The sequence below is a fragment of the Pinus tabuliformis genome, chromosome 1_2, assembly GCF_031772625.1.
Source record: "Pinus tabuliformis cultivar Carrire ecotype Pingquan chromosome 1_2, CPIR1, whole genome shotgun sequence".
Lineage (NCBI taxonomy): Eukaryota > Viridiplantae > Streptophyta > Pinopsida > Pinales > Pinaceae > Pinus > Pinus tabuliformis.
Window position 1 is genome coordinate 991,039,653 of NC_142298.1, and position 72,089 is coordinate 991,111,741.

The window sequence follows — 72,089 nt, forward strand, 5'->3', positions numbered from 1 at the left end:
TTTAAATTGACGGAAACAAAAATGACTCAAGACTGACTTAACTGAAACAAGTACTTACAAATATTTTAAATGGTAGCAGACCATCAAGATTTGAGAACTTCAAATCCTAATGACAACCACCTGCCTACTGATGAAATATGTACAATCATGTGTAGTGAGCCTTCCAATGTAACCAATCCAATAAATGGCTACTCAATGAAATTATGTTCTCACTTTCCCCAAGTAGGCAAAATTATGTACAAGTAGGCAACTCACAATAACCATTGAAACTAAGGTTTATGACAATGAACCAGGAAACATTTATCTTTTCTAATGCTTGCAAAAGGATGCCGAAGGGATCTTGATAATCCTAAAGCGCTATTTTGTCTTGAGATCCAGCAACAAAAATAAAATTACTCTCTTTATTCTGATCTGAAAGAACAGTGGGTTGTTGATTGATAGTAACTGACTTGAATTCTAGCTTACTATGTCTCTCAGGCTCACATTCCTCAATTTCATGGTCTAGGTCATTTTTAAATAGAAAATAATCTTCAAGATCATCAAACATGACAGCCTTATCATCTTCATGAAAGAAAATATTATCTGTTTACTGATCTATAAAGCTAATTACAAGACTGTCATCATTTTCAAAAGAGGAAGAAGTTCCACCATTACTTTCTTGACCATGTGCACACTGCATATCTGCGTTAACTTGAGCTGTAACATGACCTTTCAAGAGTTGATTTATCTCATCTTCAGATAGAGGAGATAATACTTTTTGTTTTCTTTTGCTCAAACAGTGATTGTCTTAATTAATTTCAAGCAAAGGACTATACAAATTTTCCTCATACTGCTGATTCATTTCATGTGTTTCCTGTTAAGTATCAAGATGCAAAATTCCTTCATATTTAAGCAAAGAAAAACCTACTATATGCTGATTATGATCTTGTGTAACAAAGTGACTGGATTCAATTATTTCCTCATCATCATGACCTGAATCTTCTCATCATCATGATCTGAATCTAAATATGAATTAACTGACTTGACTTTATCACATTCTGAGATTGAAACTTGACTTTCCTGCATGCTGTCTTCTTCTATGGGCAGATCTAAAATAAAACCATCTCTTCCATCATCTTCCACCATATTAAGATCTTGATCCTGCTGCAAATTTTCCTGATCATCTTGATAAGTATCACTCTCTTTATACAGCTGAAATGGATTTTCATACAGGGCTTCCATGACCTCATCATCCATGAAGTCATCATCTTCATAAACTTTCTCAAGATGTTCAATAAAACTATAAACATGTTTGCAACAGTTTTGAACCAAATTTAATGATGGATAAGATTCTGTATACCTTTCAAAGAACATGGTATGAAAATCATTTAAACAGTAAATACAAGTAGGTGGAAATATTTCATATCAAGATCTGGCTTCACCTTCCAGAGTGGCCATGAATATCTTCATCAAGCAATCCTCAGGAAAATCAACCTTCAACTTGCAAATATGTATGTGAAATCTAACCAGATGTAAAGTAGCATCATTCTTATCATCATCTTTAAACATAGGAATATTCCTTTGCCAATTTACCTTTGGAATTTTAGTTGGAAAACCTGGAATGTGATCTCGGTTAATGGGAGCATACCGTCGAGCAAGAAAATCCATTTTGATAACAATGAATTGACAAAGAAATTTTTTAGGCTACTGGTTCTTGAAGGGTAGAGTCGCCATAAAAATTCTGAACCTGGGGATTCTTTGACATTGGAGTCACCTGGTGAATGATTTCAGCCTTCATATTTGTCTGACTATTGTCCACCATCAACAATCAAATCTGAACTTGATACATGTTACTGGGGAAATTTGCAAGTCAGATGTTTAGCATATAAGACTAGACTGGAGATTGACTGAAGCAACTTTTATCTACTTTTGCTAATGCAAAGCAAGAGCGTTTTGAAGGCTACCTGGCTAACTTCAGGATCTGTTTGTAGTTTATAAAGCAAGAACATTAACAAACAAATAATCTTTTCTTCGCCAGTATGGTTGCCACTATGTTAGAGCCTAGATTTACCTCAGGCTGAAAAGGTAGGATCAAGGGCCAACATCAAACCACGCTCAACCTCGTAGCTAGCCCTACGAGGACAGGAGAGGGCTCTCTCCAGGTCAATCTCAGAAAAAGATAATCGATGGGGCTTGAGATGACTAAAATAAAAAATGATTTTATGCTAGGTATGAAGTACAAGGATTTGATGTGATTTTTTGGGGGTTTAGTTGGAATCAAGGGAAAAGCAGATTTTGGGGTGCAGGGATTGAGGCTCAGTTCCACAGAGATCTCGATGGGGCAAGGTAGGCAATCATTTTGGCACTTAAATTTTAGTGAGATGGATGGAAAAGACAGGTGAGGTGTTAAAGAGGATAAGGGAAATCATGAATCCTCCCCAAACAGTTGAAAACATAAAATAACTAAAGCAGAATTCAAGTAGATCATTGCACTTTCAATTAATTCTACTTACACTCTTGTTTGTTTAGTTCAAAAGAAATAAGATAGATGATGGCATATATAAAAAAAATTCAAAATTACAAAGAGAAACACTGTACCAATACAAATTGCCACATGAATCCCGAAGAGTGTTGCAAATCCTGGTCTCAATTCCTTAGCCAAAATACTGAAAGTGAATGTACAATGAAGCTCAAGGCTTTCTCAAAAGTCCAACCACGCTAATGACAGAAAGATAACATAATATAGACAAACATAGCTCAAACTTTCCTCTAGGGGTCGAGCTCATGAGTCTAGGAGCTGATCCAACTGATTCTAAATTGAGAACTAGAAACTAGGCAAAATAACAGCATGCCTCTAAAAACAAGGGAACTGATTCACTCAGTTTCAAACAACCTCTAAACTGATGAATCTACCTCTACAAGTGAAAATCCAACATATTTACATCATAATCCATCAATTTTCATCAAATTACATCATAAATTTTCCATTAGGAAAGTGAAAAAGTCAAACTAAGCGAAGCGGGGTGAAAAACAGAGCAAAACTTGGTCAAACTGGCAATTTTTCCTCTATGCGCATCGCCTGATTCTCTATGCATAGCGCCTATTTGGACCCTCTTTTGGAGACCTTCTTGATGTCCAAATGAGATCCAGGTATCCTTTCTAGAAAGGCCTGCCTGTCTACTTTCCAACCCAAGTGGAATTTTTTAATTTGGCCTGCATTTGCCCCTCCAAAAGTCCATTCTCCCAACACTGCTTCCTGTGTGTCAAAATAGGGGCAGTGAGGTCATTGTTTGAGTGTTTTTTGACCTTTTGAGGGCTCAAAACCTGCCAAAATTTCTTGGCCATAGGTATGCAAGCATAACTTTTCATGAAAAATCCAAAAATACAAAGTTTTTGTGATTTGGAGCCCTCTAGCAAAAGCGAGCGCCACGTGGTGCGACGCATAGGGAGAAAAACTCTATTTTTTGTGCCAAAAATTTACAAAAATGCAAAAATTGCTCCAAATTTCTTGAAATTTGGGCTAGGTCTTCACTATCAAGTGCTGTGATGGGCCAAGGAAGTGTCAGCCAAAATTTGAAGTCCTTCATCCTCTTTTTGCCTCTTTGATGCTCTCTTTAGCTTTGCTTTCAAATTCCTGATTCTTGCTTGGCACACCATGTTTCGGGACAAGTAATGATATGACAAGTTTCTAAGAATATTCCTCTCATTTATTGATTTATCCAACTTCCTCTCCAAGTGGATAATGACTCTTTCAAGCCATGATTCCCTATCGGCATTTATCTCTTGCTCCAAGGAAGTGAACTCCACCCTCCTCCTTCGGGCACTTTGGGGGTTTTGCCGAATGTTCTATAACTCCATTACCACCTGCTGATCCTCAAGCTGCTTGTTCCTCTACTCCAAATGTTGTATAGTCCACTAGGCTCTATCCAAGTTGGTGGACAAGGCATCAATGTCCACCTGCTTCTCCTTGATGATTTGTCTAAAGTTTGCACTTTGTGGGCCCATGTCAGTATCATCACCCTCAATGAGGATGAAATCTGTCTCTTGCTCACCTGATGGTCCATCCTCCTGTAGAGGCCTCTTGGGTGCATGTCCCTTCGTGGGTGAGTCACTTTGGGTCTCTTCTTCATAATCATATGATGGATTAGATTCCATAACTTTTGATAGACAAATAGGCTTGGAGAAATATGTGCCGATGTATCAAACTGTGTTGGGCTACCTTTTGATGATATGCTTGACCTCTGCCACCAAGGGAAAATAGTGAAACAAGGACTGTTAGGAGAGGGGAAAACTAGTGGGAATTTTGGGACTATTGGGATAGACTTAGTTAAGGAAATATGGGATATTATGGCAGTTTTTGTATAGGATTAGGGTTTTGGGTTTACACTTCGAAATTTGGGAAAGGGAATTTGGGATAGGGACTTAATGAAAATAGGGGGGTAGGGGAGCTTAGGGAATGATGAAATAAAAGGACAAATGAGATGAGGGAGTGAACTTGGCTATAGAACAGTGAATTGAAACCCTAGCAGCAAGTTTCTTTGAGGTATTTTAAAAGGTAGGGTTTGATTGTTCTACATAAGCACCATGAAACACACACTATCAACAACCATTAATCTTGGATGAAAAACCATGAATGAAGTTCAACCTACTTGTATCGATGCATTTTGGGAGATTTTGGAGCGAATTTAGTAATTTTTGGGCTTCCTGGCTATATGCGTCGCAACATGCACAATGCACTGTGCCCCACCTATGCGTCGTGGCCTTGTTAAAATGCACTGAGTGCTAAGGCCCAGTGCACCACGCCAGCTGTATGCGCCATGCCTCCTGCCCAGTGCACCGTGCCGGTTGTCTAACAACAGCTTTCGCCCAATTTCTCATTTTTCTCTATCTTGCTTCTCTTTTGCAAATGAGATTATCACATGAAGAAACAGCTTATAAAAAAAGAGCTTTTGAAATTTTGGCTCATGCAACCCACTTTTATAATGTTTTGGATTTGAATTTATCTTTAAACTCTATTTTTAAACTTTTTCATTGCTTTTTTCACTTTGTGATGAATTTAATGACCTGAGCTTTCTTGTTTTTGTAGGTGTTGGAGCTTCTGGGCTAAGGAAAGAAACCAGGATGCAGATGAATGAATTTACAATGAGGATAACAAAATTTTCATGATTCTTTAACAATTTTCGAATGCTTGATGATGCAATTTATTGATATTAAACCCTCCTCATGGCCTGCTGGCAATTATTGGACAATTTAACACGTTTTTTGACGAAACCCTAATGAAACCCTAGACCTAACTGACCATGAAACCCTAAAGACAATCTTTGGAACTTTCAAGATAAAAAGGAGACTATATATGTTTTTCTTAATGAGAAAATATGTGCGAGCAGGTAGATAACATGAGGGAAACTGTAGGAGAATCCACTACCATCAGATGATCCATGCGCCTAATGGAATGCAGCTGACTAGGCAGGACACCTAATATGCAATGCAACAAGAGGATTTGATCTCTGACGGAGGGATGAAGATACCGACACTAACAAAGCATAGTAACCCGTGTAGCGCATTGCAAATGAGGAAGTGCGCAACCATAGAAGGTGGGGATTCTCCAAGAACCGTGATAGAGGACAGGATGGCACTCCACATCTGTGGTGCGACCACTTGACTAGCCAAGGGAAGGATAGTCTTAGTGCTCTAGGTAGTTGGAAGGGAGTGCAGGACTATAAAATATCCTGCCCGAAAGCTTCGTGATGTTGAAGATGCACACAAAAGTAGAGATTCACAAGGTTTGCGACCACGCATAGGGGATTGGGCTGCCGTGTGAATTACCCAGAGGGTGACCATTGAAGTCACTGTTCACAATGGGATGATCAACTTGAGGCCAAATGGAGCAAGCATCAGACATTTAAGACATGATATATGGGCAATATTTGGGAAAATTTTCCATGAAGAAAGCATTAATGATCCAGAATTGGGGGGAACGATCGAATTTGAATCCAGAAGGCACTATAAAATGCAAAGGGCCACCCAGTAAACAACACTTGGTCATTTCAAAATTGAGCGATTAAGCAGAGCATTGAGGATTGTGAGCCGAGCGTTGATTGAGCCCTTGAATTTGCGAGTAACATATTACAGCCTAGATATGATGATAGTAACTAAGGATGTTCTGGGAATAAAAAAGGTAACCACCGATGAGGCTGCAAAGACCCGAATTGTGGAAGATGTTCTCAAAGGTGCCAGGTTGTGGCAAAGATCCCCAAATCATTGCATATGCCAAGACCCAAGAAGGATAAACAAGAAATTGATCCAGTACACGTGTCCCCGAGGAACTTGCCGTGCAGCAAACTATCAATGGAAGAAAAGGGGAAAGTTTTCATGATAGAAACAAATGAGGAGGAAGAATAACTGCAGGCCCTTATCATCAAAGAGGAAGAAGATGAAGGCATGGAGGAGATATTCAACCTACACACTATGTGACAAAACTACCTACATACGTCCCCCTATGAAAAGGGAAGGCCAAAGCTCCTAAGGACCTAGCTGAAACCAAGAGTTCACTCCAGACCCCGCTCCTCCCAGATGACATTTTGTTTGAAGGCATGCACCTGGGCCACATGCCAACCATGAAGTTTGAAGATTAGGGCATCGCTAACTGCAAGAAGTTCCATCATGTGGAGATAGGGAATCTCATGAAGTAGAACAGTGCGGGGATTGTGACAATGTCAGAGTTGGGGAAGTCATTGCGCAGAGTGGAAAAGGTCAGGCTACTGAACTTGTTATTTGTGCCGCATTTCCACCATGCCCCAATAGCCATTTTTGTCATTAGACAACTACTCTTCCTAGTGCATGATGGTTATCTATGGCTACGGGATCCTATCCCCATCATGGTAGACCTAATCCATCATATCTCCCAGACACCATATAAAGGAAAAGAGCTTGCGACCATATCAGAAAGGAAGGGTAGTGCTTTTTCCCTCGCGGAGGCCATGAAGATGAAATAGAAGTTGGAGAAGAAGAAGAGGGGCTACGTCATCTCCAACATCAAGGACAAAGGGGTATGCATAGAAACCCAAATCCTAGCTGGAAAAGTTATGTGAAAGTGTCGCGCCATTGAGGTACCGACATGGATGGTTGCATTGGCTGAGCAGTGTGTGGAGGGGGTCCAGTTTTATTGGTCTGAATTCCTCTGCATAGAATTTTTGAAGGATTTTTGTGAAGCCCATGAGCATGGTAAAACCTTCCACTATGTGTGCTTGTTACTATCCATAATTCTTGTAGCGGGAGAATTGCTAGGGGATAGTCAATTCCCCAGCATTGACAGAGAATTACCGGAGGCTGCAAAGTACGCTTCGCTCTGGGCTACTAAGGATGCAAAAAATATACATGACAATAAGATTTTCTAGGTGCTCATGGAGATGAACATCCAGATGTGGATCAACCGGATGCTGCGCTTGTCACCCATGGTGTATAACAGTCTATAGAGTTTTGCAGACTTTAAGGCTGATATGCATAATATCTTTATCAGGGCATGCAAGGATCTGATGAAGCAGTGGATGAAGCAACCTTTTGTAGCTACTTACGATGCCATTTTCACTGTCTTGGAGGCATGGACCCCAGAATGGTGCACCCCAGATCTTGTAGAACTTGAGAGTGCAGCCACACAGAATAACAAGGATGATGCCAAGCGCCTGTCACACAATTGGCCGAGAAAAGATGGAAGGAAACAACAACAGCTGAAGAATGGGCAGTACAAGAAGTTGCATAGAAAGCCACCAAGCAGAAAAAGGCCACAGAAGTAGTAGCAGTGGCACAAGAAGAAGAGGAAACAACCGAGAAGGTGGACGAGGGCCAAGCAATGCCCTCGCAGGGGCAGGAGGCAGAGGAAGCAGAAAAAATAGAAGGGAGCATGGACCCCGAGACCTCACCCACACGTTGTAGAACCATTAGGGTCAAGGAAGAAGGTCATGGCCTTGAAATTAGCCATTGACTCGATCACCCTAACCGAGGGTGATCTACATGACATCGAAGAAACGATGCATGATGTCACAAATGAGGCCCTTTAGGATTTCATGTAGGAGCACCAAATTGTGTTGGGGGTGCTTAGGGCCCAGTTGCATGAGTTACAGGTGCAAACCCCTCAGAAAGGGACCTTCTCAACCCACCTCACAGTAGGATCCTTGGTAGCAGAGCAGATGCTGTACGCACAGATGACAAAGACAATAGCGTTGCCAGAAGGGGCACTAGTAGTAGCGAATGAGGCTGAGCATGATGAAAGAACTTGGCCTTAGTCTAGTTGCCCTACCATGTGAGACATTGTGTTTCCTACAGGATGGGATAACAGAAGAACTGCACACTAGGGAGAGCCACACGATCCAAGTTCTCAGTGAGTAATAGATAAACATGCAACAACTTAGCTTGCAGCGTGGCGAATTGGTGTCACAAAATAAACAATTGGTGCAGGTGCTAGACCACACTTGCTAATGCATACTGGAGTTGGCCATCCTAGCAAACCTACTAGTAGAGGTGCGGATCCACAAGTTTGCTACAGGAGTCCGTGAGGCTAGGGAAGAAATGACCAAGGTTCAGCTGGAGTTGAATGTTAAAATCATTGAGCTACAGTTGAAGACGCAACCACCCACTCCTCGGGAAGTCAGGGAATAGCATGCTAGCGCTATTACAACAAGATTGGAGGAAATTGGAGGTGTAGTGCAAGACTGCATGAACATGTTGGAGGAAGCACTTGAGGTACTCACGACCCACAGGAGGAGCCCAACATCCAACACTTAGAAATAGAATCGCAAGAGCTCTAGCAGTAATATGATAGTGTCTGAGGAACTACCCAAATGGTAGTCCTCACCCAAATGCTTGCAAGGATGCAACAAGCTAAGGCACTAAAGGAACAGGTAGATGTGGTGTGCCACAAGGAGGCAGTTCTCAAAGAGCATGTCCAGCCGTGGATCGACGTAGCCTTCACTATCACGGTGAACATTGAAGTAAAGCTAGCACACATACAAGTGATGCACACATTAATGCAGAGATGCACCCTAGAATTAGAGGTCTCGAAACAATGAATGTAGTAGATTTAGAAAGCAATAGCTCAGTGCGTTGCTAACCTCAGCACGATTCGAGAACAGTTGGAGGGACTTAGCGCTGAGATCACCACACTGAAAAAGTGACTCAAGGGCAAGTCACGATGTTTGTGTTGGGGGCCTATTGGGCATGGAATCCCCCTAAGGTATATTTTGGGGCTTAGAGCCTAAGTTTTGATCTAATCTTGTTGTAAAGACTCCGCGAATTGTGGGCATGGATCACGAAATGTATGATAGAGTCACAGGGTTGTCTGCCCTAATCTTATAATGTAATGTCGGCCTACCTATGGTTCGTAGACCATGGGATTGTATAAATAAAGCAAGGCTCTAAGTATAAAATATAACTAATTAAGTAATAGATAGTGAAGCAGAGGAAAATAGCAAGAGTCTAAGTGTGTCTTGGGTAGGAGAAGGTTCTGCAGCTGAGTGCGCAAAGGCCTAGTAGTATGGAGCTAAGTGCGCGGACCCCTACAGGTGAGTGTGTAGGGTGGAGTCAAGTCTTTAACCAAGAAAGAAAATAATAAAGAGAAATTTTATCTCAATTCTGTATATCTATTCTTGGGTTATTACATGTTTGATATAAATTGCAAATATATTGTTTGTTTAGTGTGGACACTTGTAAGAATGATTTATATTTCTACATATAACTCAAAACATGCCAGTAAACTAAGTTAATCAACTAACATCAAAATACTAGTAAAAGCATGGGTAATAATAGTGTTTGGCCTGTGAGTAGGGCTGCGAAGGCATCATCTCAGGCTGCAAGGTACGGGTAAGTTTGCTGGCGATGTGTGCATAGGGTCGAACCGTGGACCACTTGAAATCATCAGACATCTCCAGGGTGTGGAAACCTGGTTCTATCACCCTCCCTTACTACTTTGGGTGAGACATCAGTCCACGCTCTACAGACTATTGCTGAAATGGCCAGTAGTACCGAGATTTGTTTGGCTAAATCGCCTTTGAACCTGGGTCAAGCCCCAACAAGGCAACAAAAGCATACTTTACCTTGAAGTATTGAATATGGAGTTCAAAAAGCTCTACCACAAAGTGAAGAAACCTATTGAGTGACTTAAGGCTGAGTCACCATATTTGTGATGGGGGCCTTTGGGGATAGGATCCCTAGGGTAAATTTTTTATAGTTAAGTCAATTTTTGTAATACGTTTTTTAAAGAATGTAAAGACTTTATGAAACATGGAAGCAGAGTGTGAATCTCAGTAAGAGTCAAAGGGGCTTTAGGTACTTGTATTGCTAGGTGATAGGATGGATTTGAGACTCACCCATGGTTTGCAGACCACGGTATTGTAATGAAAAGGCTATATATAATTGTTTCATAGCGAGTCTAAGGAATAAATTTTGGATAAAGAATATTTGAAGAATCATTTTAAGGGAAAGGTCCTAAGATAGGAATGGTTTATTTCCTGTACTTAGGTGAAAGGTGATGGCTCCCGTAGCTAAGTGTGTGGAGACATCGGTAAGTCTAGAGCTAAGTGTGCGGGCCCCTATAGCTAAATGCGTAGGGTGGAAAGATTCTGTAATTGAATTCTAAACCGAATAAATATTATTTTGGATCGAATCTATTGCATATGTGCATTGATCCTTTTTTCTGTTTAAGTTTATGCATCTTCTCTCAATGATATTCTTTCTATGATTTAAAGTTTATTTACCATGCAAAACAAAGGGATCTATAATATTTCTACCTAATAAGTATAACTAACCCTTTTTGTGAAGATGGGGAGGTCATTAGGTAGACCTTTTGTATTTAACTATTTGAAGAAGGTTAGATCTGCGCAAAGGAAAATCTAGGGATACAATTTATTGCAAAGAAGTGGTGAATTTGTTCCTTTTATGCATGTTAAGTATGATCGTGTACCTTTGCCAATTTCTAAAGGTCATTTCAATAGAGTTGCAGTAGTTGAAAATAGAAAAGAATAGATATACGTGAAGGCAGATCTAAGCTATAGATCCTCGGGAAAATCTTCACACAAGCCTCTGGATGCAAAAACCTGGTTCTAGCATCCCCTAACACTTCTTTGGGTGAGACTGTAGCCTGCGCTACGTAGGTTGTTGTTGAAATGGCCAGCAGTTAGGGTTTTGTTTGTTGGTGTGAATAACTCTAAACCTGCATCAGGCCACCTTAAGCCAACACTCCTATGTCAGACTACCTACTTTGCAATGCATTTATAGAAACTTTTCTTTCTCACATTAATTATTGTGTCATGCCATTTTCCCATTTTTTTAGAAATTTGTGAATGACATTTTTAAACATGTATCATTTCCCAACACCATATGCACTTCTTGATTCCCGATGGAAAGAATCACATTAAGTGGCAATGTTTTGTTTTTGAATTATGTTTGTATTTTAAAGCGTGGACCTTAAAATAATATATATGGTAGCTATCCATTCTTCCAAACCCAAAGTGTCCTGCAATGATATTGTACCACCACTTGATTCTATAAAGAAGTTGCAATCAATATAGTACCACAAATATCACACCATATTTCATGGTTTTATGACTCATATTCTAACTAAAATTATATCAAATGACATAACATAGTGATAGGTTGAAGTACTTTGTCCACTTAAAAAGCATTTGATACTAGCCAAGGGGATGGCAATTCACTAGTGAGGTTGATGGAATTATAAGCCACCACCAATGTTCCATTCCTTTAATGTTCTCAATAAATTCCTATCTGATTTTTTTGGATAAGGGCCTTTTGATAGGAAAGGGGCAACCAAACATTAGGAAAGATTAGCACACCATGGAGTACATATCCTGGTCTTCACTCTCAAAAAAGGCTTCCATTTTTATGACTAGAACAACCTCCCATTACCTCAAAGGGCAATACTATAATTACTAAATGGGAGTTATTAAAATACTCAGACACAGTAGAAGAAAAATCATAATAAAAGACATATACCTACAGAAGTTGGTTCTTTAAATAGAGGAAACATTCGTTCCATATTTTCGACAAATAATGTAACTTCCAACTACCTAGAGAGACAGTACTCTAATTACTAAATGGGAGTTACAAAATCGCTAGGACACATTACAGGATAAAACATATTAAAAGACATGTCCCCATGAGAGGAGATAGTAATGCGCCCAACAAATGCTTATAATCTCGATTAAAACACCCATGATCATCTCCCCACTTAGTGAAATTGTCTCAACTTTTCAATAAACAATTTTCACCATATTTACAGACCATAAAAGGTCATAAAACAATATGAATCTCCTTCTAATGTAATTGGATTGATACAAATAGTAGAGATACCATCCTTCCAAATTATGAATTGGCCTTTACTAGTCGTTGAAGGATAAAAACAATATGCTGCCTGTGGTCTCGGGTTGTTCTATTGAAGAGGATATGTCATCCATATAATTTATTGCATTGTTAGTAAAAAAATATAGCTATATTTCATATTTTGGATAGTTGTTCAACACAATTTATAATTGCAATGATTTCAAGATGTACAATTTTGTGAACTATTTCAATTTCCTCTAAAAGGAGGTAACAAAATCAACTAGTTTTTTACTTTATTTTAATTAAGGAGCAAAGTAGAAATTACGAAGGAGGATTTCTAGTCATATAAGTATTGACATAATCATAAGTCCACCCTTTTTATCTCCAATCTCGCTATTCTCTCATGGGTACTCCTATGCTTTAGAAGGAACACGATTTAATTGACCTCAATAATACTTTACTCTTCCAGAAACCATGTACTAAAATTTTTCTTCTTTCATTATGCAGGCTTTTGAACATGTATAATTAAAACTTTCAAGATGGTTTTGTCATCTTTGAGGTAATATGACAAGTTTTTTACACTAGGGACCTGTTGTGATAAAACACAACACCCCCATCTTTTACTTGTTTACTTCAAATAATGGGGACCCTTTTTATAAAAATTTGGGCTAAACGCCTTTTAGGATTTTTATTAAGTTGATTATCCTATGATTTTGTTAATTTTTCATTTTTTTAGACTTTTGTTTTTTATTGTTTTTGGATGCTGAGAGGTGTCTTTTAAAACTCCTAATTGCCTCACATTAATTATCAACCTGGGTAAGTTTTTTTGTTTCAAGAGTGTACACAATATGTGAAAGCTATAAATCCAGAGAGTAATTCTTTTTAAGTTGAACTATAAAACTTGATACAAGAGTAACTTGATGCAATCATAAATCTCAAGCTGTAACTTTTAAAGGAAATAATACATCTAAGCATCACGACTTGATCTCAAGCAGAACCATAATCAAATCTGAAGCAGGTAATTCAATTGAAAATAGCATCAACCGAGAGCATAGTAGCATTAAGCATTCTCTTTCAGCTGATTCTATAATAACCACACTCTCAGGTATGCCCTATTCTGAAATGTTGTAAATGAACGAAAATGAAATCAATGCTCTAATCCATGCCTTATCCATGCCTGCCTGTGTAAAAATAACTCACGCTTATGTTAGAAATTAAACACTCTGTAATGAAATTAACACACGATCTACAATGAAATTAACACTCACAACCTATAGAACTGACAGAATTGAAATGCAACCGGTAATGGAAATCTATAGTGCTAGTGCTAATCTAGCTAGATCTCCCAGTTGTGGTGGGCCCTTGCCAATTTTGGGAGGAAAGAACTTACAGTAACCAGAGAATTAAAAAAACACTCAGGCTTAATCAACACATCTCATTCAATTCGATTTGCACATGTCAACGGAAATCAACAGACTCTTTCATTGAATGAAAATAATATAACATAGGTTGCCTGTAATTCAACAATGATTACATGTATATATCAAAATCTCTCCATTATCCCCTCCCCTCCTATCCTATCTCTAATAATCCATCCTTGATCTTTGTTCTCATTTAAATACATAGAGAGAAAAGAGAAGTTACAACCAAGATGATTACAATATGATTCTCGTTACAAAATTGGATTGTTCACAAGAAATTGATCAACAAGATCATATCTAAAATATCTCTCCATCAACATTCAATACGAACAGGTCGAATTTGGTATTGAAACTGAGATAATTGGGAAAACTGCTCATTAGAAAACTAATTCGGTTCGTTCTGAACAAAACCCATGTTTCGGATTTTGCAGATTCTTCTCCATTTACCTGAAATGTCCAATGCAAAACGGTCACTTCTTATTCCAGCAAATTTCTAAGTTAGTACATTTAATGATGAGCTGGAGATCAAATATGCAATTTGGAAAATATCTTGGAGGCTAAAATGGTGAATGATGTTACAACAAATTTATTAATAAACAATCATTGGTAAAATCATGCATAATAATCATCAATTTATTAAAAATAAAGGAGAAGAAATAATATTTATCCATCAGAGCATAAATAATTATAAAATGGAATTATATGATAAATCATGATAAATGACGTGATAAAGAAGGGTAGAAATGGATGAAACAGGTGTTAAAAAGTGATAATAATATTGACATATTAGTGGCCCAACAAACCCCCAAATTGAATATATTGCATGTCCTCATGCAACCTGAAGCCTCTATATTAACCAAACTATATTAAAAAAATGTTCATCCCAAGTCATGAAATTGACGGAACAAATGACTTCTTCCTCAAATAATGAATATTCAATTTTAGCAATGTTGATGAAGGCGTAACAATTTTCACATTGACGTTCAACTATATGTATATAAAGTTGCAGTAAAATATGATATAAGTGACAAAAAACTTCATTAACCATTTTCTCAAAAAACTACAAACCAGATTTTGCTAAACTTTTGCAAGTAGATTTCTACTATATTAATGCTTCTATGACCAAAAAATCATATCATTTTTATGTATGGATCATGAGATATAAACAAAATGGCAGTAGGTGATAGTTAATGATTTCCGAAATTTTATGAACTAATTTAACTTGAAATTATTTAGGTTTGTGTATTTTAATGATACCTTTTTGTTTTCCTGAAATCACAAGAATTCAGTTCATAGTTTTAAAGATATACATAAATCAATGTCTGCACTATATAAAAATGAAATTGTATGCCTTAAATGAGAAAAAATGTAGAAAACATTCATCATGTGTAGCAATTCCTCCCCCAACCTAGAGATTTAGCTTGCCCTCATGCAATGCTAGAAAACAAATTGAGGTGGTTGCTAGAATCTGTTGAAATCTATGCTTGGTGTAAAACAAAATGGAATAAGTGAGGTGTTGAGAATGAATAAGAATATCAATGGATGAGAAAGAATATTAATGGTATGGTCATAAGAAAGAAATGAATGAAAGTAACACTCCCCCAAATTGAAAGATGATATGTCTCTGAAAAATGGGAAGTGGTAAAGATGTGGAATGAATGATGATAAATAATGCTCAATGGATTTTCATAAGAGTCTCCTAAATTTTCAATAAATCAGAAACTTATGCTATTTTACCTCAAGTTTTACCTCCGAGAAAATCTAGAATGACATGTATGGACTAGCATTTGTTGAAACTGATGTAGGTTGAGTTAACGCTGAAAGTGATGCAAAAGGTAGAATCCAGGCAAGCACATCATTTCTAAAAAATTGTTCGCGTTTATGAGTCTCTCGAGCCTCTTCTGTTAGTTGCAATAGTGTGGCCTTACTGTGAATAGAGTTTCCCCCCATACTTGTTGTTCTATTGTAAACAAATCACTATTTTGCATGTAAATTTTTTGAATCCACAGTTTTAGTTTTGAACAGCAACAAATAAGCTGTATGCAAAAATTTCAGTCAGAAAAAACTTTTGTATAAATGCAATACTAATATTTTGTCAAATCAACAAGTTATGGCAGAGTGAAGTAATTATATCACATGCTATCCCATAATGCATACTTTACCCCTCCAATTGGAGAATGGTGTTCATGACCATAAAGCATAGGAAAAGTGTTGTTCTAATGACAAGGCAAGGGAATGAATAGTACAACAGTAAATGAAGCAGAGTACACATATCAATGATAAGATAGCAAGAGGTATGGTTATAATGAGAGCAGAGCATGTAAACATAGTTATGAATAAGAGACAAGATGCTTTGGATCGATGATAAGTTATGCGAAAAAGAAAAAGGACATCAATATGCCAAAAAGATGCTTTGTTGATGGTATTCTAGCCAAAAATGATGTGGTTGATTGGAAAACAATTTCTCATGCGTAAAGGTTCAAAACAAGGAAAAATTAAGGAAATAACTTCTCCGAAAAAAGAGAGAATAAGAAAAGGGTATCATAGTAATAACTGATGATAAGATATGACTTTAATACTAGAAGTAGAGCCTCTGCTACCAGCAGACGTCCATAGCCTCGGCAGGGTTGATTTTGGACCCATATGAGCTAGGATCGTGAATTTATAAATGGAGAGTTCCAATGTTGTGCTATAGAAGAGATTAGTGCACTGGTGTGGTAACCAAATAATCACACTGCCATTCACTGAGATGTAGCAAAAGTGATCAGGCCAACTCGTGATGAGATCTCCTGTTCTAAGGATATTTTGGCTATCCAATGGATCATAACCCTGGTGTGGGGGCCATAGTGGGAATTCCACTTTGTTACAGCCTTATGAACATGGTAGGCTGGCTCTTAATGAGACCCCTATCCTCCATCTACAAACAAAAAATTGTTGTTATTAGACATTTTTATGATAAATAAAGGGAGGCTCAATATTCCTTAAGAGCATGGATGGTGGAAGAAGTTGAAGATGTCAATAGAAAAAAAATATACCCATAATCTCATTTATTACAGATAGATAAGATTATAACCAGGAAGCTGGAACCAACATGGTATTAAGATGATCAATCGGTATCATGTACAAATGCTGCAATAAAGTAGTATATAAATAATTGTCCCTTTTCTTAAAAAGAATCTCTCATCTAGAAGCTGTCCTATTAAAGATCATAACATGAATGATATTAACTCACTTAAATAGAATCCATAATTCTTGTCCTCATAAAAGTAATGTACTTCATGCCATGAAAGGGAATCAATAAAATGTGGTTGAGATGAACTAGGAATAATCCCACAAGAGGAAGGAGGTGCTATTCACAACACACAAAACTTCACAAGAAGCAAAAACATTGTTCCAAAAAGGGAACAACAAAATCATTCTAAAAGTGTTTTTCCGTAGAGGGAACAACAAAAACTCAAAAAACACTCAAAAAAAGAGTTGCTCTATAGAGGGAAGAACAAAAACTCTAAAAATGATGTTTCTTGGAGGGAACAACAAAACTTTAAAAAGTGTTGTCCCCTTGAGGGAACAACAAAACTTGAAAAGTGTTGTTCCCTAGAGGGAACGACAACTGTTCCCTGTAGGGAACAATATAGAAAAATGCACACGAAAATTGTTGTTCCCTATAGAGAATAGCAAAGAAAAACATGTGCGAAAAGTGTTGTTCCCTATAGTGAACAATGGCTATTCCCTATAGGAAAAACAATTGTTCCCTGTAGAGAACAACAAAGAAAAACACACATGAAAAGTGTTTTTCCCTGTAGGGAAAAAAATGAGAAAAACACATCCAAAAAGTGATGTCCCTATATGGAACAATAGTTGCTCCCTGTAGGGAACAGTATAGAAAAACACACCTGAAAAGTGTTGTTCCCTATAGGGAACAACAAAGAAAAACACACACGAAAAAATGTTGTTCCATATAGGGAACAATGACTGTTCCCTGTAGGGAATAACAAAGGAAAACACATGCGAAAAGTGTTGTTCCCTTTACGGAATAGCAAAAAAAAAAAATTACTCGCAGAAAGTGTTGTTCCCTTTACGGAACAACAAAAACACAAGGAAAAGTGTTGTTCCTTGTAGGGAACAACAAATCAACACACACCAAAAAGTGTTGTTCCCTTTAGGGAATAGTCACTATTCCCTGTAGGGAACAATAAATCTACACACACGAAAAAGTGATGCTCCCTTTAGGGAACAATAGCTGTTCCCTGTAGGGAATAGCAAATCAACACACAAGAAATTTTTTTGTTCCCTTTAGGGAACAACAAAAGAAAATAGGGAGAGAAAAAAACATAGACAAGAAATCATCCCTACTACTCTGAACAGCAGAAGGGCAATCATAAAAAGAAAGAAAAGCAATAGAGAAAGGTAGGAAAAAAAATTTGTATTTATAGAAAAAATAAAGAAAAGAAATCATATTTACGGCTACAAACAAACAGAAAAATAGAGAAAAACAATCATATTTGCAGCAATAAACAAACAAAGAAAAACGCGTAAAACAATCATATTTACAGTTTAAAAATAAATAACTTTTTACAGAAATGAAGTTGTCGAAGGATTGCCTTCTGCAACTGAAACTTGCATGGTGGGGTCCTCATTGTTCAATCACCAATGGAGTGGAAACTACAATTTGAAGGAAGCAACACCTAAAACACAAAAGCATAAGGGAAATCGAAAAAAGAAATAACACTTTATCTAAAAAAAATAGTATATAAATAAATAAATGAAGTTACAACAACTATGATATTATTTCCTAAGGGAATATCAATCTCTCAATGAGAAAATGATCTTTTGGAAAAATGTTTTGGCAGCAGTGACATGAATCTTCAAATGGAAATCAATTCTTCATTTCTTCTATTATGAATCCGTTAGGTAATGAGTTGAATGAAATTCCCTTGTTTCATTAAAATTTATTTCAAGAATCACTCATCCATAAAGTGACCTTCTTTATTCTCCTAAGACCTGCAAAAACCGAGTGTCTACTTGTAATAAAACATTAAATCAAAAAACTAATAATTAGTTACTCTGTAAAACAAATCCACAGAAAAAAAAAATAAGAAAGTAAAATTTATTTGTCACCTGCAGGAGAGCAGTGGTCGACCATACTAACCAGCATTGTTTTAATCACAACTTATTTTTTTTTTGTTTGATTCGAGTGATTCAAAAGCCAAATGAGAGCTAATTCAAAGATATATCACCAATATATATATATATATATATATATATATATATATATATATATATATATATATATATATATATATATATATATATATATATTAAATTCAATGATATGATATGTCAATTTTACTTGGAACAACCTGCATAACAGAGTCATTTTCGATTTCCCCACTTAGACTACCGTGGATATTTTAAGCATAGATTTTTCGTTTGATGATGAATTTGAATGATTCAAACTAAAATGCAAGTAGATTCACCTATCTCCAATATAAACAGGTTTTGAGAACAAAAAGAATTGATGGATCAAATACTCTAGTGAATAGCCTGAAAAGCAAAGTTTTAAGAGTGTCGATTTACGATAGACAGTCAGTATTTTGGTCATAACTTTCTCATACGATATCAAAAATGAGTAATTAAAATTTCCTTGTAAACTAGATTCATAGAATAATATACCATATAAACATGTTTTCAAAATATAGTCATTTGGGCCTCCAAAAACTGACTGTCCCAACTCTATTCTTGAGCTACCTACTAGACACTCAGTCAACGTTTTGGGTATAACGTTTTCCTTTCAAATCAAAATTGAGTGATTCAAATTGGATTGTAAATTAGACATCAAGGGCTACTTAGAATAGAAACAAATTTTAAAAATGCTCCCTTTTGGTCCCTTAAAACATGATTGTCCCGGCTGTGTTTTTAGAAATTTCATCAAGCCCACAAGCCAAAAATATGATATTCATTCTTTTTTTCAAATTGGTGATAAAAATGAATATGAGTGTTTGTAGAACTAATATTTCCATTATAATTCATCTACATACACAAATTAATTAAAACATTTATCACCGATGTTGATTTCCACAGCGTATTGCAACAAAAACAATTATTTTTACAAAAAAAAATGTGTTTATTTTGTTTTCTTATTTATTTTATTTTCTACACTAACCTATTCTGATTTAGAAAATGAATATGATTACATATAAGAGTACTTCCAGTGGAACCATTTTCAAAATAAGGTTTTAATTATGTACATACCCAAATCTGAAAAATGCATGTTAATGAATATTAGGGTATGAGAAGCCAACTTCCGTTGAAAAGATGGTGTCAAAAATTGTTGAAGTATGGAGTGATGCTGCAAGAAAATGATGGAGTGAAACCAATCTTCAATATATTTTTCACTTTCCTAATTTCTCGTAGCCATCATATCATGAAGTTCTTGATCTTTTAAAATGACTTGTTGATGCAGACTAGAAGAAACCTTATTTTCTTCCATAACTTCTACAATTTTTGGATTTGAAACATTCTAAATCTCAATATAAGTTTTCTCCAATGGTGCATGTGAGATAGAATGGGTGGGAAGGGTGGCTAAATTTTTCAGTTCAACACTGTAAGCATGTTGTACTAGTTTATTGTGGTGAGGGTGTGGAATGAGTTGAGTAGGAAATTGTGTACAGAATGGAGCATTTTGATGATGTAGTTGATTGGGTTGACTCGATGATTTTGATAGGCAAGCAAGATGTTCTGGAAGAGCTGGTGAAGAATATGGAGGATGTGTTTGTGCTACAAGATGAGGTAAAGTATAATACAATCATAAGATGAAGCATGACAAACTTGTAGACAAGATTGGTGGTGGTTATATCGAGATTGACATGGCTGCCTTAACACATGAGTAGTCCATAATGGATTATGCAAGTAAGAGAGTGCAGATGAAGTGATTTGAACCATACTTATAGGCCATGATTTCCATGGTTTTGACCTTGCTGCATCTTCCTCATCTCTTTGATATGCTACTTCGATCATAGATAAGGAAGAAAAACTATCTATGGGATAATCCTTTCGGTAATGAGGGAAAAACACTTCTTCATGTTTTCTTGATTTTTCTGAACCTGCAAAACATCCAATTTTGAATTTAGAGAGCTAATAAAATAAAATTTAAAATGTTCAAATAAAACATTGATTTCAGCTCTTATATCTCCCGTTCTTGTAGCAGATTTGGAAAAGAAAGAACAAACATCTCTAGAATTCTTACCAGCCTTGGAGATTCCTCTTGAATACCTTACGCACAATTGACAAACATCATCATATGATAGCTAAAAAAAATTACCTTTTCCTATCAGATTTAGGAGTTTTAAAAATTCATCTTTGATTCCTTTGAGTAGGAGTGTTTTTAATATCTCTTTTTCAAAATACTTATGCCTTGATTTTTGAAGGTTGTATCAAAATCACTCCACATAGTCCTCCAAGCATTCATCTTCCCCTTGTATCATATCGAAAATATCTTCATTGTCCTTGCAATAGTCTTGGTATTTCTTCAAGAATATGTTCTTCATGTCCTCCCATGTTCGGATGCAGTTCCAACATGGGCTCATGAACCATCGGAGAGCTGCTCCTTTTAGAGTAAGAGGAAACACTTTCAGCCTTTGATCATTAGCACAATAATCATATCCTCTTCAAAGTATTTCAAACTGAAATAAGAATGTATCTAGATATTCATTTGTCAAACCATGAAAATTTGGTAGAGAAGATGGGGGAATTATGTGCATTTGTGTCACTCCTCCTACATATTTTATAGGGAATTCGAAAATAGAAATGTGAGCCATTTCTTAGCATAATAAAAGATGCTTTTCATGTGTTTCTTTGAGGCTCCTCCTTCAAGTGTTCCTGTCAATTGGTTAGTGAAATGGGTGGTGCTTGCATCACCACTTGAGTGGAATTATGAGATTTTTTCAAAAATACCACCTCTAAATTTCCTACTTCAATTCCTACGAAATTCTGATGAAAAGAAAGCAGAGGAGAAAACACTTTAATTGCTCATTACATAGGTCCTTACCTCCCATTCTTAATACCCAATTCTTTCACAACAGATAAATATCAAAGACCTACTTCAACTTCTATGAAATTCTGCTAAAACGCGGGTGGAGGAGCAAGTACTTTACTTGCCCGTTACATAGGTTCTTACCTTCCATTTTTAATAACCAATTCCTTCCCAATAGCAAATATCAAACATACATCACACTCTATGAAATGGAAACACTCTCCCTGACATCGGCGCCAAAATGTTGGGTGCTAAAAGGTGTCTTTTAAAACTCCTAATTGCCTCATTTCAATTACCATCCTGGGTAAGTCCTTTTGTTTCAAGAGTGTACACAATATATGTAAGCTATAAATCAAGAGAGTAACGCTTTTTAAGTTGAACTATGAAACTTGATACAAGAGTAACTGGATGTGATCATAAATCTCAAGCTATAACTTTTAAAGGAAATAATACATCTAAGCATTAGGACTTAATCTCAAGCAAAACCATAATCAAATATGAAGTAAGCAATTCAATTGAAAATAGCATCAACTGAGAGCATAGTAGCATTAACCAATCTCTTCTAGCTGATTCTATATAAATCACACTCAATATCAATTAAGCAATTCCAATGGAAATGATGTCAACCGAGAGTTCAGTAGCATTAACCAATCCCTTTCAATTGATTCTATAATAACCACACTCTCATGTATGCCCTATTTTGCAATGTTGTAAATGAAAGAAAATGAAATCAATGCTCTAATCCATGCCTGCCTATGTAAAAATAGCTCACACTTATGCTAGAAATTAAAGACTATGTAATGAAATTAACACATGCTTTGCAATGAAATTAACACTCACAACCTACAGAATTGACAGAATTGAAATGCAACTGGTAATGAAAATCTATAGCGATGGAGCTAATCTATCTAGATCTCCTAGTTTTGGCAGGCCCTTGCCACTTCTGGGAGGAAAGAACTTACAGTAACTGAAGAATTAAAAGAACACTCAAGCTTAATCAACACATATCATTCGATTTGATCTACATGTGTCAAGGGAAATCAACAAACTCTTTTATTGAATTGAAATAATATAAAATAGTCTACCTATAATTCAACAATGATTACATGTATATATCAAAATCTCTCCATTATCCCCTCTCCTCCTATCCTATCGTATTCTATCTCTACTAATCCATCCTTCATCTCTATTCTCATTTAAATACACAGAGAGAAAAGAGAAGTTACAACCAATATGATTAAAATATGATTCTCATTACAAAATTGGATTGTTCACAACAAATTGATCAGCAATATCATATCAGAAATATCTCTCTATCAACATTCTACCGGAACAGGGTGAATTTGGTATTGCAACTGAGATAATTTGGAAAACAGCCACAACAGTGAATCTGAGAAAATTGTCTTTAGAGAATCTTCTGTTTCTCTTAATACGAACTGAATTTGGGAAACTTCCCATCATAACACTAACTTGGTTTGTTTTGAACAAAACCCATGTTTCGGATTTTCTAGATTCTTCTCCATTTACCTTAAACGTCCAATGCAAAATTGTCACTTCTTGTTCCAATGAATTTCTGAGTTGGCATATTTAATGATGAGCTGGAGATCAAATCTGCAATCTAGAAAATATCTTTCGGGCTAAACTGGTGAGTGATATTACAACAAATTTATTAATAAACAGTCATTGGTAAAATCATGCATAATAATCATCAATTTATTAAAATTAAAGGAGAATAAATAATATTTATCCATAAGAGCATAGATAATTATAAAATGGAATTATATGATAAATCATGATAGATGACGTGATGAAGAATGGTAGAAATGGATGAAATAGGTGTTAAAAAGTGATAATAATAATGTCATATTAGCGGCCCAACACATATTGGGTGCTAATATGTGTCTTCTAAAACTCCTAATTGCCTCACATTAATTATCAACCTGGGTAAGTCTTTTTGCTTCAAGAGTGTACACTATATGTGCAAGCTATAAATCCAGTGAGTAATGCTTTTTAAGTTGAACTATAAAACTTGATACAAGAGTAAGTGGATGCATTTATAAAACTCAAGCTGCATCTGTTAATGAAAATATTACATCCAAGCATCAAGACTTAATATTCAATTGAAATAATAATCAAATCTGAAGCAAGAAATTCAATTGAAAATAGCATCAACCGAGAGAATAGTAGCATTAACCAATCTCTTTCAGCTGATTCTATATGAATCATACCTTATCTCAGTAAGAAATTCGAATGGAAATGATGTCAACTGAGAGTTCAGTACCATTAACCAATCTCTTTCAACTGATTCTACAATAACCACACCCTTATCGTAATCAACCAAAAATCAATGTCTTAACTGATAATTAATTCAACCTGTAGTGAGCACAAATGAAATCAAATGGAAAAGTTGCGAAGTACATGAGATCAGAATAAAGGAAGGTAAAACAACGACAATCGAAACTCACAGGAAATCAAAAGATATCAAATAGGGTAAACATAGCAGAAAATTGAAAAACATCAAACCAATTAGACTCGCCTGAATTAGAAAGAAATAACATAGAGGATAACTGTTTGATCCACTGGAGGCCGAGCCCTAGCGACCAGCAAATACTGCTGAGCTACTTCAAAATATCTGAATGAACAACAATGCAAGTTATATATTAATCATCAAATTCACATGTCATTACAATATGATCTTCTTCAGAATCACATTCTGTATATTGAAATTACAATTGAGGTCCCAAGCGAAAAGATAAATCTCTCCATTAGCCCCTCTCCTCCTATCCTATCCTATCCTATCTCTACTAATCCATCCTTGATGTCTGTTCTCATTTAAATACATAGAGAGAAAAGAGAAGTTACAATGAATATTATTACAATATGGTTCTCATTACAAAATTGGATTGTTCACAACAAATTGATCAGCAAGACCATATCTGAAATATCTCTCCATCAACATTCAACAGGAACATGTCGAATTTGGTATGGCAACTGAGATAATTTGGAAATAGTCTTCAGAGAACCTTCCATTTCTCTTAATACAAACTAAATTTTGGAAAATTGATCCTTATAAAACTAACTTGATCTGTTCTAAACAAAACGAATGTTTCAGATTTTACAGATTCTTCTCCATTTGCCCGAAACGTCCAATGCAAAACTGTCGCTTCTTATTCCAGTAGATTTCTGAGTTGGCACATTTAATGATGAGCTGGAGATCAAATTTGTAATTTGGAAAATATCTTGGAGGCTAAAATGGTGAGTGATGTTACAACAAATTTAGTAATAAACCATCATTGGTAAAATCATGCATAATAATCATCAATTTATTAAAAATAAAGGAGAAGAAATAATATTTATCCATAAGAGCATAAATAATTATAAAATGGAATTATGTGATAAATCATGATAAATGACGTGATAAAGAAGTGTATAAATGGATGAAATAGGTGTTAAAAAGTGATAATAATAATGACATATTAGGAGCTCAACAATTGCTTTGTTAAAATTGATTTTTTTTTAAGCTTTCCATTGATACTTGTTTCGCCTCATTTTCTCAACTGGTTTGTAAATGGCACTCCTTTGAAGTCTAATCATTTATGTCGCCTAGGTTTAAAATGCATAAAATGTAAAATATTCCATTTTTGTAATTAAATTAATTTAATAATGCATTTATTTTAAATATTAACCCCTAGTTAGTTATTACTAACATTTTTCTTTTTTTTTTTACTTATACATAACCCAACCAAATCATGAAACATTGGGATTTCAGTAATTTATTCCAATTTTCTATTTTCAAATAAATTACCAATCCCAAAAACTCAAAATGTTAAAATGGTTGTATTTTAGATAGGTAAATTATGCTTTAGATAATTTCATAATTTAACCAAACCTCAATAAAATTAAACCAAAAAATGAAACAATATATAAATATATATATATAAAATAAAAATTATTACGGGATCGGAAGATCGCATCGAAGATTTCAATCACAACATTTTTAAAAAACCTCAACAACTTCAATCCTCTCGATCTCCTGATTCCGATCATAGAAAAGTCAAAGGGGCATTAAAATGAAGTCTTATAACAAACCTTTGTAATTCGATTTTGGTTTTTAATTTTTAAACTATCACTCATGCTATGAGTGAAGTGAAGTGGTAAGTTAATGTAATTTAATATTAGAATAAACATTTAGTGTTTAAAATAATTAATTTTAAATTAATTAAATTAAAATTAATTATTAATTAGATTAATATTAATCAGTTTATAAATAGTTAATTATATATTTTAGTTAGTTAGATTAATATTAATTAATAAATACCTTATTAAATAATTAGTTTAGTTTATGATTAACAATTAAACTAGAATTAATTATTAGATAATTAGAGTCTAATTTAGTATTAATATTTTTTTTTAAATTCTGATTTTTAGCCCAGCAACAAAATTCCCAGAATTATGCCAGATTTGAATCATCAACTTTGGAGGCTCATAGATTGAGTTTTACTTGGCCAAATGAGGCCCAGTATGGCTCATTGGAAATATAAAATTTATGAGAACATTTCTGAGGAGGTTTCACTAGTAGATTTAGTCATTTATTAGGTATAAAATAGGCAGAAGATCAAGCTCCGAATTTTTAAACAAAGTCAATTTTTTGAGTTTTATTTTCTTCATTTTATTTTTTTGGTCATGTAAGAATGGAGCCTTCTATTAACCGATTGAGTACATTACACACATTACACGTCTATGCAAGTGTAGAGACCAAAACTAGAACTAGTCTGTTGTGGGAATGCCAACAACAGGAAACAAACCAAATCTCCCAAACTTTCAAAAATTAATAAACATGAAGGAGGGTTAAACTCCCAAGGGCTCTCTGTCATCCACAGACAACTGAAGGGCATCCACTAAGCTCCATACCATTGCTTCGGACCCGACGGTAATACAAACCTCAATTAAAAAGTTTGAATTTCGCCCCTCTGAAAAAGCATCATCTCATCTACGTTGTTGATCTTTTCAAGATCCAACGGTCCCATCACTTCTCGACTTTGAAACTTGCCCTCGTCTATCAACCGTCAATCTCGGTCCACCAGATCTAACGACTCACCCATTTTTCGCATGGTTAACTTGTGCACCATGTTGTTGGGAAAAATATCCAATAAGGAATGACCCTATCCCACTCTAAGGGTGATAGTACCTCAGCAACAACTGGATGCAAAGCTATTCGAGATTACTTCTTTATGAGATGTAAGAGAGAGGAGAAAGAGATCCACTAACCGTTATCTTCCGCTAATGATTGATCCAATCTTCCCTCTTTGCTGCTTGCTCCCAGCTCCTTGCTTTTTCACTGGCCCAGCTACACAAAGATCCTGCAAAAGCACAAGAAAGGGAAACTACAAGAAGCATACATCCATAATTGATTCAAGGATTAGAATAAATCAAATATACAAGTATCAATACGCCACAGAGACACATGCATATAGAAGAACCTCAAATACTTTATTAATGGAAGAAGTAAAGTTCTGAGAGTGTTACAACCATAATAGGCCCGATCCAGCAACACCTCCCAGCAAAAAGAAATCTCCTCTTCACCTCCTTCAAGCAAATCACCCAATAGTTCTATGCACAAACAAACAACACTTCCTTACATTCACAAGATTCCAACCCCACTAGACCTCATGAGAGAGCTCTATATATAGGAGTTTTGGAGAAAGGATGAGTCAGCTTGAGGCTGGCATGAAGCTGACTAGTGTCCTCTCCCACTTCAGTTATACTTCAGTTCTTGAGTCCACTTGGAGTTTCTTGCTTCCACTTGGAGATCTAGATCCTCTTACTCATCACAAGGCGAATTCCCTGATCCAAGTGTCATTTTGGAAGCTTCCTGGGCATTTGACACCTTGCAGAATGACTGTGCCACTTGGCCAATCTCGCCCAACGCAGGTAGCCTTCATTAGATTTGACATTCAGCGCAGGTACAGAGTGGAGCAGTTGACATTCAGCGAAGATGCTCAGTGGAGCAGCTGACATGATCCAGAATTAGCTTGTTTTTGAGTGTTTTCAGGTGGAGAACTGATTTTCAGTGCTGTGGTTTGCTGACCTTGTTCCTCTAGGGGTAGGAACAACATGTTTAGGGACTTTGGATCCCTTAGATTATCGACATTTCATGCTTCATGCTGTAAGGCACAAAAATGTCTATAACAGTTGCCCCCTAAAGTATGAGGCCGTTTATCGGGTGAAATGCTTTATCAGGAGGATCCGAAGTTCATTCAATCGCTGAGAGGAGCCCTGTAATAAAATACAATACAATACATTATTTTTCATTCTGCTTTCATGATCTATCTGAGGCGGGCATTCCCATGCTCAACTTTATAAATTCATTTTGGTACATAGAACAGACGATCGTCTGATGGTAGACTGATAATTCTCTGCTGAAATTATCATCCTTTGAGTAGGATGATCATCTGTTGCAATGATGTACATATGAAATGTCTTTATATTTCCTGAATATATATCGCAGCCCGGATGGATGAAACTAGATTCGGGGTCTTCAAAAACTCGTTCGATCTTCACTCTAAGTACAAGTCGATCCATGTGAGAATTGCGCTGAAGTCGAACATGGAAAGACATCGCTTGATTACCGGTCAATAATGTAAACCGTTAACAAGCGCGAGAGGAATCACCAATAATGACAATGACCCTCAAGGTACTGCAGTACAATTCACGTGGTGTGAATAAAGGACTTGGCGTCGAACACCATGCAAAATCTTCTGGTCGAAGGTCATTGATGTATACCTGTCGCCGGAAGTGAGAAACTTGCCATTGAGGCATGCAAGCTTCAAAGTACTGGGGGGTTTGTTCCTAGATCAACTTCTTGGATAATGAGCTGAAGTCGACAAGAAGCGATCCGTCAAAGGAGGGCCTTAATGAATCCCACATCAATGACACGGAACGGAGCTAATGATTTTAGTGGAGGTGAAAACAATCTGTGAGATATGATTCAGGGTGGCGATCATGGGTGGATGAAGGATAATGTATGGCAGTGGATGGGACACGGTTGACTCTTTCTGAACACATCTCTTGAACATATAACGACACTGATGTGATGGATCGGTAGCATTACCCCAAATGCGGATGGTTTGGCGAGGACCATGGTGATGAGACCGGTGAATGAAACAACCCAACCCGATGTGATACGGAGGACAAAGTGTCATGTTCAAGAGCGACTTGCTACCATTAAAGCTTTGAGGTTCTCCCAATTTTTCCCCAGTCATTTCTGACCAGTACCTCTTTATTTTTGTCAAGCTTGAGGAGGATAACATATGCTTGTTCTATAACCTGCCCTTCGGGCAAGCCCATCGCTATGTTTTAACGAGCCTAGCGATAGGGAAACTCGTTCTCGTCTAAAGAGAAGTTTGTCGCTATTTAATCATTTTAACGAGTCTAACGACAAGGAAAACTCGGTCCTTTTCATTTTTAGAGAGTCTGAAAAGGTACAGAAAGTTAACTCCAAAATTCCTTTTTCGTCATCCAATCCCTTAAGTCCGAAAAAGTATAAAACAATACAGAAGGGATGAGTTTTCGATAACTTTAACGAGCCGAATAAATCAAGCGCTCGACCTTTTCGTGCAATAATCCCTCAGGTCCAAAAGGATTAAAATCTAGAGGAGGGATAGCTCTTCCGGTCATTTTAACGAGCTGGAAGGCCAAAACTCGGCAAACTTTTCATATTTTACGAGTCAGATGAAAAGAGCTCAAAGAAGACTCATCTTTTGAGGAACGAGTGATAAACAGGGATAGCAGCAGATTCCAGGTACAGGTTGGAATTTTCCAATCACGGCAGTGTCACAAGGATGGCTAGGTGAAATCACTCTTCGCAGCTGTTCCTCAAAATAGGTAAACAATCATATGGAGTTGAACGATTGGCCAAATGGAATGGAGGTGGCGGGTGCAAACACGACCAAGGCTTTTATGGCTAATAAATTTACGATCACGATGGTTATTTACCAGCACTGGGTTCATTTTTTAAACAGCTTGAATGCGCCAAAACACTGCTCAATCTTATGTTTATTTTTTAATGAGCATGAACTATGCACTAAAACTGCTCGGATCTCGCTTTTCTATTTTTTAACGAGCATAAATTCTGCAGTAAAACTGCTCGAACTCTCGCTTTTTCTATTTTTTAACGAGCATAAATTCCGCGGTAAAACTGCTCGATTAAGCATGCATGCCCCCAACATAATAATGCAAATCGAGGTGCACGCAGGTTACTATTTAAGCATAGTAACGCTTGAGGTACAGCCCGTTGCGGGGCTGCGCCAGTGGAATTCCATCGTAATCCATTAACTCGTAGGCTCCTTTTGCTAACACCCTCTTAACAATAAAGGGGCCCATCCATAAGGACTTGAATTTTCCTGCTCCCAATTTATTGGATTCTTGGTCATAAAGCAAGACCAAACCACCTTCTGAGAAGACACGGGGTTTGACATTTTTGTCAAACTGAGCCTTGACTCGTTTCTTATGGGCCTCGTTAGCCAAAGCGGCATCACGATGGGTTTCATCCAACTAGATTAATTCCAAGAAACGAGCCTCTTCTTCTGAAGTTCCGGGGAGAAGATCGATTGCGAGTTTAAGCGATGAAATTTCGCACTGGATTGGTAAGACTGCTTCCAGGCCATACACCAGTTGAAAAGGTGTGAACCCGGCTGCGTTCTTTACCGAGGTTCGGTAAGCCCACAAAGCTGAGTACAGGATTAGGTGCCATCTTCTTTTATGAACCCCGATCATCCTTTGCAACATACGCTTCAGGACTTTGTTGATTGCCTCAACTTGTCCGTTGGCTTGCGGATAATACGGGGTAGAGCTGTCATGAGATAGCCCTAGCTTGGCAGCTAATTCGACCATCATGTGATTGCGAAAATGCGATCCATGATCTGTAACTATAGCCTGTGGTACCCCGAACCTATCGACTACATGATTGAAAAGGAAAAGGGCAGCTGTTTCGCCAGTGTTATCCAATGTAGGCATCGCCTCGGCCCATTTGGTAAAATAGTCAACAGCGACTATAATATACCCATGCCCCCCGGTCGAGGTGGGGTTACATTGCATGAAATCGATGCCCCACTTGGCGAAGGGCCCAACAGCAGCTATCGGCTGTAAAGGTGCGGGTGGTCATCTGGTTTTGCTATCAAAGATTTGACAAGCATGGCAACTTCTGACTGCGGTTATGCAATCTTTGAACATGGTTGGCCAGAAGTATCCTGCTCGTAAGATTCTTTGTACCGTTGCATATCCAGACTGATGCCCCCCACACGCGCCTGAATGACAATCATTCAGGGCTTTTTCGGCCTCCTCATGGGTAAGGCACCTCCTCAGAGCTGTATCGACACCACGACGATAAAGTGTATCGCCGACGATCATGTAGTCTTTTGCTTGGTATCGTATACGTTTTTGTTCGGAGCGAGAGGTGTTAGGCCTGAACTTTTGGGTTTGGAGATAAACTATGATGTCTCCATACCACTCATCGCTTACAGATATCAGAAACAAACTTTCGTCCACGATTGACTCTTCCGATGTTTCATCGTTGGACGATGATGGGAGATCGCACAATAATTCTGCGAAAAGTAGGGCTTTCTTTGATTTGGACTTTACAAATTCCAGATCAATCTCTTGCAGGATCGCTATCCATTTTGAATATTTGCCCCCCAGCAACTGTCGCGACAGTATATAAGTCATGGGGTTGCAATCTGACAAGATGGTAGTTTTCTGAAAGAGGACATAATGTCGAAACCTTTGAATCGCTTGAACAGCTGCAAGCACTAGTTTTTCAACATAAGCATATTTACTTTCTGTATCGTTTAAGTTTTTACTTAAATAATAGATAGGATGTTCTATTCCATCGACTTCTTGAACTAAAACCATCGCAATGGTCGTATCCGCTGCAGCCAGATACAGGTTAAAATCTCTTTGATAGTCTGGGGCGTACATTAATGATGCTTTTACTAGACAATCTTTCAGAGCATCAAAGGAAGCTTGCGCCACCTGGTCCCAGACAAAAGGTACATCCTTTTTCAAAAGACGAGTATAACCCTTAGCAAGTTCTGCGTAATTTGGAATGAACCTCCTCAGAAAGTTTGCTTTCCCTTGGAGTTTCTGGATCTGAAGCAAATTTGAAGGTGGAGGCAAAGTAATGATTGCCTGAACCTTATAGGGGTCGAGACGCATCCCATATTTAGAGACTACAAAGCCAAGTAAACGACCAGAACCGACGCAAAATACACATTTGTGCGGATTGAGTCTTATCTTGTAGTGTCGGCAACGTAGAAATATCGCTCTTAAATGCCGCGGATGATCAGTGCGCTTTCGCGAATGAGCCGGAAGATCGTCGAGATAAGGTTGAACAATGTTCTTGATGTCATGGAAGGCATAATTCATCGCCCTCTGAAATGTTGCCCCTGTGTTCTTTAAACCAAAGGGTAATTTTCGATAAGCGAATGTGCCCCATGGACAAATAAATGCAGTCTTTGACTGGTCCTGTGGGCGGATATTTATTTGATTATACCCGAAAAATCCATCCATAAATGAAAAGATTTCACATCCGGCGCATTCATCAATTATCTGGTCGATGAAGGGTGTAGGGTAGTTTTCCTTCGGACAAGCTTGGTTTACATCCCTATAATCAACACACACTCTAATCGTCCCTTGTTTCTTCATAAAAGGGACAATATTCGATACCCAATCGGTTAGAGGAACCGGGTAGATGAATCCAGCATGGAGAAGTTTTTCAACTTCTGCCTTAATGGCAGCGGCTTTTTTCGGTTGCACTTGCCGAAGCCGTTGTCTTACTGGTTTGACATCAGGATACATTTTAATTTCATGTTCAACGATACTCGAGTCAATGCCTGGCATTTCATCATATGACCAAGCAAAGACATCTCTAAATTCGCGAAAAAGAGCGTTATATATTTCCAGTTCTGAAGGGGAACAACCTTTGCCGACGTGAATATTCTCTACAACATCTATTTTAGTCGAGATATTTATGGCTATAGTCTCTTCAATATTGGATAGGTTTCGCTCGGAATCCACCGTATTTACAGTATTTGTTAGGAATTCAAATACTGAAGAGTGATAAAGGTCACCTTGAGTATCTTCTTCATATTCCGGAAGAAGGGAACGATGGTGGTGATCATTCCATGGTGCCCCCTCAATCATCATTGAATGCAAGATTCCTTCGCCTGTCCCATGTACTTTCGACCAAGGATCTAATGGGGTTCCATATTCTCTAGACCTATCTACCCAAACGCTTGACGAGCGTTGATTTGGGCTCGCCTCCCATGCTTGAAACATTGATTGCTACAATATTTCTAAAGGGCTTGGGGGAAAAACCATTGAATGATCCATGTTGACCTTCGTGGAAGATATCATGTTGCAGGTTGCTACAAACGGTACATTTCCTGTATAAATAGGAGGTGGTAGCGCGAAAGTTCCCATCAATGTGGGGTCTTTCAATAATCCTACTCCGATATCTTGAATTGAATGGTTGCTCTCATGGATCATGGGAATGCTTCCTGTAACTTGTGAACCATTAGGGAGGAAATTCTGTTGGTCGACGATCGTAATCCCTCCTTCAAACGGGAATGCGATCTTCCTAAAATAAGTCGACACGACAGCTGCCATGGCATAAATCCATGGTCTACCCAGTAGGATGTTATAGTCAAGATTTCCATCAATGACTTCTACATCAATTTCTACTGTCTTTCCTCCTAGTTCAACTTTCAAGTCATTAAGGATACCATATGGGGTATAAGTCCTTCCGTCGAAAGCTTTTAATGTCGTCGAAGATCGCGACAAGGTTGGAGATCCTAAAGTTTTCCAGAAACTCATTGACATAATACATGTCGAGGCTCCCTCATCAATTATTGTTCTGTGAACAGTTTTGTTGAGTGCTTTCACTTGAATAAGGAAAGCTAGCTGAGCTGGTCACTGAGGATCATATCCCTTGTGATCAAAGGATACAAGATCGGAATCCTTAGGATCAACCCCACCAATTGCCGATAACAACGCCTGCCTTTGGGTTGGACAATTTTGTAGCACTTCAAGAGTCGACATAGCGGATGGCGATTGAGCCAAATCTTCCACTATGTTATAATGTTGCGCCTCTCTGGCGCGAGGATTAAATGTCGACTTATGTACTACACCCTTTGGCGGTTTTATTGTTAATTCAGGGATGGTGGGCGTTACAACTTCTGTCGAAGTTGTTGTCGAACTACTTGGTTGATCTTTACCTTTTTCGTTTGACAGCTGAGGATTCCCATAATCTTTGTTCCTTGTCGAAATCAAAGCATCATTCTACTGTTTCGAAACCGACAACATAAGGACTTGCGACGGGGAAGCATTTCCACTATCAATCAGATTTTGACCTGGGTTGGGAAATGGATCAGTTAACACAGCTGAGGTTTGGGAACTTTTAAAGAACCTCTTTAACTCAGCTTTGAATGGGCAATTCTTTGTGGTATGATCCTTATCATCACATATTAGACATGGATAATTTTGTTTCCCTTTGCCAGGAGGGTTTGAAGAATTTTTTCCAGGGGATGACTCACCTTGTTTCTTCTTCTTCCCTTTGTTTTGTTTCTTCTTGCTTCCTGGTTGGTTGGTTTCTTTGCCTTTATCTTCTGATACGGCATTTACTTCCGAAGCAAGAATTTCTTCTTTTGCATTTTGATCCGAATTCTTACGGGCTTTCTTTGACGAAGCCTTTATCGATTTCGCGTTTGCTGTGCCAATCACGCCATCACCGGCATGAGAGTCACTATTTGATTTAGGAGGGGGAGGAATTGAAAACTCTGGTCTAGGGGCGTCAGGTATTTTGTCATAGAGTGTGCCGGACTGAGTATAAACTAAGTCCAAATATTGTGCACGAGCAATAACTTGCTCCTCTGTTACGACTCCCCCCTTGGCCACATCTTCCGTAATAGCCAGAAGTAACGACTTTATAAACCATTCAGCTAATAGCTGATCGGGAACATATGTTTTCACCATCCTACGACGACGACGCCACTCATGTATATGATCAGATATATGGGTAGCAGTTGTCTATTTGAAGTTGGTTAATATTTCTGTTCCCGTTTCATACCTTATCGGTAATTGAAAATGGGTTAAGAATGTCGTGGCTAGGGAACTAAAATTGTCGAAAGAGGCTCTTGGCAATTCAATATACCATTTAGCCGCTGGACCAGTCAATGTCCTCTGAAAAAGGCGAAGTCTTATCGAATCGTCGTTAAGGGTGTTCGACGAACACCACAGATGAAAAGTCATCACGTGATTCGAAGGGTCTTCACCTGGATTTCCATTGAATTTAGGAATGTCAGATGGAAGTTTATGAGGAATCACTGGCCACCAAGGGGCATAAGCAACCAGATCGTTGGTTAAACGGTGTAAATCGGGTAACTCTAAAGTTGCCACGAAGGGTAACTGTTGATTCAGGTTAGGCGAAGCGTAACCAGGGTACGATGGAATCGCTTGAGCAGTGGGTCTTTGCATACCAGCATAATGTAATTGATGTTGGTATGACTGATACGGCTGGTGGACTTGACCACTGTAAAGTGGTTGGTTTTGACCGTTTTGGATATACGGTTGCCCATTGTTCGCAAAGATCTGCTGCTCAGAACCTTGGTACACTTGCTGGAATTGCGGTTGTTGGTATTGTACAAGCCATGGTTGTGATGCCATGTTCTGTTGCGCCATGCTAACCATTGGACCAAGGTGTGAGGTAATTGTACCCGTTTGTACTTGTGTCATCCCACCAGTTGGCGATTGTGGTTGTGACCATGGTCAAGCGACTGTTGCATTACAACCTGAGAGATCTGAGGTTGACATGTAACAGGTATCGCTTGAACTTGCGACACGGTTACAATATCCGGTGTGGTTGGGATGTTCGTCACAGGTACACACTGTTGCATAGAATATACAATCCTTGGTTGTCGAGGTAGCATAGGTACCCAACTACTTGATGCAATTCCAGTATAACCTGAATACTGTTGAGAACTGCCATATGGATATCCTCCCGGAGGAGGTAATGAAAGGGCATACTGCCCCCCATATGGTAGCAATCCGGAACTCAGAGGGATTGTTAGTCCTTGAGGACTATATGGCCCAAATTGACCTCCATGAGGATCAATATGTCGAGTTTCAACCTAAGAATTACCGGGTATTACTCCGGATGGGCAAACTGGAACAGACCATACTGTCGAAATAGTCCCTTGGTGGACTGAGCTGTTGTGAGCTAGTTGGGACAGCTGGTATGCCGGCGAACATCGTTGGAGTGAAGGCAGGGGCTTCTGTTGTCGCTGTGTCATTTGACACAGTCCTAGATGATGACGGTTGTTCAGACATTTTAAGTCTATCCAATAGATTGCCTAGCGATTCTACAGGAACTTCCACTTGTGGTGGATTAACCTCTGATGAAGGAAATAGAGTGATCCCTACTCCAAAATGAGTTGGAGTACTTGCTTGCGGATCCTCTGCAATTTCCTCTATCGCAATCAAACCCGGTGGAAGAGGAAGACCGTCAGGTCCGTAAAATATTTCTGGTGCCGAAGAAGTGGTTGTTTCGACAGCGACAGTTGTTTGAGGAACAAAACTCTCTGGATCGGTTATAGATGGAACTGGTTCAGTTATACAAGTATTTGCCCCCAGACTAGGATTAGTATTACTGTCCTTCTGTGGCTGTTGAACTTCTTCTATAGAGGTAGGGTTTCCAGAAATGTTAGGAGTAACCGGAACCTCAGATGCGGTTGGAACACTTGTTCTAACTTTCAAAGGAGATTTTGAACCGGTTAAACGAGTTCGCTTTGCCCGTACTGTTTTCGATTCCGGGGACAAAGACGGTTGACTCGTAAGCCTCCGCGAACGACGGGGTTTCAATTGACTTTCTTCCATGATTGCGGATTACTCGATCAACTAAAATATTAAAAGGGGAAATTTGTGTTTCCGAATTGAATGAATTTTATTAGACGCTTTTAGACACAACTTGCTTTTTCACTTTTTAAGAGTCGAGAAAAAGCTAAAGATGACTCTAGTCTCCTTCGATGTATTAATGAGCCCGAAGTGACAAATTCTCGGTTGGACTTTTTCAGTTATAGAGTTTGAAAAAGGCCAAAAGAAACTGCTCTGGAGATCTAGGCAGAGGGTGTGCCAAACTTTTCGCAAAACCACAGAATACGTTTTACGGTACGGGTGGTCGAACTTCGTGAATGCTGTGTTCACTACATTGCGATCAGTAGGGCGGCCGACACGGCTTCCTAAGGATAAAATATATATGCCTATATGGGTCTCCCAATATATACGCGACGGTACGTGGGAGCACAAGTGCGTATTAGTGCCACCGACTCTCAGGAGGAATCACCCACCTTCGTCGAGATCGACAGTCACTACGTTTAACGACGCCGGAACACGTCTCTAGCTTAGACCTCTATGTGTTTGCGTTATGTTTCAAAGCGTTGTTAGGTTCATTCAATATATTTTAAGTTGATCTTTTTAAAGTTTGCCTTTCAAGGTTCACCACGAGAGGTATTGATACAAATTCCTAAATGCAGTCTAAGATGAGAAGCAAGATTTTTCAATCTTTTCGACTTATGAAAATCTTAACTACTGAGGGAAAAGAGAGACAAAATCTTTTCACACAGATCAAAGAGAACTCGCTAATGCACTTTTTCCCTAAATCAACATACAAACTTATATGCAAAATGCAAAATGCAGGTATTTCTTTTCTCTTTCTTAATGTTTGTGCGACACAAAAAGAAAGCTGTTGTATAATTTCGAATTCAATTTCAAGCGAAAGCAAACAAGCTTGTCCAAAATCCAAAGACACCTTAAGATTTACTTGTTTCGACACCAGAAATATATGAATTCAAACCATATGACGAAAGCAAAAGCTCAATCAGCTATGAACATCAAACAAACTAACTCTTAAGATCAAAACGACACTTTATCACAGGTCTAGATCTAAGAGGCCACAGCAAGACTAGTTCACTTTTCGTTATGGGAAACTGTAAATGGCATAAGAAATACACAAAGAAAAAACACAGTTTCTTTATACAACCAAGGCGGAATAGTGACAAGGAAAGTTGGCTTCAGATAGGCACATTGACTGGTAACAGGCAGCAAAAACAAGAGTGAAAACAGGGCAAGAAACAACAGGAAACCCCAGTAGCACAAGTCAAGACTGGTCCAGCGCAGGTGGAACACAGGCAGTTTGACCTTCAGCGCAGGTAGCCCCTTCGGGAACTGCGCTGAGATGCAGACAACCTTCACAGCAGTTGCACTGAAGAACGAAACTTTCATTTCTCTTGGTTTCCGGGTCACAGATTGCTAAAAAATTCACAGTTTTTGGCCAAATCAGAAGCTATCAGTCAAGGACACACTAAGGGATGACAAGGAGGATGAAAAGCTATCACTAAGAGCTTATTAGAGTCCTTGTGGATCAGCTCTTCAAATCATAAACTTGCCCAGAAACTGAGCTAGAGTAGCTGCCCTCTACTTTGCATTTGAAAGATCCAAATGCAGTTCGATTCGGTACTCCCTTTGTTTATGAAATGAATAGCAAAAACACAAACAACCAACAAGATACGATCCCCAACGGAGTCGCCAATTTGTTGTTGGGAAAAATATCCAATACGGAATGACCCTATCCCACTCTAAGGGTGATAGTACCTCAGCAACAACTGGATGCAAAGCTATTCGAGATTACTTCTTTATGAGATGTAAGAGAGAGGAGAAAGAGATCCACTAACTGTTATCTTCCGCTAATGATTGATCCAATCTTCACTCTTTGCTGCTTGCTCCCAGCTCCTTGCTTTTTCACTGGCCCAGCTACACAAAGATCCTGCAAAAGCACAAGAAAGGGAAACTACAAGAAGCATACATCCATAATTGATTCAAGGATTAGAATAAATCAAATATACAAGTATCAATACGCCACAGAGACACATGCATATAGAAGAACCTCAAATACTTTATTAATGGAAGAAGTAAAGTTTTGAGAGTGTTACAACCATAATAGGCCCGATCCAGCAACACCTCCCAGCAGAAAGAAATCTCCTCTTCACCTCCTTCAAGCAAATCACCCAATAGTTCTATGCACAAACCAACAGCACTTCCTTACATTCACAAGATTCTAGCCCCACTAGACCTCATGAGAGAGCTCTATATGTAGGAGTTTTGGAGAAAGGATGAGTCAGCTTGAGGCTGGCATGAAGCTGACTAGTGTCCTCTCCCACTTCAGTTATACTTCAGTTCTTGAGTCCACTTGGAGTTTCTTGCTTCCACTTGGAGATCTAGATCCTCTTACTCATCACAAGGCGAATTCCCTGATCCAAGTGTCATTTGGGAAGCTTCCTGGGCATTTGACACCTTGCAGAATGACTGTGCCACTTGGCCAATCTCGCCCACCGCAGGTAGCCTTCATTAGATTTAACATTCAGCGCAGGTACAGAGTGGAGAAGTTGACATTCAGCGCAGATGCTCAGTGGAGCAGCTGACATGATCCATAATTAGCTTGTTTTTGAGTGTTTTCAGGTGGAGAACTGATTTTCAGTGCTGTGGTTTGTTGACCTTGTTCCTCTAGGGGTAGGAACAACATGTTTAGGGACTTTGGATCCCTTAGATTATCGACATTTCATGCTTCATGCTGTAAGGCACAAAAATGTCTATAACACACCACAAATCCTCCTGAAAGTAATTTCCCCTTTTCACCTCACTGCTACGTGTCACAGTGTGAGTGGAATTGGAGCGAAAGGGGAATTACCGCTTACTGCCTTTCCTTTGCCCGAAATCCACACGTGGGTTTATCCAACCCGCTACTACCAAACCAGACCCGATGAAAACACAAACCATAGTTCTCAACAAAGTTTGAAATCTACCCCACCGAAGAAACCTCGGCACTTCTCCACCGTTGATCTATTCAAGATCCAACGGTCACAACATTTCCTGAATTTGAGACTTGTTACTCATTTTTCAACCATCTATCTCACTCCCCCAAATCTAATGACTCACACTTATTTCACATGGTTAACTTGAGCACTCCAAGTCCACCGAAAAAAAGTAGTTTCCCTCTCTCACCTCACTGTTATGTGTCACTATGTGAGTGGAATCGGAGCCAATAGGGAAATATTGTTTACGGCCTTTCCTTCGCCTAAAATCCACTTTGGTTTTCTACAACCTACTTCTGCTCGTTAACTATCAGGTAACTTCCTCCCCTGAACACCATAGATTTATCTCAACTGAGATCTATTGGTCCAGAATCAATCCCCACTCCACTGTATCCTGGTCTTCCTCTGCCGATCTTCAGACTACTACCAAACAGAAAAATAGTTTAGGCTTCCCTATCCTCCCGTCTATCTCCTGAGCCTCTTTGTCAATCCATCGATCCCTATCTTTGGCAGCCTTACTGAGATAGTCCTCTCACAGTTTGCCTGGGGGTAACAACTCCCAAACGTGTTGAGTATCCCTTTCCTTATTAATCACTCCTTCATTGGCTAGACGATCAGCTAATATGTTAAAATTTCTTTTCACATGGACAAAGCTTACATTTTTTAAGGTTTGTAGGTGGATATGGATATGGTGAAAGACCTGCAATGGCCTCTAGTGTTTCGACACTTTATTCGGTGATGTAGCATTGCATATTTTCTTTGCCACTATAATAATCAATTCCGAATATACTTCAATGATGACATTGTGTGAATTTGAATCCACCAAGATTTCCAAGCATTGCTCTAAGGCCATGGGTTCCACCATGTTATTTGTGGCCTTCCCCAAGTGGCCATGAAAGAACTCCTTAATTTGACCCTGTTCATCTCTAATAACACCCCCAAAACTAGCTAATCATGGCTTACCCTTAGAAGCTCTGTCTATATTGACCTTTAAGAAGCCATGTGGAGCAGGCGTCCAAATATTTATATCTACATTTGTTTGGCTAAAACCTTTGATTATGCCCTGTGGGCCTATAGACTGGAGACCCAAATGTAGTAGAATACACACATCTTGGGGTAGAGAAAGGTCCTTAGAAGGTTTCCTCAACAAGTTGCTGACTGTGTCTTTGAGTTTCCTTAAAATTTGGTCAATTATATGTTGGGGCTTGCTTGCTTTGTTCTTGAAGATCCGATTATTGCATTCCTTCCAAAAATCCCAGATGACAAAGCCTGGAACCAGAGTCTTGGCCTTATTGATTATTTCATTCCCTGAGAAGTTTTTCCCCAAATTATTCAATGTTTTGGAGATGTTGAGTCTATCCCTATCAGTGTGCCTAAATATTGAGGCCACCCATTCCCACATGGTAGAGGTGAAAGGGTAGAGGTTGAGATGGTGATCCATCATCTCCTATTCTGAGCCACAAAGGTAACATTTATATGGTTCAGTGAAGCCTTTTTCAGGAGGTTCTCCCAAGTTGAAATTTTCCTTTGATGAACTATCCAAATAAATAACTTTATTTTCATCTAGTGGGGACTCTACCAAAGATTCTTCCAAACTTGATCAGGGTTTAGGTAGTTAAATCATGTTACTACCTATTTAGCTTCTTTGAGGTTAAAGTTTCCTTCGGTGTTCTTTCCTCATCTTAGTTTATCAGGCAAGTAGGATACCAAAATCCTCCTATACTCTAGATCCTCAGCAAGAGAGTCTACCTGAGACTTTAGAGGGCTCTCTTCACTATGGCCTAGATCCTTCCAAATTCTCCATTTTCCATTGTTCCTTACCTGGTCCCAAAAGTCATTTACCATAAGTAGACCTTTGTTGTCTATGTCATTCTTGAGAGCTGCTAATTCCACCTTGTACAAGTTGGGTACCTATTGCCAGTTATCCTCCCAAAATCAGTTTCCAACTTGAATCTCCCAGAAACTATGTTGCTGAACAATACCTTTATTTTCCTAGGAAATTTTCCAAATGTGGGAGCCCTTAATATGCCCAGACTTTCTAATGTGATCCTTCTCCTGCCAATTTTTGGCATATTTTTGTTTCCAAAGCTTATCCAAGTGAGTTTTCGATTCCTTGATCCACCTCCACCAGAGTTTAGCTCCCAAAACTCTGTTAAGGGTTTTAGGATCATGAAGCCCCAAGCCACCATGGCTCTTGGGTTTGCAGATCTTGTCCCACGCTACTAAATCCCATTTGTTTTTCTCTTCTCCTCTTCCCCATAGATAATCCCTTTGTATGCTTCTGATCTATTGCTTAATTCCTTTAGGAGTAGGAAGAGCTAAGACGATGAACGTGAGAATGCTATAGGATAGCTTGTGTGAGTACAAGGCACCGTGCCAAATTTAAAGACTTGAATGTCCATTTTCTGATCTTGTCCTACAATTTATTTACTATTAGCTCCCACACTTCCTTGCTTAGAGGTTTATCTGTGAGAGGTATGCCCGGATACTTGGAAGGTAGTTGGTCCCCTTGAAACCCAAGAATTCTGGTGATGTTTCACTAAATAGCAATGTCAGTGCTAAAGAAAAAAACTTTTGATTTGTTGAGGCTTACCTCTATGCCAACTGCCATAGCAAAGTCATTTAATATATGTTTGATAATTCTGGCTTCCCTGACTTTGGGTATGCCTTGCAACATTGTGTCATCCACAAATTGTTGATGAGTGTTTGCCGCTCCATCCAAGGTGAGTTTGATAGCCTAGATTCTTCCTTCAGCATTTTCCATTTTAATCGCTCTACCTAGCCCTTTCAGCATGAGAACAAAGAGGAAGGGTGAGAGTGGATCCCCTTGTCTGAGACCTCTGGAGGGTGTGAAAAGTCTTGAAGGAGTGTCATTAAGCAGGATGGAAATACTGGTCGTGGTAACTAGTGCGATAACCCATCTTATCCATTTTTAGTCAAAGCCATAGACTCTTAGAACCGCCCTTATATAAGACCAACTTAGCTTGTTGTAAGGTTTCGCTAGGTCCAACTGAATGATCATACTAGCTTGTTTATTTCTTTTGAGAGAGTGTACAATCTCATGCGCTTGGATGATGTTATTGAGGATTTGTCTTCCTTCCACATAGCCCATTTTCTCCTCTAAGATGAGAGCTGTTAAAAGGGGCTTGAGTCTATTGGCGATCACCTTGGAAATAATTTTATACACCACATTGCATAAAGCTATGGGTCTGAAACCATCTGGAGTCATGGATTTTTCTTGTTTTGGGATCAAATCTATGAAGGAAGCATTAAAATCCTTCAGAAACTTTTTGTATATTCTTGAGTCTTCCACCACCTCAAGGATATCCTATTTGACTGTTTTCCAGCAGGCTTTGAAGAAGAATACATTGAACCCATCCAGGCCTAGCGCTTTTCCATTTTGCATTTCATTGATCACTTCACTTACCTCGTCTTCTGACATTGGTCTGTTAAGATTGTGGTTTTCCTCTCTGGTAACCGGCTGAGGGATATACTAAGTGAAATGGTTGATGAACCCAGATCTATCCTCTATATGCTCCTCTGCTATACTGAAGAAATGTTGTACAAGGATAGATTCCATGTCTTCGTGAGAGATGAGTTCTCTCCCTTGAGAATCCTTGAGCTTTGTGATTCTGTTGTGTGCCTTGTGATCCATGGTGGATCAATGAAATAACTTTGTGTTTCTTTCTCCCTCTCTAATCTAGTATATCCTCGATTTCTGTCTCTAGAAAATTACCTCTTGCAAGCACCGATCTTCCCATTCTTCCTGCAAAGAATCAGCTAGCTTTTTCCGCTCCTCGGTAGAGCCCTCTGTGATGCTGATCTAATTGATCTCTTGGAGTTTCTGCTCAACTCCTCTTTTGGCTTTGAAGATATTGTAAAATTCCTTTTTCTTCCAATCTTTAAGCTTGGATTTGATATGTTTAAGTTTCTGTTGGAGCAGGAACATTCTAATGCCTTCAATGTTCAAATCCTCTCTCCACCATTTGTCAATACTATTAGTGAATTTAGGGTGAGAAAGCCAGGCATTTTCGAATCCTAAAAGCTTTGTTTCTTGTTGTACCCATAAAAGTGGCTTCTAGTTGTATAGGCCAATGGTCCAAACCTCCAAAGGAAAGAATAGAAGCTGTCATCGTAGGGCCTGAGAGAAATAGGTCATCTGAAATAATAAATCTATCTAGTTTAGAGGCGACTTGTGAAGCCCCTCCCATCTTGTTGTTCTAGGTGAAGGTCCCATTTATTGTTTCAGTGTCCACTAACCCCATGTTCATTATGAAGTTCTGGAAGGCCATGGATTCTTTGCCTAGCTGTCTAATACCGCCTTTTTTCTCTATAACAAATCTTATCATATTGAAATCTCCTACAATGGTCCAGGGCATATTATGGTTTCTTGCTCTTAGTTCTTGAAGGGAGGTGAGAAGCTTGAGTTTGTCTTCTTGCTTTTGAGTTCCATAGACATTTGTGATCATGTATATCTCCTTATCACCTAAAGGTTGACATATCAAAGAAAGGTAGTTCCTAGATGCCTCAGCATCCAGGATTCCAAATTTCTGGGGATCCCATAGCGTGAGAATCTCCCCCGCTGATTTTTTTGCTTTAACCTCTAGATACTCTTACTTGATTAGCCATTTATTATGAATTTATTTGATCTTATCCATTGAACATTTTGTATCCTAAATAAAAACCATATTGGTTTTTCTTCTTTTCTTCTATTTCCTATGCCTCTAATATTCAAAGTTGTGAGCTTCATTAAGAAAAGTTTGTAAAGGAATAACTGGTGAGATACTTCATCTTACTTGAGTTTATCAATAGTTTCCCACATTCGTTCAACAACTCATCCTATCCTTTTCTTCCTCTTTTCCTGCCTGGGTTCTTTGGAGATTGTGCCTCTGTCTCCTCCATCATATTGACCCCTATGCTCCTAGCTTTCATGATTTCTTTTGACTCTAGATCCCTTCGATTGCGATCTCCATAGGAAGAGTTGTTGAACCCTATCATATTCCTCTTTTTGCAGGGATTCCACTCCTTTGGTCATCCTTTGTTCCATAAATTTCTCTAGATCTAGATTTTCCCTATCTAGAATCTCCTGCAGCTCATGGTACTCTATTGCCACCTCACTTGGAGTCATCTCATGGTCCCTATTTATCTCCATACTACTTGGCAGATGCCCCTTTTGCTGGCTATTTTCTCTGATATATTCCATGTTGTCATCCCTTTCTGTCTCAGTGATAATCTTCTGCATTTCCTCGTTTATTTCTTTGTTTCCTTCTTCTTGTTCTAGTATCTTAAAGTTATTGTGGCTTGGTTGTCTTTCCTCACTGGTGTTCTTTTGCGACCACTTTCTGCCTTTCCCTTTGCCCCCAACCTTGGTAAAACCCTCAGGATTTTTATCCACAGTGGTTTTCACATTTCTCTCCATGTTGTTTGTTGGGCATCTCTATATAAATGCCCATGCTCATGACATTTGCTGCACCTAAATTGGATGTGCTCATAGTCCACACCTGCACCCATTCTTCATCATATACTTCTAAAATTATCGTGTTGAGGCGAAGGAGGTGTATTTTCCTTTCAGAATCACATCTGAGATCTTTAGAAAATGCTCCAATTCGTTGCCTATTATTTTCGGAGATTTCAGTAGCCAATAATCCAGAAGAAGGGAGTATAGTTTGATCCATACCAGTATCGATGTGAATGTCTCACATTTCAGGACAAATTTCATCATCCATGGCCGCATGTAGAGGCCTGCCACAACATAGAAATATGGTCCTGCTTCGAACACTCTCTCTTTATCCTCTACGCTTGTGAATACTACTGTGAAGAAGCTCTTAAATCCTAGATGAAGGCATATTTCCCCCTTTGGCTTCCAGTGGCTCCATATCCATACGTGCAGCACCCTCTCCGTTGGCCATATCCCCATCAATTTGCATATGACTGCATATTCCATCATATTATCCCTATGCTCTCATAGTGCTGGGTCGCTTAAGATGACCCAAGGAATGATGTTTGACTTGAGTTTGTAGACCACAGTTGTCCTTATGGAGGTAGGTTTTTGACTACATCTGCTTTTTCCTTCTCCTTACTAGCTTCCTACTGATCCCCTTCTTGTTCATGAGGTTTGTTTCTTCCAAATATTTCCATGTTTCTTGCCTCTGTTTCCTTCTCCAGTGGTTTCTTAAAACATTGCTTTCCCACATTCTTGCTTCTGTCCATAACTACTTGACTGTAGGAGGGAGCAATGCTCCCCCATGCATGTCTTCCCATGGTGCCCAACGTCAAAACCCTAACGCCAACCCTGGATCAAGTTGTAGAGCTCAATACCCCATCTCATAGGTTGAACATTCATAGTAATCTCTTTATTTTCTTCCTTTTCATTTGCCCAAGCCTCTTCTAATTGCATATTCATTCACCAATAATATGCTTGGCCAATTAAAACCATCATATGTATCAATAGAAAGCTCAGATTTCCTTTTCAATTAATTAATTGTATTTGATTGGATTTGTTTTAATGCCAAAATGGGATCTTGATTTTATTTTTGCATCTTAATTTATTTTTATTTCTTTTTGCAGGAAAACAATAGAAAAGATATGGAGAAAAAGATCTCAATCAACGAGAATGCTTCGACAATTAAAGATTGGAATTTTGAGAAAATAAATTGGATTGGGTAGATTTTTTTATACAAACTTTTCCTCTCAAAAATACCTTTGGAAATATTATAAATGGAAAATTGTAGAATGTAATTAAGGGGTTGTTCTCCTCTACAATTTTGGACTTCTAAAAGCATTTTTACAATAGGAATTTAGAGTTGTAGGTGGGAGGAGAGAAAATCTTAGATCTAAGGATTATTGAGGATTTTTCCTTTGTATCTTGAATTATGTATGATGGGCAGAGTTTGCACTATTGAAGCTCTAGTTTTGAAAGAAAAAGTTCAAGCAATGTAAAGGACTTTCGAAGACCAGGGTCAGAGAAATGGATTCAAAAAATTGGTATTTCTAATACCACTATTTCAAGTACTAGTTTAATTTTTATGATAACAAGAATGTGTCATTTTATTCATGTTTGTGCGCTTGTGTTGATATGGGTAATTTGTCTCAATATTGTTATTATGTATCTCTTCTCTTATGGATTAAATTCTGATTTCTGAGTAACTATTTACTTAGAAATCTATCTTATAAAACTGATGTATTAAATAGTGATATGTTGCGAACTATTTCTGCATATTATTGTTTAATTATTGGATTTACTAATTTGATAATTAATATCATTTTTGTGAATTACTTCCTGAGTATTATTGGTCTATTATTTCAGTTAAGAGTTCTCAATAGGATGTGTTTCGGTATTTACGAATGTCAGTTAATTGAATTACTTCATTAGCTAAAAGCCAGACATATTTAAATCCTTATCATTTAATTATCTTACTCTTATTTGGGTTAGATCTATATCTACCTAATTGAGATAGATTAGGATTAGTTTCTTTTTCTTTCATTATAGAATAAGTTTGCATTTAGATTAAGTTCTACATTCTTTTAAGTCCTCTTCTCAAAGAGGAAGAATTTTAGTTGTGCCTTGGCTGAACACAAATCAACTTAAGGGTCATTCTCTTATCTAATCAACAAGAAGAAATGATCTAATATCCCTATCTATTGGTAGTTAAAGATATTATCGTAAACCAATAGAAATAGGGAAAAGGTAACTGGACCTAGTTAAAATAGGTGGATCCACTACTCCAAATGGAAAAGGAGCTGCTTTAAGGTCCGGATCAAGTGGTTATCCCCCAATGTTGAGGCAAATATTTTTGGCCCTCAAAATTTTTGGCACTAGAAGGAGGGCCTGAAACTTCTTGTCTATTGGAGTTTTTCACTTTTAACATTTTATTTAAATCACGATGGCTCCTCTTAAACTTCCAATTTGGAGTTGTATCCATGGATGCATTTTTCCCTTTATCCTGATATTTTTGATGAAAGTAATTTCTCCCCTCTTGGTATTAATGATATTCCAGAAAATAAAGAGGTTGATCTAAGTGAATTACCAATAAGTTTTTATCAAGATAGAGAAACAATTATTGATAATTCTTTGTCCATTAATGAACATGGAATTTTTATTCCTCCTTGTTTTGATATACTGGACAAGATCGAAGGAAATTCCAGAGAATATTGTGAAGTCGTTTATGATAATTACTTTGACATTGAGGATATTGATTTCTATCATCATGATAAAATTCAAATAACATCTGAGAATGAGCAACGTTTCAATTTAGAAATTATTCCAACCAATCCTCATTCTAGAGAAGCAAATTATCTTCATGATTTCACCATTCAAGAAAACATTCTAATTTATGAATCATATCATGATCAAGCTCTCATTCCTACTCATAATCATAATTCTATTTCTAATTCATAAGTTGGAATTGGTAATTATTCAAATTCCATTATTCTGGCCAATCTTTGTGAAAATGAGATTATTTCAAGACAATCCCAATTGTGTTGTAACATTAGTTGTACCAATAGTGATTTCATTTTATTTTTTCTTTTTCACTTATTTTGTTTAAATTTAGATTTATTTTCTGTTTTTGTTTTCCAAATTTTTGACACTTTACGGTGGCATATTGAGCACCTTAATGGTGAACACTCAATTGATGCATTTCCTAATTAGGAAATCAAAGTTTCATATTATAACCATGAACATCAAAAGCTATTAATATTTCAATTTCAATCGATGCTCATCTATTATCACAACCTGACCAAAATCTAATCCAATTAATAATTTTCCATTTTATTAAACAGATTTTCATCAACCTTTTAGCCTATTCGAAAAGTATTTGGAAAGTTTTCCTTCAAGGAAGATTGTTAGTAGTTTAACATTTGTAAATAACAATAACAATTTTTTTCGGGCCTTTGGATCTAAAACATCAACTCCACAATCTGGCCTGTTATATTCTCTTTTCAGACCTTTCCAATCATTAATAGAAACCTATCCAGATTTCTATGATGTAATTGGTATTCAATTGGAAAGGAAATTTCAAGAGAGGGACATTATAATTAAGTTGCTAACAATAACTGTAAATTATACTTACAGATTTATTTTTCTTCGTTTAATTAGATTTGTGTTTTTATTACTAACATTTGAACTATATATATATATGAACGAATGAAAATGAGAGAATGGTTACACTGGAAATATGACTATACCTAGTCATTTTCATGTATATGGTTAGAATAGCAGTAGAATTAATTTAGTTAGTTTTTTTTATGTAGTTAATTTATTCTTAATAATTCTGTAGATTAAAAAAAATATAAAGCAAAAGTGATCAACGCTTCTCATACACGTTCAGTGAAACATTTTCTCATCATCAGAAACTTTTCAATTCTTGCTTCCCATTTTTAAATCAAAATCTATTGCAACAATACCTCTACTCATGACTATATCTCTGCTTATTTTGAATAACGTCTTCACTAAATTCAAATGATTTTGCACTTGGCACCAATCACCTCAAAGCCACTTTTCTTAATTTTGAGATTTCCTTCTAAGATTTTCTCTTGAGATTAATATATTGAAGGTTTTGATAATACAAATATTCTTGACATCGTTATCCCGTGAAAAATATAATTGTCTGAGCTCAAAAGCTTAATACCAATTTGATTATTATTAATCAGTATAACTTTTCACTATAATCACATGAAATTTATGTTATTTTCCTCGAAATTGGTTAAAATAGCCTTAAGGGTGTCCATGCTATTATATGCATACATTTGAATCTGCAATTATATTTTTTCATAATGAGTGGCTTTATCCTATTCTGATATTTAGTTTATTATCTGATGCTGTAATACGCATCATATTTATTTAGTAAGGAATTATTGAACAGTCACTATAACAATAGATATTCTTCTCAAGTTAATCCGGAATTAGAAAAAGTAATAAATTGTTGTTGCAATTCAAAAGGGAGCACATTCTCATTTTCATTTATGATGAATTTTATGAATTCCAAATTTTATGAACATGAATAATTGATTTCCTTTAGCTTTATTTCCCACTCTAATTTAGAATAAATAATGAGATGATTTTGAACAAAGTCAGAATTTTGATAAATCCAAGGAAAAAATTGAAGATTCATGAGGTAAGATTTACAAACAATTTCCTTCCAGGTACGCATTTACAAGTTCATTCTCATTTATTTTCTATTTTCCTTAGTTTATTTCTGATTCTTGTTCTGTTTCATTTGCAGGTTTCCATTTATTTTCAGAACTTGAAGTAAGCTGCAAACCCATTTCAAATTTGCAAGAAGTTCAAGGAAGTTTTATTTTTGATTCATTAGAATTTGAGTATTCTTTAACTTTGCTTTTATTCATTAGAAAACCGAATAGACATTTAAAACAATATTGGAAGATTCATATTGGAACATTTCATATCACTAATTCTACGAAATCCATACATCTCTGATGTTCCTTTTCACTCATTCTCCGATAAAATGACTTTACCAATATTGTGTTGTTCACACAATTATGCACTCGATATGAAATTTAAATCATGTTCATAAAAATATCGCATCCATTCATTCGCAATAATGGTGGGGTCATCATTGTAAAGTACCAATGTCTCAGATCCAATATGATATTAAATTCTCATAATAAATTTATCGAGTCCATTCTTCATCGCATATTGGCATATCAAAATTATTACATCGTGTACTTAAGTTTTCCAATCATGGATTTCTTTTGAGATCCAAACCCAGTCCGACCTAAGAGCCATGTCATCCATCACATTCTTGTTATCGCAAGAATCATATTGGCATTTCCGACATAACTATTTTCCAATATTTTGATATGTCGATATCGCAATCGCTTCATCGCATCTTTTATCCTCATATCACAATTCTGAATCTACGATGTGCGAAGTATAAATCATGATGTGACTATTCCCCGATCCTCAATATAACAATTCTTCAATATTGTGATCGCTCAATCTCATCGCTTTTATTCTCATTGCATGTTCTAATATCGCAAATTTGCCATTGTAACAAATATATCGCATCACAGAGTTGAAATGAAACCTTATCTTAAGATTTTCCGATGCGATAGACTCCAATGCATGCCTCTATGCCATTAACATTTAATTGATATATGGCATATCAACAAAGTTGAAAGTTTTTAGATTGAACCTTAAGCATGGTGAAGAAACATGCAAAGTGAATCATTCGATAAGGGATTGTGTTGTATGAAATATTTTAAAGCAATCTTTGGTAACAGCTATGGTACTAAAGAAATTGATGACAAATTTGCAGCATATTTAAATCATTTTGATTTCTCATATATTTCAGTTTTAAATATATAATTCCATAATTAATATGAAATTCAAAGACCTCTCTATCCTCACATTTAAATTTCATTATCTTGGATTTAGTCTTAATTCTCGACAATTTATAAAAAATCATGGAGTTTATATGAAACTTATAATATTTTGACAACATTCATTGCTACATATTCTTATTCTCATTTCTGATGCATTGGTTTTAATTTGGATTCCCTTGAACACAAAGCATTCCTTTTTTTTTTTACATTTTGTTGCTTGCTTTAGTTTAAATAGAATAAATAATGATTTTGGGTTATAGGATTTTGGTTAGTTTCACTTCTTCATGTTTTTAATGTTAACTAAAAGAAGAAGTGAGTTAGTATTGGAGAAACTCATACCTCTCCGGTAATATCAAATGCAATTATCTAATGGTAAGATTCATGTACCAACTTTCATTAATTTCCGTTTCGTTACTTTAGTTCCAGTTTTGTTTTGAAAATTCTGTTGATATATAAATTTGTTCTGCAACTCTTCATAAAATCTTTCAATCCTCTGCCAGATCATATTTTGAAGTCTTAAACACTTTTCCTGGTTTGCTTCTAAGAAGCAGCAATAATCTTTGTTGAAACAACTACACTAGGGGGTTTCTGAATCTTTAGTTTGTTTCTTTAAGAATTCCTTTTATTAGAAAATGATTAAGATGATGCTTTGAAACAAGAAGATTGACATCAGACAAAAAACATTTATATTGTGGCTGAATTTTATCATCACTGCTATCTAAAGCCTAAAACATTTACTACCCTGCAAGGTATAATTTATCTGAATCTCGGCATAAGAAGGAATGATTACATGATTATTTTCATTTACTTCATTTTGTTGAGACATTGGTATAAACATTTTTTGTTAGAGCTTATCTTTAAAAACTTGGATTTTCCTTTCCACTTTTAAATATCTTCATTTTTATTTTTGTGGGCTGATTTCTTTTCTCACTTTAGCTTAAGAATTCTTTTCCTTTTAATTTCAGTTTTAATTTTGGTGATTCTGCCATGATTTATATGGAAGGCCTTCTTGTTACCTAAAAATGGTTGGCATACATAGGGAAAAATTATAAATAGTCTACTATTAGCTTTTTCTTAAAATCTCTTAATAAAATTTGTTTTTCCTTATTATAAAGGTAGACATACTTAAGGAAGAGATTACAAAACAAGAGAAGTTGAGAAAGTATCATGAAATCTGAGAGATTTATTTTTTCATCAAAATTGTAATTATTTTGAGATTTTAATATTTGATTAAGATCTTTCAAAATTATATTATCAGTTAAGAAAAGTTATTTTTAACCAAGTAAAGACACTTTACAGCAAAGCACCTTTAACTCTGAAACTTTCATTCTTAACTCTTAAGAAGTCAATGATTCTCCCTGTCCCAAAAAGTCTTATTTCTCTAGAGTGTAATCCAAAAATATATTTAAACTTAAAAGATAAGAGGTCTCATGTTATGAAACTAGCTCAAGAAAAAGATAGAAAAGATAGATTAACGCCTTAGAATTCAGCTTCTTCGAGGGGGGAACCTCCTTTACATTACATAAATGAACAATTCTTGGATGATTCAAATGACAAAACCTCCTTTATATATATAGGAGTCTAAGGAGTCACAATATAACCCAGCCAACCTAACAATAATAATATAAAGCCACAAAAATAACAATAGAGGGATTCTATGGGGCACAATAATAACAATATGGGGACAATAGGGGCACAACAATATTAATAAGGGATACAAATACAATAGTAATGGGGTAATCACTAGTATTATAGGGACCCAACATGCCCCTCTCCTTCACAAAACTGTTGTCCTCAACGCTTGATTAGTTCTGGATGCTTTTGTATAAAATTCTCATCCTCCCATGTGGAATATTCAACAGATAAGTTCTTCCACTTGATAAGATACTCTGAAATTGATCGATTTCGTAGCTGTCGAGTTCTTGTTTCTGTGACTGCTTCTGGTTCCAACATAATTTTTCCTTCCTTGTCAAGTTTTGGCAATATTGTTTGAACTAGGAGCTTGTCGCCTATAACCTTCTTTAAATATGAAACATGGAAAACTGGGTGCAGTCGAAAAGCTGCAGGAAGCTCCAATTTGTATGCCATAGTACCAATGTTTTGCAACACCTTGTATGGACCATAATACTTTGGTGATAATTTATTATCCTTCTTAGCTTGCTTAAGAGACATTTGGTTAGATGGTTTTTACCATAGGAATACACAATCACCTACATAAAAAATTCTTTCGCTGCAATATTGATCTGCCTATTGTTTCATTCTATTCTGTGCCAACACGAGGTTATCCTTTAAGAGTTGGAGGACTTGTTGATGTTCGATGTGATGTTCCACTGCCTGAAACTTAGAATTTTCTCTTAAATATGATGTGATGGATGGTCGATGATATCCATAAATTGCCATCAATGGGGTCATTTTTGTTGCTGTATGGAAAAAGGTGTTATACCACCATTCAGCCAGAGGCAACCATTTGACCCATTGTGTCTGTTTATCAGATACAAAGTAGCGAAGATATCCTTCCAAACATTTGTTTACTATCTCAATTTTCCCATCAGATTGAGGATGTTAAGATGAGCTATGAGCTATCTGAGTACCAAGAAAAGAAAATAATTCTGTCCAAAAATTTCCAGTGAAAATGGGATCTCTATCATTTACAATAATCTTTGGGTTTCCATGTAGCTTTTGAATTGTTTCCATAAATGCAGTAGAAACTGTACTGGCTTTAAATGGATGTGATAATACACAAAAGTGTGCATACTTGGTAAGTCTTTCAACTACTACCATGATGACACTCTTTCCCTCAGACTTGGGTAAACCTATGATAAAATCCATTCAAACCTCCTCCCAATGTTGGCTTGGAATGGATAAAGGTTGTAATAGACCCGGTGTCTTAATTGTTTCAACTTTATTTTGTTGGCAAACCAAACATTCCGCCACAAACTTTTGAATATCTGATCTAAGGCCATCCCAAAAAAATTCCTTCTTAACCCTATGGTAAGTTTTTAAAAATGCTGAGTGCCCTCCTAAGGGAGAAGTGTGCAAAATCTTTTGTTTTAGCGAGGAATTCATATAGAGGTATAAGCAATCTTTGTACCATAACAAATCATTTTGCCAGCTAAATGTATCAGACGTACTGGAATCTTGTTGTAACTTTCGAATAAGTGCCCAAACTTCTTCATCATTCTTCCATTCCTCCCTTATTTCGTTTATCCAATTTGGTTGGATAGTAGAACTGGCGCACAACAATGCTTCTGCATCCTCATCCTTTCCTGAGAGTGCATCTGCAGCACATTTTGCTTCCCTTTTTTGTAGATAATTTCAAAGTCATAACACAACATCTTTGTGACCCACTTTTGTTGCTCTTAAGAGGATAATCTTTGTTCTAAAAAGTATTTAAGGCTATCATGATCTGTTTTTACCTTGAAATGTCTTCCCATTAGGTAGGGTCACCATTTCTTAAGTGCATGGAGTATTGCCAACATTTCCTTCTCATAAATAGCTTTGTGTAGAAACTTTTCCTTGATTGGACGACTTTCAAAAGCAATGGGTCTTTCATCTTGCATTATAACAACAACAATTCCATTTCCTGAAGCATCACATTCCACAATAAAGGTTTTTCTGAAGTCCAGTGTAGTTAAGTCCGGTGCTTGGCACATTACCTGTTTAAGATGTTCGAAGGCCTCTGTTTCTTCTAGAGTCCATGAAAATGCATCTTTCTTCAATAATGTTTTTAGAGGTGCTGCTATTCTCCCATAATTCTTAACAAATTTGCGATAATACCCTGTCAACCCAAGAAATTCTCGCTGATGCTTTATGGATGTGGGGATTTTCCATTCCTTAATGGATTTAATTTTTCTAAGGTCTACCTTAACTCCTTCATGAGATACAATATGACCCAGATATTCCACCTCTTGTGCTCCAAAGAAACATTTGGATCTTTTTGCATATAATTGTTTCTCCTCCAATAGTTGTAGCACCCTGTCAACATGTTCAACATGATCCTTCCAAGACTCGTTGTAGATTAGTATATCATCAAAAGATACTAACAAAAATTTTCTAAGGAATGGTTTGAAAATGGAATTCATCAAACCTTGAGATGTCGAAGGTGCATTGGTAAGGCCAAAAGGCACGACCAAAAATTCATAATGACCCTCATGAGTTCTAAATGCTATTTTCGGAATGTCTTCAATCTTCATTATGATTTGATGGTATCCTAAACGAAGATCCAACTTGGTGAAGTAAATTGATCCATGCAATTCATCCAGTAATTCATCAATGGCAGGAATGGGAAACTTATCTTTAATAGTGAGCTTGTTGAGCTCCCTATAATCCAGACACATGTGCCATGATCCATCCTTCTTGTGCACCAATACTATCGGAGCAGAGAAAGAACTTTGACTCTGTTGAATTATACCAGCCTCTAGCATTTCTATAACCATACGTTCAATTTCACTCTTTTGGGCATAGGGATATCTATATGGCCTGATGGTTGGAGGAACACTTCCTAGAATAAAATGAATAGCAAGATCATGATCATGAATAGGTGGGAGACCTTTGGGAGTCTCAAATACCTTGGAATGATTGTCCAAGACTTTTTAGAGATCTGAAGAAATAGATGATTCCAATGTGGAAACATCTAGCGAACATAATTTTGCAACTACACCTCTTTGTTCCTTTTTTAGAAGCTTTGTCATACCGTTAGAGTTGATTATATTTCCCAGTTTCCCTGCAATACCCCTTAATTCAACTTCCTTTCCTTCCACAAAAAATTTCATGAAAAGTTCTTAAAAATTAAAAGCTATTGTACCCAATGATTGTAGCCATTGGACTCCCAGTACAACATCAGCACCTCCCATTGGAATGGAAAGCATTGGGCTAGTCAATACATATTCTCCCATGGATAGCTTGATATTATGGCACTTTCCAGAGAAATTTATTGTTCCTCCTTTTGCAACCATCACTTAACACTCTGGTGCTGGATATAAGAAGAAATTCAATTCATTTTCTACCTTACAATGAACAAAATTTTGGGTACTTCCTGAATCAATCAACACTATTACCTTTTTCTTCTTGATTTGTCCTTCTATCTTGATGGTTTGAGGAGTGGTAATTCCTGCCAATGCATTACAAGATATGGTCGGAGTCATTTCTTCTTTATCTAGGCTTTGTTCCTGGATTATATCCTATTCTTTTGACCTTTCTTGCTCCTTTTCTTCTTCCACTTCACAATCTATGTAGAATAATTTCTTCTTAGCACACTTATGACCTTTAGTGTATTTGCTATCACAACTGTAACAAAGCCCATTTGCACTTTTTTCTTTCAATTGTTGTGGTGTCAACCTTATAGGTTTTGGAAGACTAGGGGCAACAACACTTCCATCTTTATAGTTGTGAGTGGTATGCTTCTTGGTTGCCATAATTTTGCTTTCTATTTTTCTTGCTAACCTGAATGCCTTCTCTAATGAATCAGGTTCCCAAAGGAGAACATCAAGTTGGATATTATCCTTTAAAGTTCCTATGAACACATCAATCCTATCCTCCTCTGGAATATTTTTTACCCTTATGTTCAATTTTTGGAACTCCTCAATGTGCTCCATTATTGAACCGTTTTGTTTGAGACTTATTAATTGGCTAAAAAAGGTGTTCCTCTTTGTATCCTCATAATGTGCTATCAATTCTTCCATAAAAATTTATGAAGTGATAATTTGTTTACGAGAGCAAAGCCATTGATACTATACAAACTGATTTGATTCCAAATATAAAGTTGCAATACGTACGTTTTGTGTGTTTTGCACATTATTGAGATCAAAAAATTGCTCCATCTGTAATATCCATGTTGCAGGATCCTTGCCATCAAACTTCCTCATATCGATTTTTGGAATATGGTGGGTCTTCAATCCCACATTAGAGTCTATGAAATCATGATTAACATTTCTTTTGTTCGCATCATGAGTTTCTTTTACTACGTTTTCACCATTAGTAAGTATTTCTTATAGAAAATTTGTCACATCTGTCTTCAAATCTGCCATGTCTCTCTTCAAATCTGTCTTCAAATCTATCTTCAAATTGTCCATCTTAGCTTCCATGCCCTTTATCTTAGCTTCTATTAGCTTTTATGAGAGTGACATTTGTTGCACTTCGTCTTGTAATTTTGATATATCATGTAACATTTCTTCCTTTTCTTCATGAGTCATGTTAGAGCTTTGAAGTTGCTTACTAGGTGTTTTCATTTTCTTTCCTCAGGGCATCAGTTACTGATAATAATGCTCTACTATGCCCTTTGAATTCCTTCAAAATAAATTTTCAAACCAAGTTTAAGCAAAAATTTAAAAAAATTGATACACCTTTTTTCACTTTGTAGGAGCTCGATATTGTCTCTGATGTATCTCTATACTTTTGAATCATCCAGTTCTGAAATTGCGTCCTGCGGTAGCCCTCTATGTCCTCTTTTCAATGTGTTATGAAACCAGCTCAAGAAAAGATAGAAAAGATAGATCAACGCCTTAGAATTCAGCCTCTTCGAGGGGGCAACCTCCTTTACATTACATAAATGAACAATTCTTGGATGATACAAATGAAAAGACCTCCTTTCTATATATAGGAGTCTAAGGGGTCATAACATAATCAGAGCCGACATAACAATAATAATGTAAGGGCACAATAATAACAATAGTGGGCTTCTATGGGGCACAATAGTAACAATATGGGCATTACATGGGTACATCAATATAATAAGTGGGTTATACTAATAACAATCAGGGGTTACACTAGTAGTATAGGGCCCTAACATGCCCCTCTCCTTCAAAAAGTGTTGTCCTCAATGCTTGAGTAGTTCTTGATGCTTCTGTATAAAATTCTTGTCCTCCCATGTGGGATATTCAGCGGGTAAGTTCTTCCACTTGATGAGATACTCTGAAATTGATCGATTTCGTAGCTGTCGAGTTCTTGTTTCTGTGACTGCTCCAGGTTCCAATATGATTTTTCCTTCCTCTTTAATTTTTGGCAATATTGTTTGAATTGGGATCTTTTGCAAATTTTGAATAAGTGGCCATACTTCTTCGTCCTTTTTCCATTCATCCCTTGCTTCGTTTATCCAATCTGGTTGGATAATATAAATAGCACAAAACAATGCTTCCACATCCTCGTCCTTGAAGAGTCTTCCCATTCGGTAAGGTCACCATTTTTTAAGTTCCTGTTGTTTCGTTTGATTTTGCACCAAAGTGGCATTATCCTTTAAAAGTTGGAGAACTTGTTGTTGATGCTCGATGTGATCTTTCACTGCTTGAACATTTTTCTTCTTGATATGTCCTTCTATCTCTAGAGTTTGAGGAGTGGTAATTTCTTCAAATCCTTTACAAGATATGGTCGGATTTATTTCTTGATGCTCGATGTGATCTTTCACTTCTTGAACATTTTTCTTCTTTATATGTCCTTCTATCTTGATAGTTTGAGGAATCGTAATTTCGAACAATGAATTACAAGATATGGTTGGATTCGTTTCTTCTTTCTCGATGTGATCTTTCACTTCTTGCACCTTTTTCTTCTTGATATGTCCTTCTATCTTGAGAGTTTGAGGAGTGGTAATTCTTGCCAATGCTTTACAAGATATGGTCTGATTCATTTCTTCTTTCTCTAGGGTGGGGTCCTGGCATATATCTTCTTCTTTTGTTGTTTCTTGATCCTTTTCTTCCTCCTCTTCATATTCTATGTAAAATAATTTCTTCTCAGCACACTTATGACCTTTAGTGCATTTTCTATCACAATTGTAACAAAGCCCTTTTTCTCTTTTTTCTTCCAATTGTTGTGGTGTAACCCTTGTAGGTTGTGGAAGGCTAGGAGAAACAACACTTCAATCTTTATAGTTGTGAGGGATACACTTCCTGGTTTCCATAATTTTGCTTTCCACTATGTCAAAAAACCCTTTTACTCTTTCCAATTGTTGTAGTGTTGCTCTAAAGAAGGTGTTGCTCTTTGTATCCTCACAATGTGCTATCATTTCCTCCATGAAAATTGACCATGTAACAAGTTGTTTACGAGAACAAAGCCCTTTGTACCATAAAAATTGATCTGGTTCCAAATATGAAGATGCAATAAATACCTTTTGTAACAGTTGTACACCATGTATATCAAAATATTTCTCCATCTGAAGTATCCAATTTACCGGATCCTTGCCATCAAACTTCCTCATCTCGCTTTTTCTTGATTTTAGGAGCTCTACTTTGAAACGACTGTAACTCTGTACTTTCGGATCTTTAAGTTCTGATATTGTGACCTATAGTAGCCCTCTGTGTCCTCTTTCCAATGCCACCAGTCTGATCCAAATTGGATTCTCCAAGAAGGAGTTATGCACAATCTCCCAAGATGACCCGATTATAGACTACTTTAGTAGAGCGAACTTGTTAGATGTGCCACGAGTCACTGTTTTAACCTTTGGATCTGAATAATGCATACAAGAAACTACAGTCCGTCCTCATTTTGTACCTTCTTACGAAATTTTAATCTGATCCCCAGAGAGAAAGTTATGATGGTTTTCCCCAGGTCACCTGTTTTGAATGTAATTCAGGATTCTACAAAAAGACCAACTTCCTTAGATCATATCTCCGCAAATATCACGCGAAAAGCTCTGAAATTCAGACCCAAGGTTCAGCGCCATTTCTTCTCAAATGGGCTTTTTTTGCGACTTCTGAAACATCACAGAAAAAAAGTTATAGCGAAAATGCCACGATGACCTGTTTGGAGCAGCGAAACCCTAGAATCCAAAGCTCTGATACCAAATGTTATGAAACCAGCTCAAGAAAAGATAGAAAAGATAGATCAACGCCTTAGAATTCAGCCTCTTCGAGGGGGCAACCTCCTTTACATTACATAAATGAACAATTCTTGGATGATACAAATGAGAAGACCTCCTTTCTATATATAGGAGTCCAAGGGGTTATAACATAATCAGAGCCGACCTAACAATAATAATATAAAGCCACAAAAATAACAATAGAGGGCTTCTATGGGCACAATAATAACAATATGGGCACTACATGGGTACATCAATATAATAAGTGGGTTGTACTAATAACAATAAGGGGTTACACTAGTAGTATAGGGGCCTAACACAATGCCACCAATGTAATCTAAATTGGATTCTCTAAGGAAGAGTTATGCGAAATCTCTCGTGACCTGATTACAGACTAGTTCAGTAGAGTGAAATTGTATGACATGCCAAGACTCACTTTTTCGACCTTTGGCTCTAAAAAATATATACAAGAAACTAAGGTCCGTCCTCTTTCTGTAACTTCTTAAGAAATTTCAATCCGATTCTCAGAGAGAAAGTTATGATGATTTTACCAGGTCACCTGTTTGGAATGTAATTTAGGAGTTTGCAAAAAGACCAACTTCGTCAGATCATATCTCCAGAAATATAGTGCAAAAAGTTCTAAAACTTGGACCCAAGATTCAGCATGATTTCTTTTCAAATGGGTTTTTTTTGAGCTTCTAAAACATCACAGAAAAAAGCTATAGCGAAAATTCTACGATGACCTATTTGAAGCAGCGAAACCCTAGAATCCAAAGCTCTGATACCAAATGTTATGAAACTGGCTCAAGAAAAAGATAGAAAAGATAGATCAACGCCTTATAATTCATCCTCCTCGAGGGGGAAAACTCTTTTATGTTACATAAATGAACAATTCCTAGATGATTCAAATGACAAAACCTCCTTTCTATATATAGGAGTCTAAGGAGTCACAATATAACCCAGCTGACCTAACAATAATAATATAAAGCTACAGAAATAACAATAGAGGGATTCTATGGGGTACAATAATAACAATATGGGGACAATAGGGGCACAAAAATATTAATAAGGGATACAACTACAATAGTAATGGGGTAATCACTAGTATTATAGGGACCCAACATCTCATCATGAGCTTGCTTACCATGATCATAGGGGAAAAATAGACTGACAATACGAACACTGCTAAACAAACCAGGGTAATGGCTTATGATTGCAAACAATTATAAAACAAGGGGTATCACCACGAGCTAGCTTGTTCAGTACAATTATAACCAGTGAATGGCATTGTAAACTATCTGGCTACCAAGCCAAGACAATGGCTTTTAAGAACTAAAAAAAAGAAGAAAATAAATATATATAAATGGATTTATCTCTAGGTCAATAATTACTAAATAGATGGGATTCTAAATCGTTCATGATTAAAAGGTAACCCTGTCGAGACTATAGATGTTTGCTGGCAGCAGTGGCTCTACTTATGACAAATGACTATAATTTAAAAAAGCTAAGCTATAAAGTGACCCCTCCTTTATCTCTACAACTAATTAAGCACTGATATAAAGTTTTGAAATATTTTAATTTATGAGGGATTTTAAGAAAAGTTACAGTAAAATGATTTTTTCTTTTATTCAGACTAATGAACCTAGTCAAACATTCTGAATAATAATAATAATAATAATTTTCTCTTCTTTAATTATTTTTACTTTAATTTTAGGAAAATCTCATTCATATCAAATAAAGATAATTGGTTCTTCTCCTGTGTGTTGCCATTGTTGTGGTAAAACACAACCCCCCCATTTTTGACTTGTTTACCTCAAATAATGGGGACCCTTTCTATAATTTTTTTGGCTAAACACCTTTTAGGATTTTTATTAAGTTGATTATCCTACAATTTTGTTAATTTGTCATTTTTTCAGACTTTTGTTTTTTATTGCTATGTTAAAATCGATTTCTTTTAGGCTTTCCATTGATACTTGTTTCACCTCATTTGGTCAACTGGTTTGTAAATGGCACTCCTTTGAAGGTTAATCATTTATGTCGCCTAGGTTAAAAATGCGTAAAATGTGAAATATTCCATTTTTGTAATTAAATTAGTTCAATAATGCATTTATTTTAAATATTAACCCCTAGTTAGTTATTACTAACATTTTTCATTTTTCTTACTTATAAATAACCCAGTGAAATCAAGAAACATCAGCATTTCAGTGATTTACTCCAATTTTCTATTTTCAAATAAATTACCAATCTCGAAAACTCAAAATGTTAAAGTCGCTGTAGATGAGATGGGTAAATTTTTCTTTAGATAATTTCATAGCTTAACTAAACCTCAATAAAATTAAACCAAAAAATAATAATATATATATATATATATATATATATATATATATATATATATATAATAATAAAAATTATTACGCGATTGGAAGATCGCATCAGAGATTTCAATCGCAACATTCTTAAAAGACCTCAACAACTTCAATCCTTTTGATCTCCTGATTCTGATCATAGAAAAGTCAAAGGGGCATTAAAACACAGTCTCATAACAAACCTTTGTAATTTGATTTTGGTTTTTAAGTTTTAAACTATCACTCATATGTATGAGTGAAGTGAAGTGGTCAGTTAATGTAATTTAATATTAGAATAAACATTTAATATTCAAAATAATTAATTTTGAATTAATTTAATTAATTAATATGTAAAATATAATTAATTAAATTAAATTAAAATTAATTATTAATTAGATTAATATTAATCAGTTTATAAATAGTTAATTATATATTTTAGTTAGTTAGATTAATATTAATTAATAAATAGCTTATTAAATAATTAGTTTAGTTTATGATTAAAAATTAGACAAGAATTAATTATTAGATAATTAGACTCTAATTTAGGATTAGATTTTTTTTTTTTCTTTTTAATTCAGATTTTTAGCCCAACAACAGAATTTCTAGAACTATGCCAGATTTGACTCATCAACTTTGGAGGCTCATAGATTGAGTTTTACTTTGCCAAATGAGGCCCAGGATGACTCATTGGAAAGATAAAATTTAGGAGAACATTTTTGATGAGGTTTTACTAATAGATTTAGTCATTTATTGGGTATAAAAATATGTGGAAGATCAACCTTCGAATTTTTAGACAAAATCAATTTTCTGAGTTTTATTTTCTTCATTTTCATTTTCCAAAGCCTCTTCTAATTGCAGATTCATTCATCAATAATATCCTTTGCAAATTAACATCATCATATGCATCAATAAAAAGCTCATATTTCCTTTTCAATTAATTAATTGTATTTGATTGGATTTGTTTTAATGCCAAAAATGACATATTGATTTTATTTTTGCATCTTAATTTATTTTGATTTCTTTTTGCAGGAAAATAGTAGAATTGATATGATGGAAAAGATCTCAATCAATGATAATGCTCCGGCAACTAAAGATTGGAATTTTGAGCAAATAAAATTGGATTGGGCAGATTTTTTTTCAACAAACTTTCATCTCAAAAATACCTTTGGAAATATTAAAAATGGAAAATTGTAGAATGTAACTAAGGGGCTACTCTCCTTTTCAATTTTGGACTTCTAAAAGAATTTCCGCAATAGGAATTTAGAGTTGTAGATGGGAGGAGAGAAAATCTCAGATCTGAGGATTATTGAGGATTTTTCCTTTGTATCTTGAATTATGTATGATGGGTAGACTTTGCACTATTGAAGCTCTAGTTTTGAAAGAAGAAGTTCAAGCAATGTAAAGGACTTTCAGAGACTAGGGTCAGAGAAATGGATTCAATAAATTGGTATTTCTAATACTACTGTTTCAAATACTAGTTTCATTTTTATGATGAAAAGAATGTGTCATTTTATTCATGTTTTTGCATTTGTGTTGATATGGGTAATTGCTCTCAATATTGTTATTATGTATCTCTACTCTTATAGATTAAATTTTAACTTATGAGTAACTATTTTCTCATAAATCTGTTTTATAAAATTGATTTATTAAATAGTGATGTGTTGTGAACAATTTCCACATATTCTTATTTAATTATTGGATTTACTAATTTGACATCCAATATCATTTTTTGAATTACTTCCTAAGTGTTGTTGGTCTATTATTTCAGTTAAGAGGTCTTAATAGGATGTGTTTCGTCATTCACAAATGTCAGTTAATTTAATTACTTCATTAGCCTGATATTAACTAAAAGCTAGACATATTTAAATCCTTGTCATTTAATTATCTTTCTCTTAGTTGGCTTAGGTCTATATCTACCTAATTGAGATAGGATTAGGATTAGTTTCTTTTGCTTGCATTATAGAGTAAGTTTGCATTTAGATTAAGTTCTACATTCTTTTAAGTCCTCTTCTCGAAGAGGCAAAATTTTAGTTGTGGCTTGGCTAAACCCAAATCAACTTAAGGGTCATTCTCTTACCCGATGAGCAAGAAGAAATGATATAATATCCCTATCTATTGGTAGTTAAGGATATTATCATAAACCAATAGCGATAGGGAAAATATAACTGGACCTAGTTAAACTAGTGATAACCACTACTCCAAATAGAAAAGGAGATGCTTTAAGGTCCGGACCGGGTGGTTATTCCCCAAAGTTGAGGCAGACATGTTTGGTACCCAACAGGGCCATGTTAGCTCACATCAAGACAATCATTTCTTCATTGCCCCATAACCCATCACACTATCTATCTTTATGCCACACAAATGATGGACCCTCTATGTCTCTAGAGGCTGATGAAAGTTCATCCCATGTTGGAAAGCTCAAAAAAATCCTAGCACACTGCAACATCTCAACACCTCTTCTAACACATGCTAAAGATAAACAAAAGTTCAAGATTACAAGAGCTGAATCTCTGCAACTATCGTGTCAAAATCGACTAATTATACATTCTGTGGGAAAATGCTTTTGAAAAACACTAATCTAGGTATTAGGTTCTAGGAAAGCTTTTAAGAGCATGTGAATTATAGCTAAGGATAAGCTTGTAACATTGTTTTCTTCAACACAACTGCAAAGAACATTTAGAAATCACAAACTCATAAGAGAACAATCAAAAATGAAATCTCCTATATTCTTCATATCTATCTTTGATTATCCATTTTCTTGGTACTTTTTATGTTGAGAATGAATAAGCTCTAATAATGTTAGAAGAACTTCCATGAGACATCTAAGCATTGTTTCAAATCCATCTAGAATAAATGGCTTGATATCCGCCAAGGAACTTAAGCTTGTGATCACTATTTTGATCTCCTTTTCATAAAGTGTCCAACTTTGCACCCTTATTTTTTTATATGTTATACAGCTGGACATCTATCTCATAGAAATAAGCAAAAGTTGGGCCTATTTAAGAGAAAATTTAGCATGTAATTTGTTGGATCGCCAAGAGGGCCTAGAAACTGCGTTGATGCCAATAGATAATTGAAAATATCTTCAACACGTAACCATATTGATTCTTCTGACGAGGTCATTTAGGGTTATTAATCCCAACTTTGTCCCCTATTCAACAACACACAATATGAGGTCCTATAAATAGAATGATAAGCACCAAAATAGACTGATCTATAATGTTATACCATAAACAAGGAACGTAGGTAGATTCTAGAGACATAACAAGCACAAAACTTGTTTTGGATAAGTATGATAGTTTTGAAGATTGAATGAACTTACAATAGTGTTGTCGAATATTTACAAGGCTAACACTGTCATCCATGTTTTTAATGCATTCAATTGGAAATCTCCAAGATAAGAGGCCTTTTTTACACAACTAAAGTTTTCTAATGTCTTTTCTTCTGCATTTGTGAATCCTTTGTGATCAGAGTGAGACCACCACTCTATACCCAAGTCTGTTTCAAGGGATTTGGTATCATAAATATACTTATATTCACATAATGAATGAAGCTCCTTTAAACAAAATTGTTTATCGGTTTGCATAATTGAATCTATCTCCAACATTATGAGGTACTTTGAAACTCTCCGAAAGGAACCTAGAGGAATTTTTTGACCTTCTAAATCTCCTTGAAAATGATAATGCAAAGAATTTTCAATCAAAGCATGAAGTTCAATACCATAACTACCAATCGAATCAAAAGTATTGTTCAGGTTACAAATACGAGAAGACTATCAATTTCAACAATACATTTTTAGCACATAAAACTTAAAATTAATATAACATCTTACCTAAAGGTTACAATCAACCATTAGTGGAGTAACTCCTTTATGGGAGTAACTGTGAAGACATTTCAATTAAACTTTAATTCCCATGAATTTAGTGGAAATTGTTACTTTTATGTTTTACTTAAAAATCATGATTTACATCTTGGTCTATATATCATTTTTGTAATTTAATAAAAAGATTATGTATGTGTGCATCCTCTATATCCTATGATCATTCATTTCCAATGTAATCGAATGAATTCTATCACAACAGAGGAGGGGGATCTCCTGGAAAACCACCAAGATATGGAGAGAGAATTAAAACCCTACTACTCTTCTCTCTTAACTGAAGCAGATATCAACATAGCCAAATATATAGAGAGAATCACCTATCATATTACCAAACTTATGACTGAGGATCAGAATGAGGCTCTTATGTGAGGTTTATATTTGAAGAGGTGGAAATGGTGTTAAGGAAATGCCCTCTAATAAGACTCTTGGTTTGCACAAATTCACTTCGCAATTCTTGAAAGCATGTTGATATTTTCTGGGCCCTGATAGTGAAGATATTGTGGAGGCATCTCACCAAAGGCATTGAATCTAATTAGGTATCAATGCTACTTTGTTCACCCTTATCCCTAAGAAGAAAGAGGCAACTATTCCTGGTGGGTTTGCATAGATCGCCCTTTGCATTGTGATCTATAAAATCTCGTCCTTTGTTCTGGTCCAAAGGTTGAAGCCCATCCTTCACTAAATCATCATCCAAGAGAAATAAGGGTTCATTAAGGGGTGAAAAGTTCTTGATGGAATAGTCTCCACTCATGAAGTCATACATTCTCTCACGAGCCAGAAGAAAAGGGGGATGTTGCTTAAATTGGACCTCTCAAAGGCTTACGATCGGCTCAGTTGGTCTTACCTCATCTTAGCGATGCACGATTTTGGCTTTGCAGATGAATGATTGTGTTGGATTTACTCAATGATCTCTACCTCCTTCTTCTTTAGCTTGGTCAATGGGGCTCCTTCCCCTACCTTCTAATCCTCTCAAGGACTCAAGAATCTAGGACTCTCCATTCCTCGGAATCTATATTGTCACAAAGTTCATATGATAGGAGACTTCAAATTGGTAATCCAAATGTCCTAGAAGCTCATAAATGGTTCTCCTACCACAATAATTTTGAGCAGTGAATGACTAGAGGCTCAACTTAAATGAATACGACATATCTTGGAAATATTTGATTATGTCACTACTGGTCTTGTTCTTCGAGTTGGTAATAAATCGGTAGATTCGTTGGCTAACAGGAGAGCATAAAATCAGTATCTTGATTTCGCCTCCCCTTGGTATGAAGTGCTTGGTATGGCTGACTTAGACCCTGAGAATGCTTAGCTGATTTGGGACCTCATAGAAAAAGACTCTCCTCCCCCTGATGGAGGTGATTAGATAGTCATACAAGTGGCACTAAAGCGGCCCTCGGGACCTTCTCTAGCTCCATGCACTTCATAACTTCAAACTCATGAAAACTCACTGCATTCAATACATAGGTACATGGGAGGCTTCTACCGTGTTGATAATTGTAGGATGGTCGCGGAGGATGTTTATTATGGAAGCTTGGGGGATGTGTTTTAGTAAGTAGGGAGTGTGTGTTTGTATCCATTGTGACTCCTCAAGGTTTCGACATGGATGAGAGACATTGTAGGGGATCAAGATCCTATGGTGTGGTTTGGGGTTCATGGCTTATTTTTCCCTTGGTACCTCGGGACGCAAAAAGGCACGGAGCCGAGCCACCACCAAGCTATGGCCTGCTGTTGGTTTGAGCAGAAGGAATTTGTCATGTCAGGCCTTCCTGCCTACCTGTGGGATAAGGAGTGTGAGTCTCTTTGTCTCTCTGTATGGTGGTTAGTCTACAAATCTTCCCGTCTAGTGGTGCTCATGCCACAATTAGTGGGTTCTTAGTGGCCACTCTCTCAAATTGCTTGGTGTAAGGTTCCGCTTAGGGTGATTGGCCCATCTACTATGTGAAACTATCGATTGAATTGCATCTAGGGTATCAATGGTGGAAGAGATTAAATCCATCTAGTGTAGACCATAAATTGTTTGTCTTATTCCTATCAAAGGGTGGTAAGCGGTGTGTGGGTTAAGGAGTTTGAGTCTTCTAGTTTTGTAGGATGGCTTGCTCAAAACCTAACCCATCTAGCAGTGCTCGGGTGTGAATTTGTGGGATCTGTGAGGCTTTCCTCTAGAATTGTGTGGTGGGTGGTGACCTATCTGGTGCAGTAGTCTCCTTGGTGGTGGTTCAACAACCCAAGTATTGGTTATTGTTATTGCAGGTTTCCTTCTTTTCGGAGAGCCTTCCCCTTCTCTCTAGTTAATTTGCCTCTTTTTTTAATGCCATGTCAACGGTGTTGGCCCCATCGTGGAGGTGGGTAGTAGCAACTGGAGAGGCATCTCAAGCTGAGAAATAGTGCATCCTTGGCCAATTCTAGTAGTCGAGACACTCAAGAAATAAGGACTGTATCTTTGGTTTACTCACATGGCCAAGTTGTAGCTCCAGTCACTCTATAATCTCTTACAATGCAACTTCTTCAAATCCAAATCAATATGGATATCCTTTGACATTACAGGTTTAAAGAAAGGAATGAGACTATGTCCTATTCCTAGGACATCTAGTATAGCCATAATGATATATTGGAGTAGTTGGACAATATTTGGCATTGGCATAACTGTACAAGTGACCACCATCATAGTTTGGGAGTGAGGGTGGATCATATTGACTTCCATATCCATGATCATGTAAGTTTCTTTGCTGGTCCTCCTGTACTTCCTCCTCACGTGCCACCCTGATTTTCACATATCATTTATGGTTTTATTTTTGTTTATGCCAATTATATCTAGACTTGAATTCCCCCTAGAAATAATGTATGTTAGTTTTCATTTTTGGTATCTCCCAACCCCGACTCTCAAAAAGTCTGGTCAGAATGAGAGAGTCGGGGTTTCCATGATGATATTTATAAGCTATATTTTATTGGAAATGTAATGAAAATATTTTTGATTGGAAAAAAAATGGAGTTAGCATAACAATGCCTAGTTGTGTGCATAGTAAACATTTGGAGACACTTAGTTGTGTCTGATAAAAGATGCAAAAGGCTTAGCTTTATGTTGATTTGAAGCCTAGAACTAGCAAGTGGAACTGTGATAGCAAACCCCATTTTTCAAATGGACAAATTTCCACGTATTTGGGCAATTGGTTGTTCGTCATCAGATTTGAAAACCAAAAATTTTCAAATAAACATAAGAGAGAGAAGAAATACTAGAAATGGCATTTCCTTGCGAAAGGATTTATTGGTCAACTTCATTGTATGAACCTTGAGGATAACCTTGGTGTATTGATGAAGCCTTATTAATTTGAGGGAGATACATGGTTCAAACTCTCTCGCTCCATGATAAAGTGGATTTTGGTGTTCATAGAAACCGATAAATTAGCTGACCATTGTGACCGTCAGATAGGAGGAGAGGAAAAAACATAGTATCATTCGCATCCAAAGGATGTATTAAAAAGACTTATCTCGATACCCAAACTCTCTCCCACACACCCTAAACTGATGGATGATTAATAATGTATTGGAAAACAAATTGTTAATCAATGCTATGAAGAAGTGAAAGTTCAAAAATCTCTTCGACCATGTGAAAGCTTTCCCGCATATCACTGATCAATCAAAAAGAAAAATGTACCAATAAAAATTGCATATTAACTCTGAACCCAAAGGAAATTCGGTAATTGTTTTACCTTTTAATTTCCATGCAATATTTCTAAAGTGTCTAGAACATGATGAATTTCACTAGGGTTCAAAACTCCTATGCTTATGTATGATTAAAAATCTTAAGGGCATAAAAAATGGCACGAACACAGAATGAAACCCTGAGCATGGCCAAGGTTTATGATGTACTTATGAGTTTTCACCCATAGAAAATAGATTTGATATATGAAGAACCAGATCAATGGGATTCTTCGAGGAGATCATCTACATGGAAAACTACCAGAGGACAACCATTCTTAAAACCATAAACAATGTCTTCCCCACAACACCCTCCCTTGTTGATGTTGTTGGTGTTTGCTACCTACAAGTGAAACGACTTGCCTGCCTCTTCTAGGCAATGCCATAATGCTTAATTAGATTAATGAATACCACTTGTTTTCTTTTAGGGACTCAGACTGACCCGCAAATTGAAGCTGTTGTAGACCCTCAAAAGCATATTAATGGGTTTTTGGGCAAAAAGAGGAAAACTGAATTTCAAAAAACAAATTAATGTATTAACAATAATATTGTTGTAAATTTTTATTTTAAATTTAATGTTCTAGGAGGGATTATATTTTCCGGGATGAATTTATCTCATATTTAAAATTAAAATTGTGTAACTAAAAAGATAATAATGTATTAACAATAATATTGTTGTAAATTTTTATTTATTTTCTATTTTGAAAACTATACACTTCCAAATTTATTTCTATCTTCAATTTGTCTTTGTGAAATTTAATTTTAATAAAAGTTAAGCCATGTGAAAATTAATTAATTTATATATTTTTAATAGTGGGAAAATGTATCATAATTCAGTTGTCAAACTAGTAGCGAGGACAACCCTTTCTAGCTCTTATCCACAAATGCAAGTTGTCTCATCAACATTATTCAAGGAAAGCAGGGCAACCTAGAATGAACCATTGGTTTTTTGCAAATGGGTAGACTTTCACTACTACTAGATGTCTCTGTGCGTTGGGTCATTAGCCAATTTCCCCACTTTTGAGGAAGATGATCTCTTAGCCTAGCAAAAGAAAGATATTTAGGGCATAGTCCAGGCCCAATCAATTAATTTATATTTCGAAGAATATATTAAAATTAATGGTCAATTTCTTTTATTATTGAACCTTACATTAGTATATGATACTATATTTTAATAAATATGATTTTATTTTTAAGAATAAAAATTATAAAAAATTATGATAGATACAAATATTTTTTGTGTTTCTCATTTTCAATTATGATTTTGATAGAGATAGTTTATGGTCTTATTATATATCCATGCATGAAAACCTTATTAACCATAATTATGGAAAGAAAAAATAATGAAAACATGACAATTTAAATGGTGAGATTTAGGAAATTAGGCATAAAATTGGGATAGCAATACCTCAAGGTGCATGCCTATGCAAAAAACTGAGATTCCATCAAAAGTATTAGACAACATTTCTATGTGAAAATGAATAAAATCCTCGAAAATAGTATTTACTAGGATTGAGAACATGAACCCTCGTAGAGCCTACAAATGAAGAACATTGGAACAAGTTAGAAAAATTAATTGGGATAGAAGAAAACATCAAATATAAACCTTGTCGAAATGAAAAGAATGGACATGACATTGCCTTTGAATTCCATGCATTTGGCCTATGGGGAGAAAAATGTTGAACAAAAAAGGAACAACTTGAACCCCAAATGGCTAAAAGTGACAGATAACACCTATCATGAGTGAATGCGAAGGTTTTAAACCTCTTTTGGGCCTCTACAGAGAAGAATCATGGCGAAGGTAAAAGAAACATAAAAAACACAAACAAATAGACATAAAATGACCATACCATAGTCGTATATCCCTCCTCTAATAACATCAGTCGAATCACCTTGGTTCATCACCACCATAGAACATGGATGATAGGTGAACAAGGTGAACTGCCCCATTGATAAGTTGCCAAGTGGTAACAATCACATGGGTATTGAAACAAACCAACAAACTGAAGCCCATGTGGGCATATGTATAGTTAAAATGTTTAAATAAATATATGCCATATATATATCTTGTGATAGGATTGAAGGAATACAACAATACTATAGTGTAGTATATATAAAACAAAAGACACATATAAGATAAACTTTGATATGCACATAATGTAAATGACACGGATAATTTTAAGTGGCATAATATTATTGTGGTGTAGCATGTAGAGGTAGGATTTTGGTGAACAAGAGGGGACAAAGTGGTCTTAATCGGGACATTACCTATTACTTGTGTCTCTAATTAGTACATAGGCATGGATACAAACAGTGAATGAGATTAAAGTAATGGAATTCTAATTGTGTATATG